Here is a 71591-nt window from a genome sequence, read left to right on the forward strand (position 1 = left end):
GATGGGACTCAAGCTGAAGTGCTTTCTGCTCACTCCATCTGAGCTCTGCCTATAAAACATGACAGTAATAATGGCCGAGGGAGGAGCGGACCACGCGGGGATTGGGGCCATGCAAAAGGCATCTGCCCACATGCCTCAGGGATTTATCACAGCCACACGCACAGACGCTGGCAGCCTCCCAACAGTTGTCTGTAGATGTTCAGCCCAGGTCCCCAGCACCGAGTCCCAGGACACAGTGAGAATCTGCCTTTAAGGTCAGGAGAACATCCCTGAGTCCACCGTCACTTCTGACCCAACTGCAGAGTTCATGGCTCTCTGAGACCAGCTTACTTCTGACATGAACTGCAGCTTTTTGGGGGTCCCCTGGATGCCCCTCAGGTTTAATAATTCACTAGAAGAACTCCTAGAACTAGCTGAAATCTGTTATAGTTATGGTTTATTATAGCGAAAGGACAGAGATTAAAATCAGCCGAAGGAAGAGACTCATGGGATGGAGTCTAGGAAAGTTCCATGTGTGGAGCTCCCACCATCCTTCCCGCTGTGGAGGCATGGATGGTGCTAGCTCTTTCCAGCAGCAGTGGTGACCACACACATGCTGACACCCCCCCCCCAGGGAAGTCCACCAGCATTGGTGTCATCACGTAGACATGGTTGACCACCTACATGGCTGACCTCAGTCTCCAGTACCTCTAAGGGTGAGCTGATACCACCTGACCGGAAATCCCCACCCTAAATCAAATTGTTATACTATCCAGCATGGCCCATGGTCCCCAGGTAAACAAGGACACTCTTAGCAGACAGGACATTCCATGGGCTTAGAGATCACTTTCCAGGGGCTGAAGGCAAATACCAGACCTCTCTTTGGAAGGGTTGAATTCTTTACTACCTCTTTCTCTTGGGCAAGAGAGCTGAGGCATAACAAACTCAAAGGTGCTCCTTACATTTTCATAGAGACATGTGTTTACAGGAGGTGGGTGAGCCCTGAATCAGGAGAAAATTCCCACCTGATAGCACAGTACAGAAAAGCAGTCCTCCTCTGAGCCTTGAGGAATTTCCTGCCCTTCTGCAAGGCCTGCTGGCTTTTCTCACCCTGGTCATAGACCACTGGTCAAGGATTGACTTCCTGACAACAAAAGCCTAATTTGAATAAATAATTTAGAGTGCTGGGGTGGTGGGTATGGGCACGTCCACCTCTAGACTCAAATAACCAAAAGAAAGGCTGAAGATGCCCAAAGGGTTGAGACCACAATGGTCGGAGTGATGGGTCACCAACGGGAACTTGATGGAGGCCCTGGTTTAGCACAACCCTGTGAGCTAATGTGATGTGAAGCCAACTTGCTAGGGAGACAAGGATGGAGACTGGGTCCTATTGGCAGATACTCTGTGAGCATTGTTCAGTGAGCGGACAATGAATGGATGGATGGTTCATTGGATGGATGGATGGATGGATGGATGGATGGAGAGAAGGATGGATGGATGGATGGATGGATGGATGGATGGATGGATGGATAGAAAGATGAATGGAGAGAAGGATGGATGGATGGATGGATGGATGGATGGATGGATGGATAGAAGGGTGGATGGCTGGTTGGCTGGCTGGCTGGATGAGTGATATGATGTGGGAGCAGCATGATGTGTGGGATGCAATCACTGGGTAGGGTGTGTGGGGTGCAAACATGGACTAAGCTCTGGCTGGCCGAGGTTTTTATGAGGATCAAATGAAAAAATGCAGGTATAACGTCCAGCACAGAATCTGGTGCAGATTAGGCTCTCGATAAGAAGCAGTTTCCTGTCTCCTCTTTTCCCTGTTGGTACTCAGTGCCTACAAGTTCCATTGGGCTCTGCTATGTCCCATGGTTTGGCTCGTGTCCCATGGATGTGTCCCATTGTGGGCAGGGGGTGGGGGAGCGACGCCATGTCTGCAGTGTTTGCCCCTTTGCATACAGATGGTGCATCTGAGTTGAACTCAGGACACTCAGCCATTCGACTCCCTCCCCTCCTGCAAACGTCAAAACTATTCTTCGTGGCTGTGCATCAGACGCGGCCAACCTCGAGAAGGTGTCCTTGTCATTCAGCTTGGCCCAGATGACTTTCTTCTTGGATCTTCGTTGCTCCATGTCAGGAAAATGATGGATCTGGCCCTGGTCCAGATGCAGGTTTCTGGGTGGTCACTCCTGCAGCTGTCCCTGAAGGATCTGTTGGTTCTAGAGGGAGAAAGGCCCACCACGCCCACCTTGGCCCCTTTAGAATCTGCATCCAAACCTTTGTCCAATGATCCCTTTATGGGGCTGAAACACCTGCCGGGCTCAGGGTGCCCCACTTGCTTTGAACCCCCAGCCACCTTCCAGGCTCAGTGTCCGATCTGTTGGGGGCAGGGGTGCCAAAGCTGGTGAAGGACATGCTTGGTGGTTGTCTCCATGGCTGGCCTCCTGAGCACTCACACACATTGCCCTCTGTCGCTAGGGAGGGGTGCTGTTGGACGGCCACATACGGCCTACCTGGGGTCTCCGGTCCGGGTTCCCACCAGAGCCTCCTCTCCCAGGAGCCCCGGTGGAGCGTGAGGCGCCTGCGATCGCCAATCAATTACTCTTTATTAGGCGTATTTCCTTCATTAGTCATTTCTTTGCTGCTTCATTAGTCTCTTCTCAAGTTTCAGTGGGTTTCAGGCATCATTGAATATGAGATAATTTATTTTATTAGGCAATTTATTTTCTGGGTACATTTTTAAAGGTCAATTAATCAATTTAAATGGAGGGGTGAAGGGTGGGGATCCCAACACTCCTGAGACAAAAGTTCCACCACCGACACTTTTGGGGGAGAGGGTTGCTTTTCTTTTCTGACTTGGGAAGAATGGGGTCAGGTGGAGCCAGAGTGGGGGCATGTTGGGCAGCGAATGGCATTGAGGACAGGGAGGCCCAGCTCCCTCACCTCCTGGGAAGGTGGCAGCCACAGCAGGCGGTATAGAGAGGGGAGTCGCCGTGAGGAGGGGCTGGAGGGAGTCTGCCGTCCGAGACCTGAAGCTGGTGTGTCACTGGCCTGGAGCCTGCCCCCTGGAATGAAAGGGATCCCATCCACGAAGCCGAACTCAGACTGCGTGTTTCCCCAGGGCCTCATAAATAATAAATAAAACACATCATAAATATTTAACAAGCAAGAGACGTGTTCCAAGCCAAAAGTAAACTGCCAGTGAATGGTTTCATCTGCCGCATCCAGCAAATTGCCTTTTCGTCCAGGTTTCCAAATGGAAACACTTGGTTGGATGGAGGCTCTCGTCACTCACAGGGGCTGCTCCCCTGTTGGACCTCCCAGCTGGTCTTTTCTCGGCGCGCAGGGCACTCGCTGGCTCATGAGAGCAAAATAATGGGTGTTCTTCAGAATCAGGGCTTTTCCCAAGCAGTTATTTTCCTCCCCAAATGAGTTTCTGAGTGATTAATATTATCACCAGTTGATGGCTACATAATAAATGAGAGCGGCCAGCCACGCATGCTTACTCCGTGTGGGGAAGTGTGTACGTGTGATCTCGTTGCATCCTTGCAAGCATGAAGCAGGTCCCACGGCTGTTTTCACCTGAGGATGTGGGACAGAGAGAGGCTGCCCAGCTGGCTGGCTCCCAGGCTGGAGGACTTGAACCCGGTCTCCAACTCCGCAGCTCGGCAGCTCTCCTGCCAGGGGTCATGCCAGGGCTGCTGCTGATTCACACCCCAGCCCAGGCTCTGAAGCCACATGCAGCTTTGGGGAAGCGGACGTTTCTCCAGACTTGGGCTGCTGACCCTGGGCCGATTCCGGCAACCAGGCTGGGTCCACAGGGGGTTGGTTGTTTTAGAAGAAAAAAAGCAGTGAAACAACTTTGTTTGCATGTGTTGTACAAAAGCCACACTGCGGTTTTAGTAATTGCTGTGCCTTTCAGGATGGACATGAGCCACAAGTCTTGGCTGGTTCCCGTGAGCAGAAATTATCAGGGTGCTGTCACTCTCAGGTCATCCTGTTTTTGGTAACTGGCATGCTATCATTTATGTTTGTAAACATCTGTGCTTCTCCTTACTTTTTTGGGGGTGGCGTAATCTATTTCTAGTTCCTGAAGACAGATCAACATTTGAAAGTAGTTATTAAAGCATAAAACTTAGGGATACAAATGGGAACATAAATACCACCGCCTAGAACACTCGACACAATGTACACCGTGTGCCCTGGACCCCGGGGCAGACACAGCCTGCAGCTCTGTGTGCTGGGGCGGCCAGGCTGAGCCTGCGGGCTCCGCAAGCGGAACTTACTGGAATGGGGAGCTGATTGCCCATGGGCCGCAGGGTGTGATCTCTTGGGAGACTCTCAAATGGTGACAGGACGTCTTGGAAGCTTTCAGTTCATTTTCGGAAGAGCCAAGTGGTTGCTCTGGTCAACCCAGGGAGCTAATCTTCACAAGCCCTAAATTATGTTTCCCAGCACACAACTGACAAGCGATAAATTCTGTCGCTGTGGACAGAGAGGAGACCAAAGCAATGAAGGCGTCATTCTACTCTGTACCCCTTAGAGCAGCAAGAAGTGGGTGCCATGCCAGCTCTGCGAAGCTTGAACAACCAGGAAAAGGCACCTGTTCAGCTCAGAGAGGACAGGAGGACGATTTGGCAACATCCGTCTGTCTGGTGGCACTCTGGACACGTAGTGTGTGTAAGTGCTCTTCCTGATGCGTGTGCACGCCAGCACGCCCGTTACCGCGTGGCTGGGTGGACCATGCATGGGCCCAGTGCGAACAGCTTCGGTGTGTGGGCATTTCACACGGAGCGAGAAGAGCCTGGGGATCCCGCGTCCACGCTGCAGGTGAAAGGTGAAGACAGTTTGCGTGGCCGATGCTGCTCTGGTGAGTCGTGGCAAAAACTCAGAAAGCTGGATGGCGGTCGGCGCGGGGACCGTGCGTCTGTGCGTGTGCACTGGGTGGGGTCCCGGTGCACAGGTGGCCCAGGGGGCCCCGAGGGCCACGATGCGGTCCTGAGCTGAGTGGCTGAGTGGCGCTGTGCACGGGGACGGAGAACGGCATATGCAGGGAATAGTGACACGGAGGCCGGGATGTTCCTCCAGCCGGGGACCCTGCGAGGAAATGGGCAGAGGAGCCAATGTTCTGCTCTCCCACGCGGACACTGAGGGGTCAGCGCGCTTACAGGCATTTGAAATGAGAGGTGGGTTGAAATAGCCCTTCTCAACGCTCATCACACCCGGAAAGGGCTGTCACTGCACGGCCAACGGCGTGATTTGAAGGCCAAGAAGAAGACACGAGGGCTGCCTAAGAAGACGGTTCTGCAGCGGAAACGCTTCACGCACCAAATTTCACTCTTCCTCCAAGTCGTGATGCTTTTCTTTGCTGGCTGGGGCAGGACATTGAGGACCTGTTTTGGAAATATTCGAAAGCTCCATCCAATGTTGTGTGACACCCGGAAGGAGCACTCCCAGTCCAAGGCAGCAACACGGCCGCCTCTCTCTTCCCCCCCAGGTGAGACACCTCAGTCCCCAACCTCTGCTCAACCTGCCATCACACACAGCTCCGACAGGGGTCTGCGGTGACAAGCTCCTCAGCGCGGGGCTTCATTGCCTGGGGGCGCCCGGCCGCCACCAGCCCTGCCAGCCGTGCTTCCACGCCAGCAATCCCGAATGGCGAGCCAGGACTCCTGGTCATGGTGGGAAGAGAGTGAGAAGGGAGGGTTCAAGTCGTCCCCCCCGAGGCCGCTCTAGGTGGGTGCGTGCGTGCGTGCAGATGCCGTCTGTCTCGGCCGTCAGCCCCGTATACACTCTTTAAATGCTATGCTTTGTTCTTAGAGACTTTACTAAAAGGTGCTGGTTGGTGTGCACGCCTGATGCTCACTGTGTCACCTGTGGGTTCCAGAAATCCCTGCTCAGGTGGATTGAGGCTGGCATCCCTGGGGTTTGAGGTCCCGATGGGTAGAACAAGCATTTATTTGGAGCCGGCTGTGTGCCAGGCCTTCCACGTTCACTCCAACCTCACGATGCGGTCCTGAGCTGTTGTCAGGAGGGGAAGCCAGACCCAAGGAGGTGATCTGCACAGACAGGTAAGGTTGATACGTGGTCCTGTCGGAAGCCACCAATTCCCAAGCCCTCCTTCTCCACCCTGGACAATTTTAGGGTCGTGGAACCACCCGCTCCTGAGGAAAAAAACCTTTGCAACCAGTTGCCACCCTGCTTGGCCCCCCCCTCACTGTAGAGTTGGCTGAGCTCAGCACTCCCCTCTGTGCCTCTGAGCTCGACACACATCTCGGTCCCTTTGCTTGGATGCTTCCCACGAGGGCTGGTGCTGGATTGGGGGTACAGTAGGGTGGCAGGCTGTGGCCCCTGCTGCAATGGAGCTGTTTCTTTGGTGGAGACAGAGGCCACCTGGCAGCCACGGGTATGGATGTCAGGTGGACAGAGGCGGGGCCTCTGGGTGAACCAGCTTCTCCCTTGGAGGACTGCTCTGCCTCCTGCGTCCTGCCGGCCCCAGCTCCGGCCCAGCGCTCATACCTGGGGGGTGGCCCTCAACACAGCAGAGTGCATGCGGAGCCCCCACCCCCCGGCCTCGGGACACCACCCCCAGCTCCAACAGCCAGCTCTGGACTCCTGTACTTCGGGGGGAGGGGTGCCTGCTCTCTGCTCAGATGCTGGCTCCTTTGCTTGAAAGATCTGGAGAATGAATGGCTCCATCCGGTCTCTGTGCTAAGTGTTTTTCCTGGACTCACAGCTCACTTCGAACCTGACCTGATAAATATATGATCAAGAAAGTCTGCCCACAGGAAGGCTCCGGAGAGCACAGCAGAGCAGCTGCAGCCGTCAGAGAGCTGGCTGCAGTGGGCTCGGGCGCTCGGCTCCTGTGTTCGACCATTCTGCCACCGAGAAGCCAGGACATTTATCTTTAATGTGCTCCTGATTTGTACATTCGTGTAGGCTGTGTAGCCAGAGGGGAAAGAAATCCTCAAAACAAGCCGTTCCAAAGAAAACCGAGCTGCAGGAGCTTGGGGATTGGTGGGCGTTCCAGGGGGAGTCTTGGCCTCTACCCGCGGAAGCGTCCTCCCAGAGTTTTCTAGAAGGTTTCTGTCTCGAGAAGCCCAGAGCCGGATTGCCAAGAGGGACTGAGTAATTAGCCCCAATTTATATTAATGGCATTTTAGATTAGTCACAGCTGAGCCTAGCTTCAGTCCTGTGCACTGGGGAACCAGATGTGAAGGGGAAATGCAAACATATAAATAAAAAAGTGAAAAAGGCAAAATAAAAGTGCCAGTTGTGTCCAAGGGATGGAGCGGAGGAGGCAGAGAGGGAGCAGGAGGCAGGCGGCTGCCCCTCCTGGGCATCTGGCACCTCCCAAGGGCCCTCCCTTCTGGCCACAAGCTTTCCTCCCACCCAGGGGTCTTGCTGACCTGGACCCCACACCCTGGTCCCAGGTGACTGGTGCAGGAGCAGGAAGAATGGCTATCTGGGAGCCTGGATGGGGACTGAAAGGCTCGCCAGTGGGTGGTCCGGACAGTGTTTGCCATGTGGTGGTCATGGGCACAAACTGCACCCCTCCCCCCCCCCGGCCCCGGCCCAGCCCAGACCCCGCGGGCTCTGCCCCACAGCTCTGCCCCTTGGAGGTTCCCTGCACAGCCCTCACCTGAGGCTCCTCTTGATGAATGGGGCTGAGGATGGTGCCGCCTGGCCGGGGGACCTGCCTGCTAGGGGCTCGGGGACGCAGCTCTGCCCGCCATGAAGCCCCGCTGCGGTCCAGCACCCCAGGGGCCCACCGCCCTTCCCCTTTCTGTGGAACTTGATACACGTGGTCCCAGGGCAGCAGGCAGAGGACGCACTTCCAGGGAATGCTGCCCCGATCTTCAGTGGGGCCCCGCGTCCTCTCCAGCATTTCTGCTGCTGACCCTGACCCACAGGCCACCTGGCGCCGTCTGCAGACCTGGGGAACCAAGCACAGACGAGACCGAGTTTGTGGATATTCATGAGCTTGGGGCCGCGGCGGGAGGGGGGGCAGGAAGGACCATAAGGGAACAGATGGAAACTCGCCCAGAATAGCTCCTGTCCCCTCTCTGCCCTCCTCCGTGCTGAGGGCTCATCTTCAGGTTCTAACAGGGGTCCCATCCCCGGCAAATCCGTCTGGCTCCCGAGCGCTCCTGAGCTGGTGAAGGATGCCTGCCCGAGCCGGACAGCTCACCGCGCTCCCCTCGCGGGACAGGCTGCGGCCTGGGTCCTGGGTTCTGCTCCTGCAGTGAAAGCAGTCGCTCGTGACCAGAACATGGAGAGGATTTTACGCATGTGCTGCCGATTCAGCTCCTTCCCTGTTTGTTGAATCTCATCAAAAGTGTGCAAACACCTTGCTGCCAGCTCGCTGGGAAGGATGAGGCCCTCTTCCCCGCCTTGTAGGAAGAAGTACAAAGGGTGGATGAGAACATTCTGTAAATGCCAGCTTTTGCCTTGCAGACGTTCGCCCGGGAAATTCTGCAGGAGGGAGAGCAGGTCTCGGCCTTCCACATGGGGCGCTGCTCAGGTCAGGTGACACCCGGAGGCCTCGGCCTGGCTGGACTTCGCTGGTCCTCCCCCGAGACAGCGGCTCCCAGCATCCCCTCCTCTGATAAGGGGGTTTGCAGAGGCAACTCCCCCAACCTCCCCCAAGGGCCCCACTTCACAGACAGGAAAGTGGATGCCTGGGGTCACCCAGCCGGTCTGGGATGCTCCGATTCCGGAGTCTGCCCTCTTAGTGGTACGTGATGCTGTGGGCAGCATGGGGTGGCCTTGGGACAGTGGAGTCCCTGTGCTGCCTCGAGGAGTGGTACTGAGACTGGCCAGGCCTGAGCAGCCCCCCAGCCCAAGACCCTCAGGGGTTCCCCCTCTTTTCTCCCAAAGCCCCTGCCCTCCAGACCCCGCAGCACGCAGAGGCCGCGGTCCGTGATCTTTGGGTGGTTCTAGCTTCTCGAGCACGTGCTGTGCTTCAGGTCTGAGCGCATGTTATCTGTTTTCCCCACACCAGCCCAGCACGGGGGGTATGACTGTCCCCATTTCACAGATGGGTACATCACAGATCCAGGAGCAGTGCAGACCCACAGCTGCAGGGGTGGGGTCTGTTCCTTCTCAGGTTTACCTGATTCCATGGATTCTGAAGCTCGTCCACTCCCGGGCTTGAGTCCATGCTCGTCTTCCTCCCACGGCCTCTGTGAGCCTCAGTTTGCCATCTGTGAAATGGGGACGAGGATGCCGCTGTGTGGCTCTGGAGGGTCCATGGGAGACTGTCCTGCAGGTCACACTCAACACACAGCTGCTGGTCGTGAGCGGACGAGCAGGCCCCGGCTGGCCAGTCCCTGGGGCAGAGGGGGGCCTTGAGAAGCGAATCAAAGGCCAAGGGCAGGGCAGTCTCCTGGCAGCTCCTGGGTTGCCCGTCTCCGCGGTGGGTGCGGGCCTGCTCCTCGGGCCTGAGACACTGTGTGCAGCCGTCTTCCCGATGCATGGAGACGGGCTGGCAGATTCATGCCTGTCCTCCTTCCAGAGCCTCTTAGCATTCTTACACACACACACACACACACACACACACACACACACATCCTTGAAGGATTCTATTCTTAGCATTGAAAACATATCCATGAATCTCTATTGAGAAACAGAACACAATAGACTCTTCTGGTCGAGTGAAGTCGGCCTTTGACGGGTTAAGTCCAACATCGCCAACCTCGGGGGCACGACGGGGAGCTCAGAACTTAGAATTTACCTCTAATTGACACACGGTCGCCTCCAGGGCCAACCTGCCCGTTTGCTCCTGGAGAGAGGTCTGAGGCACCAGTGACGGCCACGGACTTCCCGACACTTGCTGCTGTCTAGAACCGTGGAATCAGCGAAGCCACGCAGAACGAAACGCAACTCCATCCCTGCCCCCTGCCTCTCTCTGCCTGGCTCTCTCCCGCCCTTTCCTTCCCTCTCTGTCTGACTCTGTTCCTCCCCCACCAACGAGAAAACCTTTCTCTCTCGCCCGTGAGCTTCTCCTTTGCTCCTCACAGTGGAGACAAGTGAGGGTGGGGGGGACCCCGCTTCACCCCTTCCTCGGGCAGCAGGGGCCCCTGGACGTGGAGGCCCTCTCGGTGGGTGGGGACCAGCTGGGGCTTTTTTCTGGGGTGTGGTTATGTTGCTTGGAAACAGTTGGACCCCCCTGGTCTTGCTTTCCGGCTTGGTGTTCTGGTACCGGTCAGTGCCTGGCTCTGCCCCACCCCCGAGCCACAGACCCTCTCACCCTGAGACGGCTGCCCTGCGCCCCCTGGGTTCTGGGGTTCTCCAGGCGGGCCTTCTGGCCTGGTTTGCTCCCCTCAATCCCTCAAGGGGTCTTTCCCTGTGCTTGGCCAGTGTTTGCCACTAAGCTAATTCCTCACGATTTCCCCCAAAAGGCTGTTGGCGTTTCAGAAGTGCGGGAGCTGATGTCAATCTTTTCTAAGAGCCTGAATTCGTCTTCGTGTCTGCCCCAGCGGCCTTTGATGGTTTCCGGCACTCTTTTCCACGGCGTGGACTCTAACTCCCTCATCTGACAGCCGCACGGCAGCCGTGGGATCTGGTCTCACACGGCTTTGCAAATGATGGGAGGCATGACGAAGGGCATTTCCTGGATGCCGAGCACCCCCGCTCCCCCAGCCTGTCTGTGCTTTTGATGTACAGAGGGGAAGCCGGCTTCTAAGACCTGATTGAAGTTTGGGCTGTGTCACAGGTCAGAGGCAGGAACAAACCGATGAAAGCAAACAAAACCATGCTGGAATGACTGTCTTCACGAGCCCAGCACTGGGTCAGTCAAGGTCAGGAATGAATCATCGTCTCCCTTCAGCGAGGCGGAGGGGCCAGTGCCCGCAGTGCAAGCGCTCCCCTGCTCACCTTTCCCTTCACCGCGAATTCGCGGGACTCAGTGGGGAGGCTCTCAGAAACAGGAGCCCCGCTCCTCCCGGGATGTCTGCCGCGAAGACACACACCCAAAGCCACTCTGGCCCCAAGCTGGAGGTGCAGGCAGTTTGGACCCCTCCATGCTCTTGGAGCAGAAGCAGAATGAATTTTTCCAAAGCCCCAAAGCCAGTGAACCCAGCCACAGACACACACATAATCACACCCACGAAGATGAGGGCTTCCGCGGCCTCGCCTCCCTGGATTTTGCGGACGAGCAGAGGTCGCTCAGGGATGATGCTGAGGCCATGGGCCACAGAGCCAGCAGCTACTGGGTCCTTCCTGTGTGGCAGGCCCTGGCCTGGGGGCTCCTCTTTCTAATTCAGGAAGAGCACAGCAACCCAGCACTGTTCCCTCTAGACCATCCTTCACTCCCAAAATGCCCTTTAGAAGATGACCTGGCAATGCTTCCTCAGATGCACGTGTCCTGCCCACGCTTTCTGCTGAGAGACGTTCCCTGCAAGACCCCCCAGGCGCTGGCGTGGGGGCCAGAGGCCGGAGCGGTCGGGAGGGGCTCGGCGGTGGTGGGGCGGCTTGAGTCGCGTGCAGGGCTGTGTGCGTATGGCAGGGTGGGTGTCGCTGGTGGGCCAAGGCGGACACCGCAGAGCCAGGTGTTCAGGCTGAAGTGGGTTCTCTCCAGACTCCGAGTGCAGTTAGAAAAAAGCACCAGGCTCAGGGGATGCAGCAAAAACAAGCCCACGCGGTGTGTGGGTGCTCCACGGAAGTCAAGGGTTTGCATAGCGACACCCCCGGGGGGTGGGGGGGCCGATGGCTGCTTCCCGCGGGCGCGCTCGCTGCCCGTGGTCCTGCTGCTGCCCCTCCCAGACGCCTCCTCCAGCCCAGGGAAGGCCTGTCTTGTCCTCTGGGTCTCTCTCAGCTCCTCTCGCCATGTCCGCCCCACCCCCTGTGCTTGGATGGCCCCGCCCCCTCCCCGTGCTCTTGGCTCTTGACTCTGCTTGCACACATTGGGCCGTTGGTGTGCACGCACTCCCAGAGAGCAGAGACCCGCTGACAGCGGTGCTGTCCGGGAGGCCCTGGGCGGGGAGTCAGAGCGCCAGAACCCAGCCGCGAACTGGCTGGGTGGACTTGGACAGGCCGACAGGCCTCTCTGGGCCTCCGTTTCAGGCGGGGACGAGGGACCTGGGAGCTGGACGATTTGTTCAGAATCAGAAGACAGAGTTTGTAAGCTGCGAAATAATGTTTGTTATTCTTGCAGGTGGTAACACAAACAATACCAAAAAATCCACTTATTAATTGAACTGTAGCTAATTTTGTAAAGATGATGGGCATGTGTATAGCACTTATTTGAAGGAAAAATAATTCCAAATTTCTAAATCAGAGGCAGAATGGAGTCCTGGGGTGAACCTGATAATAGCTACTTTTATTTACTGAGGGCTTACTATGCGCTGGCCCCTGTGCATATGGCTTTATATATTGTAACCATCAAGATAAACTGTGGTTGCATGTATCATAAAACCCAAAATAGCCCTGGCTCAGGTACATAGGAGCCTAAGCGATAGAGAATTAAAAGCTGCCTCGGCGTTCGTGATGTCATCAGGGATGCAGGGTCCTCTGCATTCCTCCTATGCCACACAAGACTTCCATTCTTAAAGTTACCTCATGAGCCAACCTAGATGCTGGAGCTCCAGCCATCACATTCTTGTTCTAGTCAAAAAGAAAGAGAACCCGGGTGGGGGAGGATAAAAGAGATGCCCCTTCTACTTGATTCAGTGCCCAGCGGGGCTTTCCTGACAGTCCCACTAGCGCTTCAACCAGCACCGCGGCAGGTAATGAGAGAAAGGGAGCAGGGACAGGTGGGGGCCCACGCATGTCCTTTCAGTGGAAGCGGCACACAGTGCTCTCATTTCGTTGGCCAGATGGGAAATGCTGCTGTTTAGGGGGTACATTGTTGCTCCGCGTGAGACGGGGATTATGGTTCTAAGGAAGAAGATGAGGGCAGACACTGAGTGGACCCCTAGGAGCGTCTGCCACATGGAGAATCTCTCGTTTAATTCTCAGACAACGTGTATGTGAGCAGGTGCGTGGGGGCTTTCGACGGAGGAAACCAAGGATCAGAGGGGCAACGCGCATTGCCCCAGGCCACAGCCACACTCGAGCCTGACCCGAGCCCTCTGCTGTCAGTGCCAGAGCGTGCACTGCAAGGTCTGTGGTAGGACGAGGGGCATTGAGGTCAGTGTCCTTTCTGCTTGAAACGCCCCCAGTCAGTCCTCCCCAGACTCTGGCTGTTCTGGAGCAGAGCGGAGGGGGGCAGGGCTCCCTTTGACAGAAGCGAGGACTGCAGGGGAAGGGAACGTTGTCCCCAGAAAAGACGCGACTGGAGAGGCTCCAAGCGCTCATCCGAGCTCTGTCGGCTGCGACGGTGACCTCACCTCTGCCAGTGGGGCCTGGCTGTCTCCGGGGGCACTGAGAGCTGGGGAGGCTCACCGTCTCCCGGTGCCCTCCTGGGCCGGCACCGTGCTGACCTGGCGGGTTTGCTTCTCTGTGTGGGTTCACGTCCTCCGTGATGTTCCCCCTCTTTGGGTGGCAGCTGCTGGTCTCTGGTTCTGAGCCATGCAAAGAAACACGGATCTGGTCTCCTGGGCAGCACTGGGGGGAGGGGCAGCCCTGCCAACACGTGGGGACGTGTAACGGGCAGCAAATGAGAAGTGGCCGGTGGTCTGGACAGTGCCATCCAGGAAATCAGTGCCATCTCCTGAGGCTCAGGGACGCTGCCCCATCGGCTGAAATGGTCACGTCACTCAGTGGATGGTGTGGGGTCACAACCGCTACATGATCTGAAGAGGAAGGGGGTAGGAACTCAGAGCTGCTACGTTATTGGGGCACATTCCCAGAGGGCCAAGTTGGGAGGGAACTGGGTGTTTACAAACAGAGGGTGTCAGTGTCGAGGGGTCTCAGGCTGGCCTTGGGGACGGTTGGGCTCACTGGCTGACCTCCCTGGGCGTCCGTGTTCTGGGCACTTGCTCCTTCTCCTGGGCTTCAGGGCCCCTGGTACTTCCTCCTCTGCCTCCCACGTGGCCAGGAGAGTGGCTGTCAGCAGGACAAGGCACCCCTTGGGCACCACGTCTGTAACTTGTGCCCTCGCTCCAGCACTCAAGCTGAGGGGTTAGTTCTCTCTTCCTGGGGAGCTCCCGTCTGTCCCTGTACCAGTTTCCAGGGCTGCTGTTATAAAGTTGGTGCTCTCCATCACCCACTCTGCCCTGGTGAGGACCCTCACCTTTCCCCCAGTGCTCACTCTCGGTGCTTATGCTTTGGGGGGAATTACTGCTGCTTCTAGTTCTGCCGTGGACACGTCACCCAGATCTGGCCAACCAGAGCCCCACATGCCGGCCAGTTCAGAATTTGCATGTGTTCCGGTCAGAGTCAGTCAGATGCAATGAGGCCTGGGTGCAGGCTCTTGGGAAGGGGCATGCATTTTTTTTCCCTCCTGGTACTTGGAACGCTGGGGTGACCTGACCTGAAGATGTCAGGTGCCGCCTTGTGGATCTTGGTATGAAACCAACACAATGAAAGGAAAGCTGAGAACTGGAGAGAAGCCAAGTCCTGAGAGCACCTAGGTTAAGCCATACCTGAAGCAAGACAATCTTGGATTTCCCTGTTAGGCCAACAAATGCATTCTCTTTTCACCCAATGGTGCTTGAGTTGTTCTTTTTAGTCATTTGTCTTTGGAAAGGGTCAGTTAATACAAGGCCAGATTAACGCTAGGGTCCGTGTCTGCTAACGTGCTCTCATGTACACACGTGTATGTTGGGAAGGAATCAGGCCCAGGCCTTGTCCATGGAATGTATAATCCAGTAAGGGAGATTATAGCCATAGCAAATCAATAATTATCACTCCTGGTAAGAAATTGTAAAAGCCAAGTGGAGACCTCAGGAGTTCCAAGAAAGGAGAGACTGGGAGTTTGGAGCAGCCAAGGAAGGTTTTCTGGAAAAGATGGGTCTTCATACCTGGATGGGGTCAAATTTTCCATTTTTTTTTTTTTTTTTGAAACTCTGAAGAGACTTCACATGCAGGCGTGGACCTGCGTCTTTCAATATGCCAGCATACTGAGATAACCCCGTTCAATTCCTGGGTCCAGCATTTTCTAAATGAACACTTGTTAAGGCTGGGCAGAAGGAGAGAAGTGTTTTTGGACCATGTTAGAAGGAACAACCTTTTCTCCCTCCTTGTTCCTTTTCAAATCTTTTCCAGGAAAGCCAATTTAAACAGTAATGTCCTAGTGAAGCCTTCCTTGACCTCTTATGGGACCAGATTTCCCTGTCTGAGCTTGTGCCGGGCAAGAAGTTGAAAGATGTAAAGTATCTAGACGCTTGACCTGCACCAGCTACAACAGGAGTTTGTATCGACATCAGTGGAAGGCGAGAGAGACTACGGCGGCTTCATGCCCAAAAGCCTGTTCCAGACACCGGAGGATACGTGGGTCAGCGCAACAGGTGACCAGGAGGGCTCTTGGTGGGTTGAAGGGGTCTAGACATTGAATATGCTTGTGCTGCTCAGAGACCAGGCAGCCCTCCAGGCATTGAGAGCGTGTTAAACCCTCAGATATGGAGCTGATGCGTTTTAGCATCAGGCTTTCCAGCATATCCTCGGGCAGAGGGACCACTGGGAGAAAAACAGTGCGACCAAATTGGAAACAATCATACCTCTCTCCCAGAGATTGCTGGAAACAGTCTGCCTTCCTCCAAGACTGTGACCATGCTTTAGACGGGTCATCAGTTCACTTGGTGGTAATGTGATGGCTTGCAGGGAGGGCAAGGCTGCCACTGACGTTGGGAACTTTTTGGGCCCATGAAAACAACGTGGGCAGAAATTCACATTATGAAAGATGCTTCATTTGTCCAAAGATTCCACCCTGTAAACCGTGAATTCCTTGGGTGCGTGGGCATGTCTGTGACAGATGGGACAGGCAGACTAAGAACCTTATAGCAGTAATATTAAATATGTCAAGTTAAAGGTCAGGCAGAAGAGAAGGCAGAGTTTTAAAAGTAAGCCAAAGGGAAAACAATTCAATAAAAGTAGAAAAGAAGTTGATGAGAAAGTGTACGTTAGTCAGTGTGACTATTGTATAAATTGAAGTCCAAATGCATCAGAGAAGGACACTGGCAGGGGAGGGGAGCTTGTTGACAAAGCTCTCAGGGAGGAGGGGATTCCCAGGAAAACCACCCGGGCATGGGGTAGTTGATTTATGGCAAGTGGAAGGACAGGGGTCTGGAGTGGCCTCTGAAGAGGGTGAGTCTGTCTGGCTGACAAGGAGTGTGAAAAATGACTCTGGTCCAGCTTTCTGGAGCTTCCTGGGTGGGTCAAGCACAGGATGGGTGAGGAAGCTGCAGGAATATACTGACTCAAGAGAGTAAGAAGAGAGGGGCGCCTGGGTGACTCAGTCGTTAAGCGTCTGCCTTCGGCTCAGGGCGTGATCCCATCATTCTGGAATCAAGCCCCACATCAGGCTCCTCCGCTGGGCGCCTGCTTCTTCCTCTCCCACTCCCCCTGCCTGTGTTCCCTCTCTCGCTGGCTGTCTCTCTCTCCGTCAAATAAATAAATAAAATATTAAAAAAAAAAAGAGAGTAAGAAGAGAGTCAAGGGCTACTGCTTCAATCTCCTGTGTGAACAGGATCTGCCCCATTTTGGGTTGTGGATAATTCTGGGTATGGAAGAGTGACAAGGAAGCCACGGAGGACGGAGAAAATTGCCGGTCATCCTCGAGAGTTTCCAGGGCAGACTGCTAATCATCCCTGCCCATTTCTGAGGCTCTTCTGATGGCCAGGAACAAGGGCGGACATGCATCATTGTGAATGGAATGGACTCCTGAGCCCCTGTTCCTCTCCCTCCCATCCTGACCCGCCTTGCTGCCCTTCAGTGGCACACAGGGACTCCAAGAATGACCCTAGCACTTTGCCATAGTTATTGGTCCAAGAGTGGGTGCCCAACCCATGTTAAGCCATTAAATCCCTTTCCTGGGAGCTCTGGATTTGGGAAAGATAGAAATTGGGACAGTCTCTCTTTGAGTGGCTGAAACAGTAACATGTCAAACCCCAGAACTGTTGGAGTCCAGTTTTCCCATAGGGGTTGGGAAACAAAAAAAGGCAGTCTTCAGAAGGAAAGGAGAGCGAAACAAATGTGCACGGAGGAGCACGCTATATTTTAAGGGATGACCTGAAACTCTGGTCCCTGGATCAAGCTGTTTCTGAGGCCCATCTCTATTCCTGCTCTTCCTACCAACTCTTCCTTGAATTCTGTGAGGTTCCCCTAGGTCCTTTCAACAAGTGAAGCTTCAGTGGGTTGGGATTGGGTTTCTTCCACTAACCAATTCAGAATGGGAGGAAAGGTGGGGAGTTGGAAATCTTGGTGGCACACAGCTCCCAGCTGACTCACAACCTCCTGCTCTCTGGCCCGAGATGATGCTTTCCTGGTTCCACACGCAACTCTTCTTTGGTTTCAAATGGGGTCCAGTTACCAGGCTTAGGAATCTCAGAAACCTTGTGCTGTGGGAAACTAGATGCTGTACTCTTCAATTTAGAGTTGGGTCTACAGAACCTCTGTGTGTGTGTGTGTGTGTGTGTGTGTGTGTGTGTGTGTGCCTCTGAATAGGTCCTTCTGTTACAGACAAATCCAAGGGTCCCTCATGCTGGCAGGCTGGTGCCTGTTATAGCCCCATAGGTAAGTCTTCAGAGGACAGATGAACTGGGAGGAAGACAACTGTGAGAATGGCAGCTGGGTGGAGGCAGGCAGAGAGGTGCTTGCGGACATGAACTGCCTGGGAGGGAACATTTTCAGGGCTGGGCTGGGAGGTCTTAAACACACTGGCAAGAGGCAGGAGCCTGGGAGAGAAAATGGATTAACTTGAATGGCTCCCTCCAGCATGAAATATGCTTATAAACAGTGTCAGCATTCGGTGGAACTCACGCAGAAAGGTTGGAGGAAGCCCCAGGGAAAGACATTGCTCAGAAAAATCGCCAACTCCCAGGGCCTGCAAGTCTGCCCTTCAGCACCCAGGACAGCGCATGCCCTCTAGTGAATTGCGATCCAACCTAAGGTGTATTCAGGCAATAGCTGGATGTCACTGGAGGAAGATGATTGAAATCCTTAACTGTCAGAGTAGACAATGGCCCCCAAAATAGTATAATCTAGCTTTTAATTTTATAGATGAGGAAGCTTAACTGAGATGAGGGAGGTAACTTGCCCTGGGTCATGCTATCAATGTGCAGTGAGATGGACCAAACTCATTCTTCTAAATTTTCCATGAAGCTTCTGTCTCATTTTGCCAAACTGCATGGTCCATCCATCCATTCATCTATCCCTCCATCCATCCATACATCACTCCACAATCACAAGTACAGCTGCTCAGTGAAGGAAGCAGGATAGCTGTCAAGAGTAAGGATATGGGCTCTGGTGCTGCTCTGTCAAGTTAAAAGCCCATAATTATCACTAGGTTGAATAAAGCTTCTAGACTCCTTCCATCCTTGGTTTTCTTCCATGTAAAATGAAGGTGTTGTTGCCTATACATGTATCAGGTGGTTGTCCCGAGGATTTACTGAGATGATTTATGTTGGTGCCTAGTGGGAAGACAAACATCATCTCTACTTAGGGGTGAGGAAACTGTATTTCAGAACTTTTCCGAGGACACTCAGCTTATAAAGGGTCAGAGCTTGGTGTGGGAATGCTCCCACAGATCCTAGAGTTCTTGTTAATGTCTTTCAATTTTTCTGTTTCTCTTCTGTTCAGATTGGATAGTTTCTACTGAGATATCTTCATGTTCATTGACTCTTTGCTCTGCCATCATCATTCTGCTATTAAGCCCATCCAATGGCTTTTTAAAAATTATAGTAATTGTATTTTTCAGTTTGTATCTTCTATTTCTTTGCTGAAACAACCTATCTTTCCATCAGTTTCAAGAGTGTCCCTTGCTTGTTGGAGACTTTTTATAGTAGATGCTTTAAAGTCTGTCAGATAACTCCAACATCTGTATCACCTTGGCATTAGTGTCTGTTTTGTCTTTTTTCACCAGTGTTGAGATTTTTCTGCTTCTTTGTGTGCTGAGTACTTTTGGATTGGATTCTGAACGTTTGAATATTATGCTATGGGTCTCTTTGTCTTAATTAAATCCTATATAGAATGCTGATATTTTTATTGATTTGACACACCATCAACTTATTTATGTTTGGGCCACGAGTTATGACCAGCCCACTAAGGGTTGTGGGGGTTGAAATGAAGTTTCATTTTTAAAGTCCTTGCATTGATGTTTGGATATGTCCTGCCTTTCTGCCACTCAGTGGTCAGCCTGGGACCTAGGAGGTAGTCTATTTCTTAGCTCAGTTCTCAGAGTTTTCTTTTGTTTGTTTGTTCGTTTTTCACATGGGTTAGGATTGGAGCCACATATGCACAGTTTGGGAAAAATTCCAGAAGTTTCTCAAGCTTCTCCCTCTCCGCAGTATCCCTGATTCTTTCTGATCATCTGGGGGGGGGGTTCCCCTTTATGGTTTTGTGGCCATACATAGGGCTTTATTTATCCTGCTCTGGCATGTACTCCTACAACAAATTTTGCTTGGACCAAATTGTGGGAGGACAAGGAAAGGATAAAAACAGTGAGATCTACTCCACTCTTGTAAGACCACAGCTTCCCCAATTGGAGAAGATTCTCCTGCAGGATTTTAGGCCCCCTTGAATTCTCACTGATGCTGCTGTTGCTGTTGTCACAGTGGGAATGCTTGGAGTTTGGGGTATAAGAATGGAAGAAAGAAAAAAAGGGGCATTTCCTCTACTCTCTCTGAGTGTTAGAGATCCACTCCTCAAAACAGAGCTAGAGAGCTTCTCCTGGGGCTTCTTCTGTCCTTGTCAGTGCTCACTTCTGGACTGGATTGGGTCTAGACTGGGAGATACCAGAGGAAAGCAAAATGGTAAACTTATCACAGGTTCACTGATACTTTGAACTCTGGTCACCCTCCATTGGTCTGATGTTTATGTTTCAGAGCCCTCACAGAGCTTCTCTGCATATTCTGTCCAGTGTTTATAGCTACGTACAGTGGGAGAGGCAGGGAGGAGTGTCTTATTCCATTTTACCCTCAGAGCTTGGCTTGGATGTAGAGTTGTGTGACTTCAAAGTCCGTTGTTCCTCTGGGACCCTTTGCCTCTTGGATGTTCCCAGAGCATCCTTTGGATATAGCATCTTCATAGCAGAGGTCCATACACATCCCCAGTGGAATTGTCTTGGACCACCAAGGGCAACCATCAAGGCATCCGCCATATCAAAAAGCTGGAGTCACTACCTGCCAGTAATAACACTAGATTGGAAATATATCTCCTGCCCCCAAAGCTCACTGTTAGATCACAACCAGGTAGAACCACATAAACTTAAACTCTTAGGAGGCAAGAATATGGGAAACATCAACTCCCCTGGGCTTGCACGGCATTTTAGCAGGCCCAGCACTGATGACATAGAAGGCAGGTCTTCTGCCATCTCAGACTTTCTCCTGGCTATTCAACTGGGGTTCATTGTATTATTTTCTCACAATTACTCATTCCTTCTTGGAATGAGTCAGTGTCCTTGGGCAGCCATAACAAAGCACCACAGACTGGGTGGCATAGACAACAGAAATTCATTCTCTCGCAGTTCTAGTGGCCAGAAACCCAAGATCAAAGTTTCAGCAATGTTGGTTCCATCTGAGAACTCTGAGGCACACTCTGTTCTAGGCCTCTCTGTTGGTTCTGCTGATTTGCTGGTAATCTTTGGCATTCTTAGGCTTATACATGCACCATCCCATCCCACACATCTTTACATGGTATAAAAATGGAGTGTAAAGTTTTCTTTCTGTATGTGTATGTCTGTACCCAAATTCCCTGTTTTCATAAGGACACCAGTCACATTGGTGGCCTACTCCAGTAAGACCTTGTCTTGACCAGCTAATTACACCTATGATGACCTTATTTCCAAATTAGGTCACATTTTTAGGTTCTTAAGGTTAGCATTTAAACATTTGAATTTTGGGGGCACAATTAAGCCTATGATACCTCTTATTCCTGGCCATGCAGGCAGAGTACACTTTCTTGCAGCTTTTGACTTTGGGTGTGGCCATGCAATTTGCTTTGGCCAAAGGAATGTGAGTGGGTGTGATATAGCCCTCTGCACACCCAACCCCAGGCAGAAGCTTTAAATGTGCATACGTGGTTTGGCTCTGCTGCTCTTATTCCTGCCTTTCACCATGAGAATGTCAAGTTCCAGGTTTTGGGTACTCCTTGAACCTGGGTTCTAGAAAACAAAACAAAACACGTGTAGCCCAGCAGAACACAGCAGAGCCCAGAAGAACCCAGTAGAGCCCAGCAGAATCCAGCAGAGCCCAGCAGAACCTAGCAGAATTCAGCAGAACCCAGAAGAGTCCCAGATTCCATCAGCATCCAGCAGAGTCCAGCAGAACCCAGCAGAGTCCAGCAAAACCCAGAAGAGCCCAGTAGATTCCAGCAGAGCCCAGAAGAACCAAGCAGAACTCAGCAGAACCCAGCAGAGTGTAGAAGAACCTAGCAGAACCCAGAAGAACCCAGGATATTTCATCAGAATCCAGCAGAGACTGGCAGAACCCAGCAGAATCAAGCAGAACCCAGCAGAGCCCAGCAGAACCCAGCAGAACCCATCAGAGGCCAGAAGAATCCAGTAGAACACATCAGAGCCCAGCAGAACCCAGAAGAGCCATGTAGAGCCCATCAGAAGCCAGCAGAGCCCAGTAGAGCACAACAGAGCCCAGAAGAACCCATCAGAGCCCAGAAGAGTTCAGTAGAACCCAGAAGAACCCAGGAGAGCCCAGCAGAACACAGCAGAACTCAGCAGAACCCAGAAGAACCCAGCAGAGCCCAGAAGAGCCCAATAGAACCTGCAGACCCCAGAAGAACCCAACAGAATCAAGCACAGCCCAGCAGAGCCCAACAGAGCCCAGCAGAGCCCAGAAGAACCCAGCAGAACAGAGCAGACCTCAGCAGAGCCCAGGAGAACCCAGCAGAGCCCAGCAGAGCCAAGAAGAACCCAGAAGAGCTCAGAAGAACCCGCAGAGCCCAGCAGAATCATAGTCAGTATATAGCCTTTGTGGAAAATGAGGAAGAACATCACATTTGTTGTAAGCCCCTGAGATATTGGGACTGTTTGTTACTGCAACAGAAGCTGACTATTACATTAATTTTCAGCAAAATTAATGGCTGGGGGAACCACAGATGCTAGCTGGAAGCTGACATGACAAAAGTACTTAAAAACTCCATCACATACCATGAAAAAATTCTGTTATTTTAAAATACTATTACTGCTAATAAGAGCTTAACAGCATCGACTCACTATGATTTGATTAGAGGCCCACATGGATTTAGGCATGTGAGACCCGATTTAACTAATGCCTCTGAATTATTCAGAGGAGTTTCTGCTGCACGATGCGGACGACAGGGAGAGCGTGTTCTGCAAAGTGCCTGCCACAGGCTGGGCTTGCCTGTGATTCCCAAGGAGTTTCTGTCGGGATCTCTGCAGGCATTCCGGATGTGAGGCAGACCAGCGCCCCTGGTTTGTTCAGGATCCTGGGCTGTGGCTCTGTCTACCCACGTCCTCTGTCCTGACTGTCACTTGTCTGCAGCTCCACTGTTGTTCCCAAATGCCAGAGCATGGTAGCTCTGGGGTGATTCAAATCAAAAGAGGGCTCACCTTCCAGCTCTGGGCCTCCAGGATTGCCTAGGGAAGCCGCCCCTTCGACTCCCTGCAGAAAGAACCAGGCAGAGCGTCTTTATTTGGGCCATGGTAATGGACAGGGGCCAAGTCACGCCTGGCACAGCTCATAGACACTCCATAAAGGTTTGATCAATGAATAAAAGTACCTCTCTCATCTGTGTAGTGCTCTTAGGTTTAGAAAGCACAGAGGAGAGCACTCGATACTTTCCAAAATCCCACACCTGTGAGTACGGCCCCAGAGTCCCCACGCAGAGTGGAGGCAGCCGGGGAGGTGAGTGGGACGCCAGGACCTGAACTCAGGTCTGTTGGACTCCGGAACTGCTCTGACCATCATATGTGAATGAGCAGATTGTGTGATTTTTAGGGGATGGAAAGGCCCTCCTGTCCACAGACTCAAATCCCCCAGCTCACTGCTTGGATGAAGCCCTGAATGGGAATCCCGGCTCCATCTTGGCTCTCCACTTACCTTTTAGGAGGGTGTGTGTGTACCCAACAGAATGGTCACCACCCCGAGGGGCTGGGGTGGGGTGCAGAGGGATTTGTCTGGAGGAGGACCGGGGAGGGCTGGTGGCGGGGCCTCCCTCCCAGGATGGGGCACTGCTCGGGGCCAAGCACAGAGGTCGGCTGGAAGCCAGTGACTGTTCTCAGGGTGCTGGGGACTCTGTCTCCAAGGAAGGTGGTCGGGGAGCCAGACAGCCCTGGGCAGGGTCTGAACCCCTGCCCCCGGCCCGCATGAGGGAGGCTGACACCGGCTGCGTCCAAGCTCATTCTGTGTGCCCCACCCGGCGTCCTGGACACGGAGGCTCTAGGGCTGGCCGCTCAATGGTGAACAGAGCCAGGCTGAGTTATTTCAAGAGCGGGCGGGAGTTTCCAGTGTCTCGGTCTCCAGATGGGCTTGAAATTGCTGATCAGAACTGTCAAATTAGGCCCCAGCCTTGCGTGTGGGGGGGCAGCTAATGGAGTGGAAGGACCTGGCCTTTGAAGCTGGCTTTACCTGACCAGAATGGAGCTGCCGCTGAGCCAGGGGTTTTAAGAGAAACGCCTCCCTCTGTGCCTGTTTGTCCAGATGCTTCTGGGTCTTGCAAACAAGGGCCGTTCCCCTGGTGTCTCCCTGTGATCTCCGTGTTGCGGCTTTCCACCTCGCCTCCGTGGGAAGTGTTTCCAGGCTCCAGTTCCGCAGGAAGCAGCAGGGGAGGGCTGGTGGGAACGGTGCCTGGGTCCCCCTGCCCAGCTTTGTTCCCTGCCCCGGAGCTCTCTGCCCACCAGGAAGGACAGATGCGGGAATCAGGGGCAGGACAGGCAGCATGAGGTGCTGAGCCGAGGGGCCCTGCTGCTGGAGTGAGTCCCAAAGGGGTCGGAGAGCTGACTTCTGAATTGACTGCTGAAGGCAGATGGGGCTCCAAAGGCTTGGTCTCAGGGAACGAAGAAACACAAGCCCCTCTCCCTCCCTGAAGAAAAGCAAAGCAGAAACGGAAACCCATGAGTTCAGCAGCAGCTTAGATTAGGGTCCTGCACGGCTGTGCTTGGGGGTGCAGGAGAGTCGTGGAGGTTTGGGGCTGTTAGTCCCCCGGGGCTGCGGGACAGAGCAGCACAGAATAGGGGGCATAAAACAACAGAATTGTGCTCTCTGCCAGTCCTGGAGGCCAGAAGTCTGAGATCCAGCTGTGGGCAGGGCTGGTTCCTTCTGGAGGCTGTGGCACGGGCAGGGGGAGAGTCCATCCCAGGCCCCCCCCAGCTCCTTCCTGGCGGCCACAGGCGATCCGTGGCTGGTAGACACCGCCACCGTGCCTCCGTTCTGCGTGATCTGTGTGTCTGTGTCCAGCCCTCCCTAGTCCTCGGAGGACACCCACCCTCATCCAGCATGACCCCAGTGATAACTTGATTATACCTGCAAAGGCCAAATTTCCCAAACAAGGTCACATTCTAAGGTTATGGGTGGATGTGACTTTGGGGTGGGGGACACTGTTCAACTCAGTACATGTGGCAAGACACAGGGGTTCGGGCAGGTAACCCTCTGCCACTTGGCATGACACTGGGACGTGTGCGTGGGGACTGGCGTCAGAAACTTCCCTTTGGGGCTTGTCTCATCTCACCCATCCTTTAATCTGAGCGAAGTCTGTGGGCCTCCAGGCGGCTCAGGTGGGAGAGGGATGAAACTCATCTTTCCACCTAGAAGGGGCGACAGCCTGCTGGCCAAGTCCTCACCCCACCAGAACGAGTTTGGGTCACTGAAGGCTCTTCCCTGAAACGTCTTGGGGAAGATCAATGACTAATTCTCCAATCAAAGAGGCCCTCAGCAGAGAACCGTACTCTGAGCTTTTATGGCCCAGATTAGCGCCCGTCAGCTGTGGAGTACAAATCGATATGTTTCGGGGTGCGCGGCACTAGAGGGGACCCTACCCTGAGGCGCCTTTCAGGGAGCACTCCTTCCTTACCGCAGGCGGGAGGCGGGGCTGACGGGCGACTGAGCACGAGAGGAGCTGTCTTCAGCTTTTAATTGAGAAGGTGTCCCGACCCATGAGCTTCGCAAGCGGTCAGCTTTCCATTTCTCCCCATTTCTCCGTGAGGTGCGGGCCGACGTTCCCAGGAAGCCGATCTGTTTGGACAGGACAGAGGGGTCTGAGACTGAAACGTCGTGATGCTCCTCGGTGAGCTCCGAGGCAGCCCCGGGCTTTCTATGAGCATCGGCGAAGGCAGAGAGGGACATCGGAGCAGCGGACGCGCCATGCAGGGACATTAGCCAGGCGGTTAGCTCACTGGAGACGAGGCTCGGTGCCACTTCGCACTTCACTTGTGACGACTGGGGAGTGTGGAATGAGCTGGGAAAGTGGAAACGAGCACAGTGTGAGCCAGGCAGAGCAGCTGGCTTCAGCTCCCGATTTGGAGAAACACCAGCATTTTGAGCAGCCCTTGGCATCCCCCATGGGCTGCGTAGCCAGCCCAGCACACGTTTTGAGTTAGATGCCGTGAATTCTTATTTTTCCCAGAGCAGGTGACTTCCCTCGGAATTTTTTTGGAAGGCAACTCCAGCTTCTCGCACTGACAGGGACTGGGACAACTTCGAATCGATTTCCCAGGTGCAAGTGTGTTTCGAGAGCGCTGCACGAAAGAGACCCAGGCGACAGGAGTCGGCTTCACAACCCCGCTCTGCTCTCCCTAATTAGCTGGGTGACCACGGGCAAATCACTTAACCTTCCCGAGACCCAGATTCATCATCTGTAAAATGTGGGCAGCGACACCAGCTGCTCTCCCGGCCCCAAGTCGCGGTGCTCATGTGAGGCGGCCGGCAAAATCAGTTGGTAAGTGCAGGATGAGTGTGCCCTGCGATTCCTGGGTCTCCTTCGTGATGAACGGTCCATCTGTGGGGGGGGGGTGGGGAATATCAATTCATCTGCAGTGATGGGGAAGGAGCGGCCCAGTCTCAGCTGCAGATAATGAAGTCTAGAGTGGAGCAAAGGTGCAATATCATGGGAAAGCTAAGTGGTCACAGCTTGGTTCTCAGCTTGCTTAGATTCTCAGGAGAAATAGACCCATGAATTCCACTTAGCAAGCATTCATGAAAGGCCGTCTTTGTGCAATCCACAGAACAAGCACACAGTCTGCCCTCACGGATCTTGACAATGCACGTGGATAAAACGCCTAGGATGTGCCAAGGCTGGGTGGCCCTGTTCAGTCTTCAGAGGCCTCTTTAGAGCAGATGCTGCTGGAATCGTCTTCATTTTAGGGGAAAGCATTGGGCATCTCTGGTCAAAGCAAGGGTGCTGAAGAATCAGATTTCCAGAAGGGGCTCAGGAGACGGGCTGCCCTCCTTCATGGATGGAACAGAAGATCAGTGTGCATACGTAGCCGGATGAAAACTCAGGGACGAGGCTGCAGCGTGCGAGGGGCTCCCAGAGACTTGGGGTGGGGACCTACATAGTGAGAAGTTGCTGGCTGTGGGAACAGGTAGGGTGGGGTGCTCCTGGGAAGGGAACGATGAACGTAAAAATGTGAAGGTGGGAAGAAAGGAAGGTGCAAGTGGCCGTTCAGGACTAAGAAAGTGGATCGAGGTAAGTGTCGAGGCCAGACATGTGTTCAGGGCCTGCCATGCCTGGTCCGAGGCTGGGGTTTTACTTTAGGGGACGGAGATGGCCCCGTCCAGCACCGAGGTCCATGGGGACCACATCAGGAATCACTGCAGGGTTTTGAACAGGGAGAGATTGTGATCTGATTTCTTTTTTTTCTTTCTTTTTTTTTTTTTTTTTTAAGATTTTATTTATTTATTCGAAGAGATAGAGACAGCCAGCAAGAGAGGGAACACAAGCAGGGGGAGTGGGAGAGGAAGAAGCAGGCTCATAGCGGAGGAGCCTGATGTGGGGCTCGATCCCATAACGCCGGATCACGCCCTGAGCCGAAGGCAGATGCTTAAGTGCTGTGCCAGCCAGGCGCCCCTGTGATCTGATTTCTGTTGAAAGATTCTTGGGTGCTGGGCGGTGCTGTTCATCTCTCCAGCTCCTCTGCTCGGATGGGGTGACCTCGGCCCTGCCCATCATCGGATATTGAGAACCTATGGGTGTGTGCATGAGGCGTTTGATAGCTGCCCTTTCCATTTACAGGCTGCCATCCAGACCTGCGGGGGGAGACTCTGAGCCTCCCTGGAGAGCCTACGCTTGTGCTGCGTGCAGTGACCAGGAGGGGCTGCGGGGTGTCCTCTGTGTGGGAGAAAGGACAGAGCACATATTGGAGACCAGAGGGGAGCTTGTGGAAGAGCCTGTGGCTGCTTCCACAGGACAGCCACATTTCCCAGCCTCCTCGCGGTGAGCTCAGGACCCCGTGACCGAGTCTGCTGATGGGATGTAGATGTGGTTGAAGGGGCGGATCCCGTGGCAGTCCTGGGATGCCCGAGCCCAGATACATGAGACATTGTTACAGAGAGCCGCTGGGACTGCTGCCTGTTGCAAATTATGCTTTGCTGATCAAGAAATACATTTCATGGGGAAGCCGCAGACTTTGGCCACTATTTGTTACAGCAGCTGGTGAGCTAATACATGTCCGATACCTTCTATGCAGAAATGGCAAAGAGTCAAGGAGGATGAAGTGGCCAGTCTCACCACCCCTGAAGGACCAGAGAAGAGCCCTGGCTCCGTGGTGTTTGTGGGCCTGAAGGGGACCTGGGTCAACTTTGGCTGTTCTATTTCTTAAACAGGTCACATGTTCTCTGTGTGTCTGTGGCCCGAGTTAAAGATGGACCTTGTTCCCTTTGAGTTACATCTGAAAGAGGTTAACACACAGAAAAATGCTAGGAGCAAAGTGAAAAGAGCCCCCAGATCCTTTTGGGAAAGCAGCAGGTATCAGACAGAGAGCTAGGAGTGCCCTGTGATGGCACAGCCCCTTTGTCCTCATGGGAATGATCTCTCTTTCCTGCTGCTGGATTGGGTGTCAGCATGGGTGGGAGATGGCCCCATACAGCACCGTGGTCCACGGGGACCCAGGAGGACCCCGGAGCCACTCGGGCTGGAAAACCTTTAATCCGCTGCTCTCTGCTCTGTCAGTCATACTGAACGGTGACTACGCAGGATCAGTTAAATACCACGTACACCTTAATGTAGCTTTTAGTACAATATTCTTGCTTTTCATAATTTAGAAAGGCACACTCTAATTTCCTGTTGGTTTCAGTGAAATCTCAATTAGCTGCCGAGGCTTTGGGAGGCAGATGGCCCCTGGACCATCTGTCTCGGGAGCTCTGGGAGACCCTGGGGGACCCCGGATGCTGTGGTCTGGAGGGCTGCGGCTCCTTCTCCCACCTGGATTCAGAAGGGACACCAAAGAGCTCCCACACCAAGGATCTCACTGGAGGCTGTGAGTTGAAGGTCTCTGACTCTCCCATCCAAAGGGAAGACCTGGGGGATGGGAAGTCCCATTCTCTTGTTCCTTTGTCCGCTCATGTGGCACGCACCATGGTCATGACTGTAGGGCCAGGCCCCACACAGGCACCAGGATGAAGCATGGTTGCCTCCCTCGTGGACCTCAGGCTGCTCAGAGTGGACGAGGGGACCTGCGTAGGAAGTTAACCAAGGAGCACTTTGCACTCGTGAAAGTTACCGAGGTTCCCAAAGAGCTGACTGTGGGTTATACCTACTCATATTTACTTCATTAAAGTTGCAAATGGAGACATTTAAAAATTATATATTTATTAGTTCTTAAAAAGTAACAATAACAAAGCCAATGACACATTGAGACAAATACCCTGTTTGGGGAGAGTGATTATGTGTGTCCCCTCCCTGATAGTGAAGAACGTGGCGTGGGTTCACCTCTCAGCAGACTTCTCTAATGTTCGGCTTTAGTGGAAGACAGCTGGATTCTCAGAATGACTTCTGTGTTCAGGCTGTTGCAATATGTTGTTTTGTTTGAAGTATATGGAGAAAATACGGCCCCACACAGGTATGTAGTTAGAAAACAGAGGGGTGTTTTAAAAGCTTTTATCGGATATTCTGTGGATGGTCTACAAATAATTGTAGATGTTCTGCTTTGATGCTGAAATGAAAGTCAACAAGTGGTAGCTCTTTAAAGACTGGCTGCTGGGTGGACTCAGAAACTGTATCAACAACTTTTTCTTTCCTGCGACATGAAAATCCATTCTTGCAGTGGGTGTGTCACCCACGTGTGATTTTGTAACATCGCACACTGGTCATCTGGAAAATACCATCTCACTGTGTTCTGCACGTCTTCCGAATGTCAACGCATCCCCAGAAATTGCATTCGTTAATGTCACCCCCTGCTTCGTCTGAAAAGCCTCCGAGTACCGGGAAGCTGTCAAGCTCATGATGGTGGAGACCAGTCTCCCAAAATTCTAATTCTTGCTCGAAAGCTGGAATTCTGTCATTGGTAACAAATGCTGCCAGTTGTTTCCCTTGGAGTGACAGGCTCACTCTATATATACCGAGCGACCCTATGCCCAATCCCCCAGTCCGAAGGACCACAGTTTGTCTCTTAACTGTTCTTTCAAGTAAAAATGTTTCATTAAAAAAGAAAGTGGCTAGTTCAGCTCAGGACTCCAGCGCTTCTCCCTGTGAGAAACGGTCCACCTCGGTTTGAGCGTTTGCATTTGACCACAGGGAATATTAAAGAGCTGTGAACCCAGGGCTGAGATCTCATAAGATGGATCATGTTTATTTTTGCACCGAGACCAGGCTCTGCTGCTGTAGCAAAGCCCTGCTCAGCCACGGAAGCTGGCACTCAGGCCTGGCGGGGTGGCTGGGGCTCTGCACCACGCACTCACACAGGGATCCAGGCTGGAGTGGCTCTTCTGGCTTGTGGCTTCACCCTCCGGGACAAGGGGCCCTCTCGTTGTTCCTGCTGGGAAGTTTCACATGGGAAGTTAGTCACTTCTGCTCATGGCCCATTGGCCAGAGCGAGGCTGCCTGGAGTCCGCCCTTGTGCCCCTCCCTTGCCTCCCCTCCATGAGGCATTTATTTCCAAAGAAGCATGGCAGGTGGTCAGCTTGGTCATTGGGGGCCATGGTGGGTTTTGGTATTAACTCTGGGGCCATTGGACCGGTTCTTCTATGTCTTCTCCCCCTGCCTTCTGCCCTGATGCTGAATGCGGTTTCCTTGTTGTCCGGCTCAGGAGAGAGCTCTTGGGCTTGGGGGGGGGGTGCAGATGGTGGGGGTGGGGAATTGAGCTTCGTGCCTGGAGAGAGGGTCTCCTCCTGCAGGTTTTCTAAAGACCGTTCCTGTGGAGGTTCAAGGTGGTGTACTGTTCTGCTGAGCACAGGCCTCATTCCAGGCTCGCTGTATGTTAGCACCCCCCCCCCCCCAGCACCGCTGGTGACTTACCAGCTCTGTCAGCTCTGGGGCAGCGTGCTCCCTGTGCTCCCCACTGACTGTCTGAGCTCTGAGCAGTTGTGGGGTCATGGAATGGAATGCACAAATCATTTTATAATCTATAAAGCCCATTGCACCTGTGGGGACATGCTGTTATTGTTACCATAAAGGAAGTATGATGGCAGAGACTAGTGAATCATGTAAGAGTCAGGTTGTTGGACTTTAGTTCATTCACCTAATGACCCCTCTCTCATCTCTCTCCTCCTTGGTGCCAGGCATGTCCCCGGGCACTGGCAATCTGGCAGTGAAAGAACCAGGCTTGGTGCCTATCTGAGCAGAGCTCTGTCATGTGGGGTGACAGCCCTAAATGAGTCATTACATGGTGATGGATGCCAGAGAGCTGGGGAGCATCCCCAGAAAAGCTACCCTCTCCAGGAGCTGGAGGGAGGCAGAGGGCCAAGGCCCCCTCAGTCCTCCCTTTCCAGAATGCGATTGCTGGGATGTGCGGACAGATGAGGGCAGAGAAGATGCCCAGAGGTAAGGTGCGTCTGTGGTGTTAGGACAGGTGTTTGGCACAGGTGTGGACTCTCAAAGGAAGCCACGGGGGTGAGAGGCAGCGTTTCAAACCCGTTTGTGCAGAAGTTGCGTTTGGGAACCATAAATGCAAGTTTCTAGGACTCATGCCCAGAGGTCCTGATTCTGAAGGGCTGGGTTGGGTTCGGGAATTTTTACTTCTGACAGGTGTTCCGGGTGGACTGGGAGCAGGAGAGACACATCATGCTAGGAAAACAGGTCTGGAGCAGCGAGGCTTCCTACTTTCTTCTTGGCTGCAGGCGTCACGGATGGAAACTTGACCATGTCTGAAAGGGGCTCTCTCCTAGCTTCCAGCACTGCCCAGCGGCTTTGTGGTAGGGGTTGCAGAAACAGTCTGTGGCTTCTGTCTACATACTGGCCTTCTCAGATACTTTGCATTTTGTTTTTCCTGCAGAACTGGAGTGAGGCAGAAGGGCAGGGGAGGTACTGCCTAGAATGTGCATGTCTATTTGTGTCTCAAGTTTCGGATACTCAGCTAAAGGTTGCCCATGAAGACAGGCATATGTGTACACCCCAGATTTCCCAGTGAGCTCCTGAGAACTTGGCTCTTCAGAAACTCCGTGCTCTCTCGGTTCCTCCACTGGTGACGTAGACAAGCACATAGTCACCATGCAATAAACATCGACTGCTGATGAAGAAGGAGCCCCAAGCTTTCAAGTACGCACATTTTTACTCAAGCGGCAAATGTCGACTTGATGTGGCGTTGATGGCTGGATGAGGGGCTCTGTTCCCGCCAACAGCGGGATATGTGCTGGTGCCCTTGTTGTGAACCTCTGCTTCGTCTCCATATTGCCCGCATCTATCACTGTCTTTTCTTTAACTGACTTCTGAACGCATCAAGCTGAGTATAATGCTTTCCTGATATCTAGAAAGAGGGGAGGCTCAGACTTCTCCTTGGAGACCTGAGACTGGGATTCATTTCCAAAAAGGTGGATTTATTTTTGTTTTAGAGCCTAAGGGCTGATCTATTACTTCCAGAATTCTCACTTACTGTTTCTGTTTCTGAAATATACTATGGATTAGCAGAGGCTACCCCAGGCACCTTAAGCCTACGTGCCTGGCGTTGCCCTCCTGGGGGTCGTGGCCCCACCGCCTCCTCTGGGGGTCTCCCTGTCAGCCTTCCTTACCAAACGGGCTGCAGCTGACCTTGCTCCTTGTCCGGGGCCCACTCAAGACGTGGAATGTTATTAGCAAAGATGGGAGTTTCAGCCCAAGGACCAAGAGCTCTCCCAGGACTGGTTGGCCAAGAAGATATTTTTTCAGATGCCTTTGGGGCACAAGGCAGGTGCAAAGAACGGTGAGAAGATGTTTGACTTATTTATGGTTCTAAAATCTGCAAGAGAGAAGCCTTTTCCTCCTCTAGGTTTTTGGTCCAAGTGGGAACTGTATTTTTACTGAATGGGGAAAGTCACAGATTGGAGAAACGTTTTCTGTTTTTCATTGAAGAGGCTTGATTCTCTGCCCACTTTCTTCATGCTTAACAATGCGCCCATTCACCTAAGAAACTTAAGTGTTATTTAATTTAGTTTAGCGTTCTCCTCCCTCTTTCTCCAAGTTCAAAACTTCTAGGCCCACCTCGCTTTCCTGGGCTTCGCCGGTATTGAGTTTTTACAAGTGGAGAGTTTGTGGCAACCCTGTGCCAAGCATGTCTATTGGTGCTATTTTTCCAACAGCATTTGCTCACTTTGTGTCTCTGGGTCACATTTTGGTCATTCTCACAGTATTTTAAGCTTTTTCATTATTATTATATTTTTAAGGTGATCTGTGATCAGATGTTGCTGCTGTCATTATTCTGGGACGCCACACACCACATCCGTGTAAGATGGCAAACTTTACTGATCAATGTCGGGTGTGTCCTACTGCTCCACTGACCAGCTGTTCCCCTGTCTCTCTCCTCCTCAGGCCTCCCTGGTCCCCGAGACACCACAATATTGAAATCGGGCCAGCTAACAACCCTACGATGGCCTCTAAGTGTTCAGGTGAAAGGCAGAGCCCATGTCTCTCACTTTAAATCAAAAGCTAGAAACGATTCAGCTCAGGGAGGAAAGCATGTTGAAAACCGAGACAGGCTGAAAGCGAGGCCTCTCCTGCCAAACAGCCAAGTTGTGCCTGCAAAGGAAGAGTTCTTGAAGGAAATTAGAAGTGCTACTCCAGTGAACATAGGGGTAAGAAAGCAAAACAGCCTTCGTGCTGAAATGGGAAAAGTTCTAGTGGTCTAGACAGAAGAGCAGACCAGCCCCAGCATTCCCTTCAGCCAAAGCGTCATCCAGAGCGAGGCCCTCACTCTCCAGTTCCTGAAGGCTGAGAGAGGGACGGAGCTGCACTAGAAAGGTCTGAGGCCAGCGCAGGTGGGTTCATGAGGTTTAAGGGAAGCCGTGCTCATCACAAGAGCGCACGAGGGGAAGCAGCAAGTGCTGACACGGGAGCGGCAGCAAGCTCTCCAGAAGATCTAGCTCAGAGGATTCCCGACGGCACCGACACGAAACAACAGATTTTCCACGGACACGAAACACCTGCTGCTGGAAGGCTTACCTCGCTTTTCCACAGCTGGAGAGGAGAAGTCAGCCCCCGGCTTCCAACTTCCAAGGACAGGCTGCCTCTCCTGTTGGGGCCAATGCTCATTTGCCATGGTGTGAATTTTCGAACTACGCTAAAGAACTGGCTACATTTACTCTGCCTGTGCTCTACGAATGGAACAGCAAAGCCTGGTGACAGCACATCTGTTTACAACATGGTTTGCTGAGTATCTTAAGCCCGCTGTTGAGGCCTACTGCTCAGGAAAATAGATCCCTTCCAAAATAGTACTGTTCACTGACAATGCCTATGGTGACCCAAGAGCTCTGACGGAGATGTGCGAGGAGACTAATGCATGCTAACACAACATCCATCCTGCAGCTCATGGATCAAGGAGTCATTTCAACTTCCAAGGCTTACTATTCAAGAAATACATTTCATAAGGCGATAGCTGCCCTAGATACGAATTCTTCCGATGGATCTGGACAAAGTAAAGTGAAAACCTCTGGGAAGGATTCACCATCTAGATGCCATTGAGAACATTCATGATTCGGGGCACCTGGGTGGCTCAGTTGGTTAAGTGGATCCAGCCCCACGTTGGGCCCCCTGTTCAGCGGGGCGTCTGCTTCTCCCTCTCCCTCTGCCTGTTGTTACCCCTGCTTGTGCTCTCTCTTTATCTCTCTGTCAAATAAATAAGTAAATAAAACATTAAGAAAAAAAAAGAACATTCACGACTCATGGGAAGAGGACAAAATGTCCAGAGGAACAGGAGTTTGGAAGAAGTGGATTCCCACCCTCACGGACGACTCTGAGGGGGTCAGGACGTCAGGGGAGGAAGTCACTGCAGCTGTGGAAACAGCGAGAGAGCAGAATGAGAAGTGGAGCCTGAAGATGGGACCGAGTCGCTGCAATCTCAGGATGACACTTGAACAGATGAGGACTTGTTCCTTACGGACGAGCAGAGAAAGTGGCATCTTGAGGGAGAGTCTACTCCTGGTGTTAAAATGACAACAGAAGACCTAGATCACCGCATGAACGGAGCGGACAAAGCAGCAGCAGGGGGTCAGCAGACCGACGCCAGTTCTGAAGGAAGTTCTCCTGTGGGTACAAAGCGATCAAACAGCATCGCCTGCTATAGAGAAAGCATTTGCGAAAGGCAGAGCCAATCGATGCAGCAAACTTCGTTGTCTTATTTTGGGAAATCGCCACGGCCACCCCGGCCCCCGGCAACCACCACCCTGATCAGTGAGCAGCCCTCAAATCGAGGCAAGACCCTCCTCCTGCAAAAGGAATATGACACACTGAACACCAGGTGATGCTTAGCAGTTCTTAGGAAAGAAGTATTTTTAATTAAGGTATGGACATTGCGGTGTTTAAGACAGGACGCCGTTGCACACTTCAGAGACTACGGCATCGCGGAAACGTAACTTTCATATGCACTGGGAAACCAAAAACTCACTTGGCGGGCTTTACCGTGCGGGCCCCGAACCCACCCCACGGTGTCTCCGAGGTACGCCTGTGCTCTGGCTGTGGGATCGAGTCCTCGCATGTTTTCGCAGGGATGACTTCTCCAGATCTCAGGAAAGCGGGGCACCCAAGGTGCACATTGACCATCTGGAGGCACCGTGTTCCTCTTTTTTGTCAGCGGCTTTGCTAACGAGTGGCCTGTCCCACCCTGCGCTGGCCAGATGTGGCCTTCAGGGTTCCCCGCGATGGACCAGAGCTTCATGAGTTAAGGAACTGTGACCCAGGGGCACCTGAGCCCTCTACCACGGCTGAGCAAGGCCTCCCAGTTGCTGAAGGGGCATTAATCCTTATTTTATGTGGGGAAAACAGCAAAGAAGAAAGGCGCGTTTGCAATTTAATGAATGTAACTAAATGTCATTCCGCGCCCCCTGTATTGCCTCCCAATTGAGAGCAACGGGGATCTGGGCCGAGGGGAAGAAAGTGATGGCGGAACCTGATTCATAACCCTCAGCTCCTATTTATCATAAAATCATTTACAGCTCCATAAATGTGTTAATTTGGGCGGCTGGTGATGTATGTCTTTGATTTAGGAACTGACATTTCTGCCCGGGGGCTGCTCGGCATGGGCCGTGCGCCCCGAGGAGGGACGGGGGAGAAGGTGATCACGCTCGGAGGACGAGGCGGGCTTGTTTACTGTGGCAGGTTGGGGCTGGTGGCCTTTTGGGGAAGCCTGTGGCAAGGAGGCGCCTGGTCTGGGGCACGACTTGGGGCACTTGGGGTGTGGTGGCGGGATTAGGTGCCGCTCTACTCAAAGACTGGGGGTGACGGGTAGGATGCTGGCCAATCGTCCCTTCCGGTCCCAGAATTCTGCAGTTTATTTAAAATTCCAAGTCTGATTTCCCTAAAAGGGAACTGGGCCCTTCAAGAGCGTCCATTACCCCAGACACATTTTTTTATTGTGCATCTACTGTGTGCCAGAGTTGTAGGTACTGGGGAACAATGCACTTCAGGCTGCACATTCCGTCCCCAGCCCCGGGGTCCCGCTGTGTCATCCCTGGATGTGTCCAGGGCAGATGTGAGGAGGAAGGGTACAGGGAGCCCGTGCAGCTCCCCCTCCACCCCCTTGCAGTGCCCGTGCATAGTCAGCCTTCTCTTCCCTTAGTGGGGATGATGCCAGACAGACAATCACACGCACGGACTTGTTCACGGACACCTAGGCTGGTAGAAGGGTGTGGAAGCAGGTGGGGCCGCGCTCGGCTGGTGCTGGGATGGCCCCGAAGCGAGCCTGGCTAGGCTCTTTCTCCATCCTTCTCACCCTCCCCGGACTCCTTCTCTGGCTCACCTCCCTTACCACAGGCTTCTTTTTATTGATTTGAAAGGTAAAGAGCCAATGTCCTGCGGAACTTCATCTCCTCGTCCTCTGCCCCCCACCCCATTGTTTATCTAAAAAACTAAATGCCTAGCAAATCATTTTTATGAGCCATTCAGTGCCCACCTCGAGTGTACGTGGAGGGCTCAGCTGACAAATGAATGGACAGCTGGCTTGGGGGCTGAGCTGGTCTCCCCGGTTCCATGCCGCCCGCCCCGTCCCCGGTCGCTGTACCCCTTGGTGGACGAGGTAAGTGTTTCCATTTGTCAGTCTCAGGAGAAATGATGGTTTATGTTCTGGGCAATGAGCATTTTTATTTGCCAATATTTTCTCCTCTCCGTATGAACTGTTGGTTCATAACTTTCGTTATTGCAGAATATTATTTACAGATCTCGATGTGAGGGAAAACCAGCTGGGGGAATATTTGCTTGCCACCCCTCCCCCCAACCCCCTTCCAAATCTCTAAATAAAGTTGGCCGCTGATTCTGAAGGGAAGCATCCATCAGGCTCTGCCGTGACTGCGAGATGGAGAAGCCCATTTCATTCCTGTTTGCGGGACATTGGGTCTTCACGTTGTTGCCCTTAAGATGGAGTGTTCTCATCGTCCTTGCTGGCGTCTGCACGCTTCCAGGCAGGACCCCTCGAGCTCGCCAAGAAGTCTGCTCTCCGTGCAGGGGATTCCCGGACCTCGAGCTCTGTGCCCAGGGGCTCTCCAGTTACGTACAGCGATTACGGAATCATCCGAACAGCGTTTACTTAAGGACTTCTCCTTTGGAAGACGGTGTCCATCGACGTGATGTAGAGATGATCCTTCTAAAACCAAGCACCAAGCCGGTGTGTGTTCTGACAGCATTTTCCCTGATGTTTAAATTTATTTATACACACAGTCTTGCGAGGGTCCAAATTTAAGTCATGTGTGCGACCAGTCAACTTTATTTTAAAGAGTAGAGAGACAGGGGATGGGGACATCCCGGACATCCAAGATCTGTGACCACAGGAATCAGGTGACACTTCAGTTGTGGGAGATCAATCCCCCACGAGGAACTGCAGCTTCCAAACCCGCTGACGAACGTGTCCTGCTTAGCCTAAAACACTCCTTTGCAGCAACCGCAAACGGTAACCGGAAAAGCACATTCTCTTTCTTGACCTCACGTCCTCAGCGTGGAGAAGAGGGGCGGGCGTGGGGTGGGGGCTCGGAGCCTGTTGCAGGATGGCCACCTGGGCCTGTCCCCTGTCTGCTCCGTCCCCTCTGCCAAGAAGAAGGGCTTGCTGTCGAAGTTAGAGGCGTGTGTCGACCAAAGTGGGCTCAACTCCAGGGCCGATGTGAAGACCCCCAAGGGGAGCTTTTGGGTTTAGGCTCTGAGTGGTAGCTGAGAACAGGGATCGGATGGAGATGTGAGGGGGACCTGACACGTTTCAGTCCCAGAAGACCCTCCTTTTCTCCCCGACTCCCACCTGAGGTGTCCCACTCACCCACACTCTCCTCGCTGACCTCCCCTCCTCGTCCAGACATCCTGGCCGCCTGCCTGCACGTCCTCCTCACCTCCCTCCCACCCCCGCTGTGTCTGGTTCTGCTTACACCCCTCCCCAGAAAACCCATCCTTGCACTTTGCTGGGCTAGTCTGGCCTCCCTTCTGACCTCTCCTTGTGCCACTGCTGAGCCCTCTCTGCTCGGCAAGAGCCTCACTGGCAGCTGTGACTCTGCTGTGACCTACCCCTTCCTGCCTCTCCCACCAATGCCCTCCAGTGCTTGGCCCTCCCCACCCCACAGTGCTGTCCTCCTACAGCTGGCTGCCTCTTCCTGCCAGCATTTCCTGGAGCCTGGTTCCAGAGTGACAGTATCTCCCGGGCTTGGCCTGGCTTGGCCACCTGACCCAGCATCCCCGAGGTTGGCCTGGGGCTGGCTCAGTCATCGCCCATGTGGGGACACTGATAGGGACTGAATATTTGTGTCTCCTGCAAATTAATGTGCAAATCCTAACCTTCAAGGTCATGGTGCTGGAGGGAAGTGGGGTCTGAGAGGCAATTAGGTCATGAGGGTGGAGCCCCATGATGGGGTTAGTGCCCTTATAAAAGGACCTCACAAATCTCCCTCACTCCTTCCTCCATGCCAGGACACAGCGGGAAGATACCACGGACAAGCCAAAAATCAGGCCTTCACCAGACACTGGCTCTGCCAGCAGCTCGACCTTGGACTTCCAGCCTGCAGAGCGGTGAGAAGTAATTGTGCGCCATTTCAGCCACCTGGTTGGAGGTCGGCTACTTCAGGCCATGTGGACGGAGGCAGATACTCCCTCTGTCCAGCTTGTCCCCCGTCCTGCTCTCGAGTCCCCGGGCCCTGTATGTGGTGTGACCTCAGAGCCACACTCCCACCTCGAATGTGGAACATTCCCAGAATCTCAGCCAGTCTTCCTTCCCTTCACCTCCTGCCGAGTCAGGCTTGTCCTCCAGAGCTGAGAGGCCGGGGAGCCCGGGACCCCTTAATGTCCAGGCTGAGTCTTCCGTCACATCACTGAGTTCTTGGGATTTTCTGGACTCGGAGGCTCCCACTGGGGCTGACTCGGGCAGCTTGGTGGCAGAGATGGTGACCGAGGCTGCGGTTTGAAGAATAAGATAAGGGGAGTACACGTTAACCGTGGCAGAAACATGAGTGATGCTGTGTCCCTGCACATTTAGTAACGAAGCTGAGAAATGTCCTCTTCCCGTTCACGGCAGTGCGTGTCCTGAAAGATGCTTCGAACCCAGGCCCGCTCCAGCCCACTCACCACACAGCCCTGGGAAGAAAGTGTCTTTCTTCCGATTCCCTGACCCCGTAACTGCTCCCTCTGTCCCCTGCATTCACCTCTCAGCATTCAGCAAATGGACACGGAGATCGCGGGGGGAGCTCGAGACCCCCTGGGACCCCCTCCACCTGCCGCAGAACATTCCACCTGTGGCCTTCCTCCTTCCGTGGGCTTGTCCCACGCAGCAGAGGGGACACCACGGGGCGGGTTACTGCCGCTCTGCTTGGCCTTGCTGTGTGTTCCGCGCATGGCCATACGCGAAGTCCACCCACGCGAGAGCCGGCAGACCTGCTTACTCAGACTGTGCTGTAGCAGGGGGTCAGCCATGTGGCTTGTATTTGGGGGGACTCAAGGGCAGGCAGGGGAGGGGGGAGCTTCATGGTGGAAAAGAGAAGGGTTTGGGTGAGCTGTGTTGGGGGCCGGGGCCCTGGGGAGCTGGGACACTAACCAGATAGGGGTGCTCCGTGAGATTAGTTGGGGAGCACATTTGGCTTTCTCTGGTTGGTCTTGAGCTAGAAGCTGGGATGAAAGTTGGGTAAGCTGTTAGTTATTAATCAAGTCCTGGCGCTTTGGGCTGATTGTTACAGAACTCATTACTATCCTCTGTTTCTGCTGGAGATGGCAGTCTGACCTCCTTCCTGGGCGGGTCGTGGCACACGGGGGCTGGTACAGCCGTGGTACATGGGGGCTGGTACAGCCGTGGCACACTGGTGCACAGCTGGCTGCAGGTCAGGGGATGGAGTTCTCTTTCAGTGTGTGGATTGGCTATGGTCCTCACATATTCACTCTCTCCATGGGAGGATAGGGACCGAAGGTTTCTGAATCTTGGGGCTTTGGTTTTACCCAGGAGTGGAGAGAATAGAAGGATGGTGCGCCATCTAGCCCCCTAGCCTACTGTGAGTGCTCCCCAGCATGTCCCTGACCAAGACCCCCGCTCATGACTCGCACAGTCAGACCTGAGTGCTGGTACCCATGCCTCACACAGCTTGAACCCACAACCTGTCTCCAGCAAATTCTGAGTGATTTTCCACCAAGAACTCAAGGAGATGTGTCCTGCACCCATTTGCCAGGCTTTACTGGGCACTGGGTTCAAGATCAGGTAAAAGAAAGAAAACCTCATGAAAATCAGAACTCCGAAGGTGTTTCTGCAAGCAGGGAAGGCAGGCTTTGTTCCCACGTACACACGCGGGAATGCAAGGTTTCATGGGAAATTCTCACTCCAACAGAACCCAACCCGTGACAGGCTGGGCTATATCGAGGGTCTCTGGAGGTCATTTAGCTCCACCCCCACCTCCCGCCAGGCCCCAGGATTCCTGGAACTCCGGAACCGGAGGCAGGGTATGGATGCACTCACGGTGCCCCGTCCACTGAGGATGGAGAACCCAGGAGCCTCTCCAAGGCTGAGGGCCCCTCTGCCAACCGTCCTGCTCTGTCTCCAAGGGATGACTCTGCCCAGCTTGACTTGGGGGTGAGGCCAGCCAGGTCCCCTCCCCCCAACAGTCTGTCTTCACCGTTGACATTGACATCACCTGTGAAGGACACATTAGGCTCCCGAGAGGCGCTCCCATGTTCCCTCCATGCCCAGAGCTGCCTATTGGAGGCCCCAGAAGGAAGGGGGACACCATGGCCTGTGAGCGTGCTCGTGTGTGTGCACTCACATATTTGTATGTGCCACTGTGCATATACATAGGTGTGTGCATGTGTGCAAACACGTGTGTGTCTGCTGTCCTCAGTGACAAAGGGGGGAACACGACCCTCATGGGTTCCATCTGAAGTCACGGCACAGACCTGGTTCTCGAGTAGAGCTCTGCCTGCTGGGGTTGAGAGCTCCTGGGGTATCACCGGGCCCGGCTTCTACTGGCTGTGGCACGGAGCGGAAGCTGTCATCGTAACTCTATTTGAGTCTTCACCTCCAGCAAGAGTCTTCAGGGTCACACACTTAATGTGATTATTCTGAAATACTGAGTCGAGTGACTTATCTTGTCAAAACCCCTGCTACCCACAGGTTACTGGAGAGACGAGCCAGGTCCATCTCCCACTCTCCCTGGGACCCGAGATGCACCCGTGCTGTTTGCACGGTTCATGGTTCGGGGAAATTTACGGGCGAGTCTTTCAGATAACGTGAAGGCAGCTATTACATAACGCCGAGTCCAACAGAGGGGAGTGTTGGTGTAATTGAAACATTTAAAACTATAATTTAAAAACTTCAGCTAAATACTTGGGGCTTATAGCATCCACCCGCTGACTCACAGGTCAGTGAGTGGGGTTGGATGAACATTGGGAACTGCATGACGAATGCTTCAGCAGGGGGCCTCTCAGGGACTTACCGTTCTTAATCCACAACTCAGTCTCGGGGAGCTGCTCTCCCCCCTCAAATGTCTGTGGGCACAAAGATGAGGCATCATCTTCTCGGGATCTGGTATCAGAAATGTAACTCCTCTTTCATGTGAGCATTTCCTTCTCAAAATAAGCCAATTCCTACTGAGCGTAGGGCAGAAAATTCATGGCCATTGGCTCTGTTGCCCTATTTGAGGAACTCACTGCGTGGAGTGAGAGCCCTGGTGGTCAGGCTGTCCTTGGATCTGGTCTCCTCTCCTTGGGATGCCAAGAGGAGGCTCCCACTCAACATTCAGGCCACTGCCCTTGGGCCCTCAGGGAAGAGAGGGCCGGTTGGTGCCATCAATGTAAGAAGGGTTTGTGCAGGGCGGGTCAATGGAAGTTCTGCCTGAGCCTGAATCCCAGTCAGGCCACTAGCCGTGTGGGTGGCCTGGGGCTAGTTATTAACAAATGTAAGCCCCAGTTTCCTCATTTGTAATCATGTCTCTACCTCATGAATTGTTGTGGGGATAACATGAGTAAATATACGAAAGCACTTAAAACAGTGCAGCACTTAGCTAATGCCTAGTGACTGTTGGTTTGCTGTCACCACCACCATCATCACCAACATCACCATCATCATTATCATCACCATCATCACCATCATCACCAACATCACCATCATCATCACCATCACCATCATCACCATCATCATCATCACCATCATCACCACCACCATCATCATCACCATCATCACCACCACCATCACCATCATCACCATCATCACCATGATCATCATCACCATCATCACCACCATCATCACCATCATCGCCATCATCACCATCATCACCATCATCATCATAACCATCATCATCACCATCATCATCATCACCATCATCACCATCATTATCATCACCATCATCACCAACATCAGCATCATCACCATCATCATCATCATCACCACCACCATCATCATCACCATCATCACCATCATCATCATCACCATCATCACCATCATCATTATCATCACCATCATCACCATCATCACCAACATCACCATAATCACCATCATCATCATCATCACCACCACCATCATCATCACCATCATCACCACCATCATCACTGTCCTTCCTTATCACGACCATCACCACCATCATCACCATCATCATCATCACCATCATCACCACCATCATCACCATCATCACCATCACCATCATCATCACCATCATCATCACCATCACCACCATCATCACCACCATCATCACCATCATCATCATCACCATCACCACCATCATCATCACCATCATCACCATCATCATCACCAACATCACCATCATCACCATCATCATCATCATCACCATCACCACCATCATCATCATCATCATCACCACCATCATCATCACCATCATCACTGTCCTTCCTCATCATGACCATCATCACCACCATCATCATCACCATCATCATTATTGCTGTCACCATCATCACCATCATTGCCATGATTTTCATGATTTATCACCTGGCAAAAATAAGTTTAATCAGCTATAATTATCAGAAGTTAAAGAAGGAATAGAAGCCCTGGTAGGACCACGATTAAGCACTGTTACCATCCGTATGTCATAGACAAGGGAACAGAGGCGCAGAGAGACTACCCGCTAGCATCACACGGAAGAGTTGGAAGTCAGTGTTGGGAAATCTCAATCAAGCTCTTAACCCTGGGAATGTGTGAGTCCTGGAAGGAGGATGGCTTTGTAGGGCAGCCTCAGAGGGGACTCAAGCACCAGTGAGATGCTTCAAATAATTAACTCTAAGTCATTTCAGCCATTGAAATTCTGTGACTTAATGAAAACTGTTTATTCTGGTAACCAATTCCAAAATAGAGTGAGTTGGGTCAAATATTTTGAAACATGTTCACAGATTTGTAAACAAAAACTGGGAGCTCGGGGGAGAGATATTTGACTATTAAAAATAGTAAATGGTATTCAATTTTCAACATTGAAAGGCTGTGGGTGGCTGGGCCAAGGCCCCGCCTATGTGAACTGCTCGTAAAGCAGATCCCAGGACGCACAGATGACTGGCGGTCGGCAATCGCATTTCTAATGCTTGTCTAAATGTTTCTTATTTGATCCTTCTCTTACTGGAGTGTTGAGAGATGTGACGAGCTGAAACTCCCTTTAGGGCAGCAAACCCCTGGAAAAGGATAAAGCAATCCTCAGCCCTGACCCAAGATGAATCTTCCTTCCCCCTCATTATAAAATACCTATTATCTTCCTTTATCTCCAAGCGAGCAGCGTTATTTCAATTTAACAGTGTATGAGAAATGCACCACAATATAATAAAAGGACCAAAGATGCACTATTTAATGTCAGAATGACAGATGCTTCAATTAGGCAGACAGGACTATTTCTCCCCAAAATAGATAAAGATGAAATTTTTATAAGATTGTGCTGTTTGTGTTTATGGTACAGTACTGTTACAAGCTTTCATTACAATATAAATTAAAATAAAAATTCCTATTTCAGTGGAAGCCAACCATCTTGCTAATAATTTTGAAACTCAGAACCGCAATTTATCAAGGTGCCTGGTCCCTTCACCTGGAAGGAGTGGTCTTCAAGGACTGAAGATACCATCCAGGTAAGAAATCTCACCCTGACATCTACACGTCCTTTTCCAAGAGACAAAGGAAGGCGTGATGTGAAGTTATCATTTGGCTAAGGCTTGTGGAGATACTTCTTGACATGTGAACATTTTTTTCTACTTGGTCCATATTTAAAGTCGTTAGACAACGAATGGCCAAGGTGGGGGTATAGTTTAGAATTCTGCTGCTTGTCTTTCCCGCGCCCCCTACAGATGGACTCTTAACCACCAAGCCTGGAACCTGGGAGACTATTTGCCATGGGGAGTTTGGCTGGGTAAAGGTTACAGTGTTTCTCCAGTGTCCTCTGACCCATTGTAGCCATTTCCTTAATGGTGATCTTTCAGCATGAGACATGGCCCCCAATGACAGCCACACTTCCAGTTTCTAAAGCTTTCTCTCCAGTGACTCCTCTGTTCTCCATTTTAGGGTTTTACGTGGTCCGAACAGTATGAGAACACATTATATTTTATAATTGGAAAAAATGCATTAGCTGTGTGACAATATTCGGAATTCTACAAACAAATTCCTGGTTCCAGGAAATTGGTGGCTTGAGGTCACACAGAGCTTCCCTTTTAAAAGCATAAAGAAACATCGGATGAATTACAACACTTGAAACAGTGCACAGTGACCTTTGCAGGAAAAGCAGGAATGCCCCGGGCCAGAAATGCACACAGAGCAGGGAGTGTGAGTTGCAGCTGCCCTCGGGAGTTGCAGGACCGGAAACGAGGGCTGGAGCCTGGAGCCTTGGGTTGTAAGTTCCACCCAAGGACAAACAGGCAGGAGGCCCTGGGCACAGCAGGGTACGTAGCTGGGGCTCCGACTCACACAGAGCACGGCTGCGGTGCCCGCAGGGTCAGCGATAGGGAGAGGTCAACCTCAGGCCATCAGCCTCGGGAGACACAAACCCAACAAGACCCACAGAAATGGGGCAGAGGGTAACTGGAAAATTGAAACTCCAAGCTTGTTCCTCCTAGAATTTGGAGTCCGAGTATGTCAGTAACACGATATTTCAAATTTTTTAAAATGTAAATTTGTTTACAACAGAAATTATGTCTCCTATCGGAAGCGTACAAGCCCCGCATTCTGGAAGTTTTCCTCTAGAGTTTTCTAGAACTGTCTTGGTTTTGAGCACTTGTTTTTGCCGTGACCAGAGGGGCATCGCACGCTTGGGACCGGTGTCTCGGCTTGGCACGTACGGGCTTTCTCTGGGTCTGGACTCTGGTGTGAACTCTGTTTCTCGCAAGGACAAGGACTCCCCTGGGTCCTGGGGCCCGGCACCTGACACCTGACACCTGTCCCAGGTGTTCGATGAGTGATGTTGAGGGGGGAGGTTGCATGGATCGCTCGGGTTCCCCCACGTGCCCCTCACTTCCGTTTCTGGGACTCTATCCCAAAGTTTACACAGTCGTCCTCTTGAATTGGGTTACAACAATTTGAAGAAAGAAATGCGGTGGAGAATTCCTTTCGTTCAGTTGACATTTTAAAAAAACTAAAAAGAAAAAAAAGCATAGCTGTTTAAGACATTTTCGCTCTGTGACATGACCTGCCCTTCCCCCGTGTGTCTGCAGCACCCTGACACGGAGGCGGGGCTGATGCTCTTAAAATAAGGACTGTTAATAAAGAAGATTTGTCATTCCGAAGGCTTCTGTTCCAACTGTCAGGCCCACCCTAGAGCGAGTGAGAGGTGGCTCCGGGTCTCTAGAGCTCTCGTTTCACATCAGCTACAAAGAGATAATTAGAACTTTGGGTGAGCAGCTGATACGGTGACATGAAGAGGAAGAGAGAGGATGAGGCAGGAGCAGACGGGTGGGGTCAGCCCTCAGTGTCATGAGGCTGGGGACGGAGAAGGAAAGCGAGGGCCCTCCCCCGCCTTCCTGCCACACTTGGGTGCCCTTGCGAGAGGGGATGGGTGGGGGAGGGGGAGATCTGTCCCCTACAGCCGTGGTCCTTTCCCTAGAAAGTGGGTCATTTTGTTGTGCGTGTAGCCTTCTTCCCTCCATAGGGTATCGTGGGCCAGACACACGGCGACATTCCTCACTTTACAGAACCCAGACACGTGCTTGTAGTCTGGGACCAAATCCGACGGAGATCGGGCCTTTCTGGAGAGAAGAGGTGCACAAAGGCTGGCCAGCCGGGGCTGGGCTCAACCCGCAGGTCAGGGACAGCTGCACGCACGTGCACGTGCAGACGAGCTGGGCCTGTCGGATGGCTCTGCCTCTGCCCTGCGGTGGCCCTGGCCCTTGCAGAGGCTCCCAGCCCTGACCTGGCATGAAGCTGCAGAGTCCACCGCATGGTGAGGACGGAAACACACTCAGTTCACCCCGAATGAGGAGGTTCCTGGGACGTGGGGCTTAGTATTTAAATGGGGAAAACCCTGAGCGAACTGGGACGGGTTGGTCATCATGGTGGTGGAGCAGAGGGCAAGGACCCTGAGCTCAACCTGTGAACCCATGAGACGCGCAGAAGGGTGTCTCACCCGCATGGATGGAGGACAGGAAGTGGACTAAGAGGGGCCCTGGGTCTTTGGGGGGATTTGACTGGTGCCACCACACAAGCTGGGCCCGCCCCTCTCACCGTCAAGCCAACTTAGCCTTCAAAGAAATACCAATCTGAACACCAAAAGTGATTACTGAGGTGTTGCCAAGGGTACCGGGCCCCCGCAACACACAGAAACTTAAAAATTGCTCCTCTCCCGCTCATTTCTCACACGTGGAAAGCCTGCCGCCATCCGTTGTCTTCCCCTTCCCTCAACTGCGCTAACCTCTGGCCTGTTCCTGGTGGCCAAGCTGAGTCCCTGGTGCCATATTTACTCATGTGGCTTGAACTTAAACAGGCAGAGCCCGTTCCAGGAGAGGGAGCGGCAGATTTGGAATCAGATCCAATGTGTATCTTCTAACAGACAAGCAGGGACTGACCCGAGGTCATTGAGCTGGAAAGGGGTAGAACCAGCATGTGTCCTCACCATTTTCTAGGAAAGAAGGTACCGTCTGCCCCGTGTAGCACCCAGGCTGGGGAGAATCAGACAAACAACCCACGTGGAGAGTTCGGTGATTGGTGAAGTTCCCTCGATGGGAGCACGTTTGTCTGTGTGTCTAGGGCGGGGACTGAGTGAGGACGATCGTCCTCTAGCCCCGGTGCCCCCAGCACAGCCAGAGCTAACGGTCTATGACCCGCAGGGGACAGGTGCCAGTGGAGCCTACGGTCAGCCCCACGGGTCCTCGCTCAACACTCACTCACAGGGTGTATTATCACACACAGGCTTCTGCCAGAGGGAGACCTGGCGTGACATTGGTCTCCTTAAGCTGCGTTAGGGTCCCAGTTTGTGCTCGATGAGGACAGGCTGGTGGCACAGGTGACTAAGCCAGAGGCCCTGCCCTCAGGGAGTGCAAAGGGTGGACCGCTCAGCTGCAGGGAGGGATGGCGGGGACTCAGCCGGGTGACCCAGACTGGAAAGTCCCTGCTCTATGAGGAGCGGGGTCCTCTCAATGCTCCCCCAGGGCAAGGCCATTGGCTGAGGGCTCTCCTGACTCTGGGGTTCGTCCCTGGCGGCAGATGGGTAGGTGACTTTGAAGGCCGTGCACAGCAAACTCAGCGCCACCACAGCCCGCATTCCCGAGCCCTGGGTGCTGAGCTTGTGGCCTGGCGGGAGTCGAGGGATGACCTTTGCTGAGTGCGTTTCCAGAACCCTCACCTCTGCAGTGCCCTATAAGGTGGGAGGAAGTCTGGCCTCATCGGTGGGCTCCGGGAGGGTCCCCAGACCGCGGGGCCTGGAGCCTCCCAGCGCCATCCTCCAGGGCCTAGGCAGAATGGTGTTTCAAAGTCCCCAGTTATTTAAACGGTAATTTGCCCGCAATGATGTTGCTTAGAAGCGTTTCCAAACGTCTGCTTCTGCTTTCATTTAACTATGTTTGCCTACGAATCAAATCGAACGGTATCCTATTTAATTCCCCTCTCTCAAATAGCATGGTGCTTAATGTAAACCAATTACTACCATTCCGCTTTCTAAGAAATCAGGAAATGTAATCAGAGAGATGCAATTTGTTTGCTTTTCATGAAATATTACAGTGTAGGCAGCGACAGGAGGTGGCCCTTGGGGGGATCAGAAGGGGTGTGCACGTGTGAGAGAGAGATGTGCGTGTAGCCACGTGTGCCAGGCATGTGTCTCTGTGTGGGATGCACGTGTGTCTGGTGTAGGGTGTGTGTTTACCCAGAAGGCTCCGAGAGGCCCGAGCCAGAGGGAAGCCCCAGGATGGGGGCTGAGCTCAGGCTCGCTGCTGTCGGCTCACACACCCAAGTGTGAAGTATTCCGTAACGCGCCCATCCAACAGGCTTCAGCTCCCAGACCTGCTTGGCTGGCGGAGGCTGTGACGGAGCTGTGCGTCTCCTCCCGGGGTCCTGCCTGCAAGAGCTGATTTGGCCTAATAATGGGCACTTTTAAAAAAATCTCCTTTTTTATTTTAAATGATAATTACCCTCTGGGGAGAGAGGCAAAAGGTTCCACCCAGAGCAGTGGCCTGAGAACAGCGTAGGAGCTGAGCTGAGCCTGCAGAGTGGGGGAGGGGGGAGGGCTCCCTCCCCAAGGCCCCTCACTTCAGGAGACCCCCCCCAAAACCCACCCCACTGTCAGAGTCTTGGGGGCATTCTCTGGCAGAGTGAAAAACGTCAGCAAGTTGTCCCCTCTGCTCCCCAGCTCTGGCTGTCCTTTACCTTGTGCCTGTCCACACAGGCAGGAATGGGGCCTGGGCACTTGAGAAGCTCCGAGACCTTCCTCCAGGGTCTCTGCTGTGAGGGCCTGGGGGTTGTGGCTGGTGAGCGTCTTCACTTTGGTCCTCCAGCTGCAGGTAGAACTAGGGAGTGAATTCTCTCTGATCTCTGTCCTTCCCAAATCCCCAGAGCCCCTCTATGTGGGCACCAGGAAAAGGAGCTAAGACCAGCCTGGGAAGAACCCAGTGATGGGCCTGACCGGCCCTCATGGGGAGCTCATGGGGCACTCGTGGGTGTTCGTGATGACGGAGCAGAAGGCAAGCTGTGGACAAAGCACAAGCTGACGCCCCAGAACCTCCCTTCCCGCCCCACTCCTGGGTGGGATATGTGCGACATTCCTCCCGGAAACTTCCAACTAACTTAATGCTAATGCTTTGCTAGAGGGAAAAGCAACCTTAGCTTGACAATGGCCAGGCCTCCAGTGTCCTGAGGGCCTTCTTTAGCAGATGAAAGTCCTTCTGGACACCTGCCTTAGTCCTTACCTCCCGCAGCTCCCAGTTACACAACCAGCCGCTCCTCACATCCCCGGGGCAGCAGCTCTTTCTGCCCACGGGGCCTGTCCCTGTGCTTTCATAGAATCACCTTTTTGCACCAAAGACATCTCAAGAATTCTTTCTTGGCCTTCGGATCTCACCTACATTCCAAAACTACATCAATTGGACTGAGCTGGGTGCCTGGAGCTCTGCAAACACGAGATCCAATCTGAGGGGCAGCGTGGGGTGACTCCCGGTCCCCAGGGCCTGCGTCCTTAGCTTTCCTCAACTTCCCTTCCTGGACGTGAGATTCCCATCACGTACAGATCGCCGTGTAGAGACGTTACGTTCAGTGGTATTTAGTGCATCCGCGATGTACAACCGCAAGCTCTCTCCAGCCTCAAGCCTTTCTCGTCACCCAGAAGACACGCGGGGCCGTTAAGGCCTGAACTCTTTCCTTTAGAACCGCGGCTGGCAGGTCTTGCCTCAACTGTCCTCTGTCATTTACATGGTAAATGCCTTTCCACGTGGTCTGAGCCACCTCACCCCACTTTCATGTCACATCTCCTTAGTAGCCTCACATCTGGTTTATGGGATTTTCTCCCTGAAGTCTGGAGACTCCCCAGGCTGTGCTGTCCGGGCTGCAGAGCGGGTGGCCTCCAGCTCGGCCACTGACATTTGGGAAAAGCCACAGGCAAACACAGTGGGCACTGTCTGCTGTCTTATCTCCCAATTTCGCTTGAAATGATTGACCTTTGAGTCATGGATAAAACTTTACACTCAATCAAACTCAATTTTGAGGTCGACAAACTAGGAACTTTGATGATTTGAAATCTCTCTGATTGCATAGGATTGTGGTACGCGGCACCTGTTCTGTGCTGTAAAAGTATTTGTATTTAAAATATTTATATTTCGTGAAGCTACATCCCGTTTTATCTCTTACACATGGAACAGTCTCTCTGGAATTTGCTGAGACAAACTGCATGCAAGTCCCCTGGAACCACGCCCTGTGACCGCAGTGAGCGTGCACCCCGAGCGTGACAGCGCAAGGAGAGGAACCTGGCGCAGGTTTTCAGGAGCAGGTGTCCGGCCGGGTACTCAGCGGTGTATCACCTGCGTGCCTCTGAGACGCTTCTGTGGACAAGGAGGTTATGGGAACCGGAGCAGCAATGAGAGCTTCCCATGGGCGACAACCGTCCAAGCAGCACCCAGACAGGACCCCGGGGCTGAAATATCCCATGGCAATAGGTCCACTCGAGGCAACCACCTACATCGGGACCTCCAGAGTGGGTAAGAGGTGGGACAACCACTTCCTGCCCCCGACAGGCCCCGGTGTCCCTGTGAGGTCTGTGGGAGGCCAATGAGATGGCTCTGCTCCCTGGGCGTCCTCGTCATCCTGGGAGGCAGCCCATCTCCACGGATGCCAGCTGGGGGTGGGCAAGCGGGCTGGGGGGCTGTGAGGTCCTGCATGAAGCCTGGGGCTTGACAGTGCCCTTTGGTACAGGGCAATGGATTGGCGTCTCTGACTCACCGCAAGGCCTGTCCCTTTTGCCCATTTCATGCCCCGCAGAGGGCCTACCCCTGCTTTCATCCCCCTCTCACTGAGACTTTGCTGCAGGGTGGTCCCTGGGCTGCATCTCAGCTGATGCCGGGCAGACACCCCCATTCTTCTTCTTTTTTTTTTTTTTTAACAGGGGAAGGGGAGAGGGAGAAGGAGAGAGATTCTAAAGCTGACTCCCTGCTGAGCGCAGAGCCTGATGCAGGACCCCGAGAGCATGACCTGAGCTGAAACCAAGAGTTAGGTGCTCAGCTGACTGAGCCACCCAGACGCCCTGACACCCCCATTCTTGGAGCACTCCAGGGGTCCTCCAGGACACGACCCCCTCCCGAGGTGGCCCTTCCCTGACTCCCTGTCTCTTGTGCGGTCTCCACCCCTTGGCTCTCCCATGCCACCCAGGCCCCCTCAGCTCTCTTCTCTGACTCCCCTTTCTCTCTCTTTCCCTAGGTGACTTTGGTCCTGTGGTTGGCAGGACAATGGGCCCCGACGGCGTCCACATCCCAGTGTCTGGAACATGTGAATATGTGACCTTATATGGCAAAGGCACTGTGCAGATGGGATTAAATTAAGAACCTCGTGATGGGAGAGAGTCTTGGAGCATCTGGGTGGCCCAATGTCATCACAAGGCTTCTGGAAGGTCCAGAGGAGGCCAGGGGGTAAGAGAAGACAGTGGAAGATGCCCAGGTGGCCTGCTTTTCTTTAGAAGGGTCTCCCTTAGCAATGCTTTTGCAGAGAGGGCTGGGGGCAGGGCCATCGCTCTTGGCAAAGACCTTTAAAGAAGCTTCAGGGGTGTCACTGTCAGGGCCCCGTGGCTGGGGGCTACTGCCCGGGACCCCAGCACGGCCAGCACCTGAGGGAGGCTGTGGACACTGAGGGGAGTGCAAGTAACTACGCCAGAAGACGGAACAGCAGTGACATTCGCTGGTGTCTGGAAGGGAACACAGGGAAGTCAAGTTCACATTTGACATAATTACACTAAGCGTCAGGGGACATTAGACACTTAAGCATTTCTTATGAGAGCATGAGTACTAGCCTATTCCAGTTAGGATCCTTCCTAAACTATGTTCTGCTTTTCATTCATTTTCAGACAGATTTGATTCTGTGTGACAACGCAGGGAGCCCACAGGATGGGGTCCCGCACTCCACTCCTTCAGGACCTGGAGGTGCTTTTCTTGCTGCGGGGACCCCATGGTGGGCCATGTGCCGCTCCCTGGAACCAGGTGTGGGCTAACGTAGGGATGCTCCAGGCGGGGATTGCACTACTTATGGTAACGTGTATACAGCGGGTGTTTTTCTCTGAATATGGACCTCAGTCTCCATAATTCAGGGAAAAAGGGAAGGCTTGGGTGGGCTGGAACCAGGAGCGATAAGGAGATGAAATCAACATTATGGCCCCTGTGCCAGCCAGGGTTCTCCAGGGATGGAAGATAGACGTGTACACACACACACATACACACACAGGCACACACACACGCACACGCACATGAGGGAGATTCATGTTAAGGAATTGATTCACATAATTGTGGGGGTTAGCAAGGGCAGGTCGGCAGGCTGGAGACCCAGGGAAGAGTTGATGATGCAATCTCGTGTCTGAAATCTGCGGTCTGGAGGTAGAATTCCTTCCTCCATGAGGGAAGGAATGTTTTTCCTCTTAAGATCTTCAACTGATTGGGTGAGGCCCACCCGCACGTGGAGGGTGACCTACTTTAAAATCTATAGATTTAAATGTTAATTCCATCTAAAAACTACCTTCACAGTAACATCTGGGCTGGTGTTTGACCAAAAACTGGGCACTGTGGCCTAGGCAAGTTGATCATAAATTAACCGTCAGTCCTCTAGGAACATGATTAAATAGATACTCTCCCCCCGAACAGCCCAGACTCCAGGGGACCTCTCTCTTCCACTGTCCTGGGTGGGGTGGGGGTACTCCAGAGGGAGCAGAATGGGCCCAGAGGACCTCAGCTGAGTCCAGAATTAAGCTCCTGGAGTTTCAGCCAACCGTCAGTGATGGTAAGACGCGTGAGCCAAGATCTACGTTGGGTTTTCCTCACTTGTAACTGACAGGGAACTTTTGGGGAACAGGCCAGGACCTGGATTTCTGCCTGGAGCAGCCTGGGAACAGGCTGCACTTTGTTTCCGCACCTGTAAGATGGAACGACACCGTGGGAGAGAGGCACATGGAGGGAATGAGGTGGGGGTGGGGTGGCTCAGAGAAAGCCCCTGGGCTCCAGGCTGCTGGTGACCCTGTCCAACACCACTGAGGGCGCTCGGTCTGCCACTGCACGGGGCACGGCTGGGGACAGTGAGCTGTAGAGGAGGAGGGAACGCTCCCCATCCCCGGCCTTCCAGGAGGCTCTGGGTCGAGGGGCTGCGGAGAGGATCTGTGATTTATATCTGTGTCCGTGTCTATATGTCCTTCCAGCTATACCCACATCTATGTCACATCCATAACTATCTTTTCTCCCTGTTATTTTGCAAATTCAGTGTATATTTGTACACACACACGCACACACATGCACACGCACACACGTGTGTTGCAGGCACACTTGAGAAAACGCCTGATGGCAGTAAACTTTGTTCCGGTGGCAGAGTTTGCCTCATTAACTTGGTTCTGTTTCTGTGGGTAGAGCTGCCACCTAAGTGTGTTGAGTCCCTCCAGACAGTCTCCAGAAGAGCCCACGAAGGGGCTGGTTGGAGAGACGGCACCTTGGGGAAGAGGGAGCTGAGGAAGCTTCTACATCAGTCTCTTAATTCTGGATGCGTGAGCCGCCTCCCAGCTTCTAGAGTGATCCGGGTGAGGACCAGATAATGAAGCTGTCCTCCATCCCCCCCCCATTTGTCTCTCCCTTCTCCTGCCTTGCATCCTTGAGCCAGAGAACCTGCCCTTGAATTGGGAGTGGGGTGACCCCAGGACATTAGTCTAGCAAAGAGCAGGGGTAGAGACACCCCATCACTGTCCCTGAAAGCTCAGCAGGTTGGAAGAGGATCAAGGCTGATGACCTCAACCCGGGAGTGTGGAGACTGCCTGCAAAACAGCCCTGAAGCTCCCGGACCTGGGTTAGAATCCTGCCTGTGTGCAGGGGTGCTGTGAGGGCTGTCACCTCGGCTTGCCCCTTAAGCCTCAATTTCCTCATCTATAAAACGGGGATGATGACACAGAGCTGTGAGCGTTAAAGGGGGCGATGTACCTAAAACCTTCACCTGGGTGCTGAGGACAAGGTCAGTGTGTGATCGATCTATGGTTATGGGTTGGCCCGTGTTCTCAGCTATTAAACGGGCATGACAACAGCACAGGTGGGCTGTGTGAGAAGAGGATTATACGCCATGCTTCATAATCGACACTGATGACTAGTACTTTTATTCATTTCTTCAGCTTATCCCAGGAGGAACTTTCTAAGACTCAGAACCATTGAAAGTGGACAACTGGGCAGGTGTGGGGGCTCTGTTGCCTTGGCGTCCAGGTAGGAGCTGGTAGACCAGTCGTCTGGAGTGTGCTAGCAGGGTGGAGAGCTTCCATTTTCTTCCAGCACTGGGGGCAGGGTGGTGGGGGCAGACTGGGCTGGAGGAAAATCACAGAGGAGCTGAGGTTGGCCGGCAACCTCTGGGCCCCTCTCTCGAGGCTGACCCGCTAGGGCGGCTCTCCAGGTGCTAGCCACAGGCACTTGCCCCCCTTCCAGCCCAGCCGTCCTGACCTGTTTCCCACCTCCCGATGCAGCCCCCGAATCCTCCTCCATCACCACTAACAGGGCAAACTGACTCATATTTGGGCTTTTTATCTTCAGGCGCATTTTGGAGCACACATTATGACCATTAAGGCTGAAAATGTCACTCCCTCCAAAGGCAGTGGGGGTCCTAGGGGTCCTGTGCCTTAACTCCGGGACAAGACTGGGATCACGGGCACCTTGGCAGGCTGTGGGATCACACCCTCTCGGGGTCTCCCATATGGCTCCCGAGACAACGTCGTAAAGACAAAGCAAAACAAACAGAACTCCAGTGGAGGCAGGGGTGGCGTCTGGAGGTGCTGCGGGCAGAAAAGGAAGTGTGGGGACACTGGAGGTGGCTCCTTCTGTCACTTTTAATGAAGCAAGAGAGACACAAAACTGTGACTTGTCTTTGCATCGTCACTGTTTTCCCTCAGCATCTTCGGGCAGGCACGGAGCGTGTGTGGGGGGTGTAGACACACTCCCAAATTTTTACAGAGAATGCTTCAACACGAAGGGCTGTCCCCAGTTTCGCAGGACGACAAGCCGTTTTCAGCATCCCGGCGGCTGCTGGCGTCCTGCTGCTGCTTGCCTCTCCCATCTGCATGGCCGGCCTGGTGGTGTTGCTAAGAAGGGTAAGGTTTGGAGCCTCTGAGCTCCGCCTCTGCCCACCTGCTGTTCCTTAGAAACATCTCACAGTGAGGGGGCTCCCGCCACCAACATCTCAACCCGAACCGTCCCTGTTCCTCTTGCCAGTGACCCCCTTGCTACCTGCAGTCACCTCCACTCAGGGATCCCCAGGAACCTCGGAGGTGACACGTCCGAGTTGCGCCTGTGCCTCCCGGGGTCCCCAGCTCGGGGACTCACCCAGGGCCTCTCCTGCCGTCACCCCTCTGTTTATATCTCTGGGCTCTCCATTAGTTTTCTGACTTGAGAAACTTTTTGAAAGTTTGTGCGTGAGATGAAATCCATTCTGTCACTACATTTCCTTGAGAAAAAACACCAAAGAACACACAAACAACCTTCCAGCTGTCATGGGAACAGACGCGGCGCCCTTCCCTCTTCTCGCCGCGATCATCGGGTCCTCCCGGGTGCTTGCATCCCACGTTCCTGACAAATGACGCTTTAGTGAAGTCAAATGCATGTGATCTTGCTTCCCCGTCAGGCTGTTCCAGGAGCAAGATCTCTGGATGGCTGGGAGATATGCTCCCCTGAGCAGCACTTATCTGGCCAGCTCCCTGGGGGCCAGGACCCCGAGAACCCTCCAAGCTTTTGCAGGTGTTAACGTTTCATATTTAATAAGCTTCAAGATGGGTGAGCACCAGGTTAAGAGATTCAACAAAAACCCATCCCTACCTGGAATTTCCAGTTGAATATTCATGGCCAAAAAGTCTTCCTGAAAGTGGATGGTCTGTGTCAACACGGGGGGTCTGGAGAGATTCCTCACAGGAGTCCTCCTTGGGATGGTGGTGCCCTCCCCAGGACAGCGGAGTCCTCCCCAGGATGGCGGAGTCCTCCCCAGGATGGCAGTGCCCTCTGTGTGTGGCATGTTTGGGGTGGAAGGTGAGGCAACCTTTGTCACTCTTGGTGCCTCTCACACTGGGAAGTGCACAAAAAAGCCAAGAAATTGGGAGGACACTCCAGTGGGGGCTTTGGGCCTTCTAGGGGTAAGGAGAGGGTAGCCTGCACCCTGGACAGTAGAGACTCCTGCCTTTCAGATCCTGACACACATCGATGAGCCTCCTTCGTCTCTGTACTGTGAGCTCTGTGGGCGGGCACAGGCCGTGCAGGAGCTGTAGGGATGGGCGATGCCTGCCCCACGGAGCCCGCCCTGCAGGCACAGAGGCTGCAAGGGAATCAGCCAAGAGCTCTCAGCACTGCTGAGACTTCCTTCAAGCTTTTAGTTGTCGGCATGCTTTGCCCCCTCTTTCGCCCCTTCTTCAGGGGTGTCTAATCGCTTTATTCCCCCCCAGATCATCTCTCTATGCCGCAAACCCCAGCCGGCTCTTTGACCTTCCTGAGGCATTCCTCAAGCTCTGGGCCAATGGGTCTAGCCCTTTAAGGACTCTGCCTGTGCCTGGTGAGAGTTCCTAGTCCAGAGTGTTGCACAGGCTGTGCACTGCACCAGGTTGGATGATTCTAGCCCTCACTTCCCTGGCTCAGCTCTAAGCTCTGGTAGAGGCTGTGTCTGGGTACCCTTTTCTAAGTGACATGAAGGCACCCGATAAACCAGCATGCCTGCCTTCAGGCCCTAAGATGTCCAAGGTGCCCAGGTTGGTGGTGAATGACCCAATGTCACCTGCTTTGTAGCCCAGATGTACTCTTTGCCCTGGTGTCTGCCCATCTTTGCTGCTGCCTTGGCCATCCTGCACTGTGTCTTTCTGGTCTAGCCCTGACTACATTTTCCTGACTCCTACTTGGGTTCCTCTTTCTTCCTGAGTCTCTCTCCTCCCTGTTCCGGTCTGGCATTTCCTCCGCTGCCTTCTGGGTGATGTTCACCTTGGCTCGGCTGACATAGGGCCCTGCCTTCTGTATGTGCACGGCCAGCCCAGCCCTGCCTCACCACAGCCTTCCCCCCTGGGGTCAAAATCCTTCTCTGACAGAGGTTGCGGCCTCCCCGGCTCTTCCTTTCACTCCATGAGGGAGCCCCAGTGAAAGGCTGCCGGCTTCTGCCCAGCCTCTGCTTTCTGCTTGTAACGACAGCCTCAAATGAAGTCCAGTTGTCCCCAGGCTTCCGGTCCCTAGAGTGCTGACACAGCCCAAGTGTGTTAAACTCGGTGCTGTTCATGTCAAGGATGCTCTCGGTGGGGTTGTGGTCCTAATTCAGTATGGAGGGGAGGCAGCAGGGTGAAGACTAGAGAAGACATTAGCTTTCTGTCTCAGCAATGGTGGAGCTCTGGGGCTGGAGGGCTGCCGGGGGACTGGGGTAGAAGCCAGGTGTTTGTTTTCATCTCCTGGTCTAGGAAACGTCCTCCGCTATTTTCCTCGGTCTCCCACCAGCTCCATTGTTAGGCTCTCAGCACGGTTGCCCTTACATTCTTCCCGAGGCCATTATTCTGCCCTCCCAACAGGGCTGCTGGGAGTGTTGGCATCCAGTGTCCTTCTTCCCATCAGAAGAGTTAGGGGTCCCTGGGTTTGTGTCCCAGCTCTGCCTCTATGGATGCATGTGGGCCACTTTCCAGAAGCTCAGATCTCAGGGACGTCAAACCATGGGCAATGCTCCTCCCTGCTCAGGCTTCAGAGGGTTAACGGAAGCAGGGTGTGGGGCGTCTCTGACAGCATGGCGGGAAAGAGAGCGAAGCTCCTGATGGGGGCGATGGTGGAGCTCCTGGGGCCTCAGGAGGATCCAGCTTTTGCAGGCTACCAGCTCCTCTGGTGAGGAAGTCTTTTCTCCCTACACGGTGGTGTTCGGGAGTGACAGCGGCTTCTGTGTCAGCCTTCTTACCCCACATTTTGTCGTTTGCCTCTGGCTGGCTGGATCTTTGTATTCATTTCCCATATAACCAAATACCACTGAGTGCACAGCTTGACCAACAGAAATGTATTGTCTCACAGCTCTGGAGGCTGGAAGTCCAAGATCAAGGAGTCAGTGACGTTGGCTTCTCCTGAGACTTCTCTCCTTGGCTTGCCAACAGCCATCTTCCTGCTGTGTCCTCACATGGTCTTTCCTCCGAGCACGTGCATTCTTGGTCTCTGTGTATGTCTCTCCACATTCCCTCTTCTCATAAGGACAGTCAGGTTGGACTAGGGCCCACCCATGTAATCTCATTTAACCTCAATCACCCCTTTAAAGATCTTACCTCCAAATACAGATACATTCTGAGGTGCTGGGAATTAGGATTCAACATATGAATTTTGTGGGAGCACAATTCAATCCCTACCAGTTCCCCTGAACAAGGCACCCTACCTCCCTGGACTTCAGTTTTTTCATCAGTAATATGGGGATGGTGACTATGATGTTGATGGTGATGGTGTTGATGATGGTGGTGATGGAGATGGTGATGGTGATGATGATGGTGATAAAGATGATGGTGGTGGTGATGGTGATGATGATGATGGTGGTGATGATGGTGATGATGGTGATGATGGTGATGATGATGGTGATGATGATGATGATGATGGTGGTGATGATGGTGATGATGGTGATGATGATGGTGATAAAGATGATGGTGGTGGTGATGATGATGGTGATGATGGTGATGATGATGATGGTGGTGATGATGGTGGTGATGGTGGTGATGATGGTGGTGATGATGGTAGTGATGGAGATGGTGATGGTGATGATGGTGATGATGGTGATGATGATGATGGTGATGATATTGGTGATAGTGGTGGTGATGGTGATGGTGATGGTGATGAAGATGATGATGATAGTGATGATGATGATGATGGTGGTGATGATGGTGACTGTGAGGGTGATGATGGTGTTGGTGGTGATGATGGCCCCTGTCCACTAGCTGTGGTGAGGGTTAAAGGAGTTAATAAATGTAAAGTGCAGTAGTCAATGTCATATAAATCTTAGCTGTTATCACTTTTCTTATTATAATGCTTTTCTTAAACACATAATTACCAAAAATCCCTGTGAGCTGGTTTTTGGTCTGTCATAGACCTGAGAGTGAATCATCAAAGAACCTGTTAGTGGCAGACACCGTGAGACATGACGGATGACAGCCTGACACCACAGAGGGAAGCAAAAACGATTTAACGGCAGACTCCACACTGCACTCCCTGTAACCAAACCAGTGCATGTGCACAGAGAACTTTACTCATTTTAAAAAGCCCAATTATTTTCCTGGGTTAGGGAGGCAAGGAAGTGCATCATTTATTTCAGAAAAGTTTCCACCCTTACAGCACAAAGTTTGGGGATCTGAAAGCATGACAGACAACTCAAGGAGTGGTAGGTACATACCTGCTCCTTTTCAGTGTGCGCCTGCCTTTTCACTGTAACCTGCTAGCTCTGCAATTAATTACAAATAAATAAATAAATAAATAGTAAAGCGCCCACCCCCAAGAAAGGGGACCATAATAGTCAAAGCTTTGACAGAAATCAGATTGGTTAGGAAAAAATCATTTGTGGCAGCTTTTCCCCAAATTACAGAAACAAGTAAGGCCACAGATAGCTATTCTTAGAGTTCAGTTTTGTGTCATATTTTTTCTTCAAATAATGATGATTATAAACATACAGGATACCCCACTTGTGGGTAATAGCCAGGATGTTCTTGGTCCTTGCGATGGGATTCAGTGTATTGCTGTCTCATTATCTGCTAGAACTTTGCTCACAGGTGAGGGACGCTCTCCCCGTGCTGCCTCCTTAGCACCGCGGGTAGCGAGGTGCTTTGGAATCCAGAGGGTAGGCGGGTCCCACAACTCCGTGTTGGCTAGTTACCATCTCTTGGTTCTGAAGCCACTCGTGACACCTTGGGACTAAAATCTTCATGGTCCTGGCCACCAAGTAAGCCTAGAGAGTATAGGAGGGCACACATTGCAAAACCTCCACACTTGTATATAAAAACACACCACAACACAAAATAAAACTTGAAGTCTTCAAGGTTTTGATAAAGAGTCAAAAATCTTCTATGGAACATAAGAACTAAATGAAGCATGAGAGACTATGGACTCTGAGAAACAAACTGAGGGCTTCAGCTGGGAGGGAGGTGGGGGAATGGGATAGACTGGTGATGGGTAGTAAGGAGGGCACATATTGCATGGTGCACTGGGTGTTATACGCAACTAATGAATCATCGAACTTTACATCAAAAAAATTTAATATAAAAAAAGAGCCAAAAATCTTTTAATTTTGCAAGTGAAAACCTGACTGGCCAAGCCCACGAAGATGCCATTCCAAGAACTCTCCTACCATCAGGGACCCCTGGATCCAAGCTGCTTTGGCCCAAGTCCCCAGCAAAGGTGTTCAGAAGCTATGACGGCACACTTTCTTTGTATCTCTATAAAGAGCAGGGCTACTCGTGGCTCCAAGCACCTGAGGGTCAGAAGTGGCTTCTTGGAAGAAGCCAAAATATTTTCCCCTCTTTTCAAACCCAAGTTCCAGCTGAAAGGCACCCGGGGGAAGGGGTGGCTTGGCAGAGATGAACATGTTTTTCTACAGAGTGCTCCGTGCTCCCGGAGAGAGCCGGGCTGCCTCACAGATGTCTGGTAACATTATTATTCACCACCACTGCTGGAGCGGTTGCTTCTGTCCCTAGAGTCCCAGGGACTGGGATTTCATCTGCCCTGCACAATTAAGGGACCACCTCAGGGGAACTGAGCTAAGGGCTCTGCCCCTCCCCATTCCAAATAAGCAGGTGGGAGAGAATGCTGGTGTTTATGGGCTGAGCTGGGGTCCTTCAGTGGCCCCTGAGAGGTTATTATATATCCCTTGGTCCAGATGCCCATCCCTCAACCTTCTTCTGGCCGGCAGCCCCTCTTCATGCCGGCAGGTGGCAAATAGGCTCTGGGTGCAATTTATCTTTCCTTCAGGTTTGCCAGAATAGGTTTCACCAGAAACTTCTCCAGGCTTCTGAGATTGCTCCATTAAGTTAAACGTCTTTAATCTGGCTCATTTCGCAGCCATTCATTTTAATCAGGCAAAGGTCAGCTGTCACTGCACAAATGTTAGACTTAATTTGTTTTCTTGATGCACATCATATCGGTGATAATTTGGCCCAATTTTTAGTCATTTGCCAGTGGGGAACTGCAACTGGCAGGGTCGCCAACAGTGGAGGTGGGGATTGCAGATGGTGGAGGGGCCTGATGGGGCAGGGGCGCTAATGCCAGCAAGCTCCAGGAACTTGTGCTTTTCGGTCCTCAGACTATGGCTCTGCAGCGGTGGCAGTGTGGATTTGAGACAAATTGCTGTTTTTTTTTTTTTTCCTAAGTGTGTGACCTCACATGTACATGAGCCTTCATCCTTTGCTTTTCCTCTTCTTTAGAGCAAGAGTTTGCATTTTGGGAGCTGTCCTCTTACCTTTTCAGAGTGGAGAGCAGCTATAGAAGGCAGACGGGACCTCCCGACCCCTCCCCGCCCTCCTGCTCCTTCTCCAGCCCCATCTTCCTGTCTCCTGTCCCTGATCATCTATTGCATTCCCACGTTGAGTCCTGAAATGGAGACTCTTAGGTCCTTGCAAGCTTTTGTACTGACCACAAATTTCCCTGAGCTGGTAGGAGACCCCCCAAGAAAGACCTTGGAAGCAAGGCCAGGCACTGCATGGGAAAGGGAATTCACCCTTTGATGTGTGTGGCATGGCACCATGTGCTCTGGAGCCCGAAGCCTCCACAGAGAAAAAACCCAGAACAGCAAGTCCATACTCATTAAGTGCTATGTGTCTCATAACATCCATACTCACATGCCCACAAGGAGAAGGGTTTGATGTGGGGCTGGGCAGGTGTTTGTCTTCTTTATCAAATGCCAATGTGTCTTTTTATACATCACCCAACTGATGGTCTGCAGCTCCTTAAACTCAACCTGCCCAGAGCTTGGCTTGTCTTCTCTGAGCCCGTCACCCATGCTGCCCCTGTCCCCCATTGCCAAGTCATCATTCAGCCATTGTGCTCCGGTATCCTCTTCTCCATGTCCCCACCTGGCCCATCTACTGTCCCCTCCAGTGTCTCCCAGCCCACCTCCTCCTCCAACACTCCACTCTTGCTGCTGTGCTGGAGGCCCTTTGTGACTCTCACCTGGACTATGGAGTCCATCCTTTACCAGTTGTTAGTGAAGAGCAGCAGAACAGGCAACCCCAAATATGCCACTTTGGCATAGGGATTATTTTGAGCTGAAGACAATTGAGAAGAAGCAGATACAAGAAAAACTCCCTGCCCTCTCTCTGTCTGCCTAAAAGCAGGACATAAATTTGTGAAGATGTCCCTCTCCCCTCTGAACCAGGAAGGACAGAAGTTAATCACCAGAGACGACACCAGACCCTGATCAGCACCAGAGACAGCACCAGAGGCATCTACACAGCAGACCTTACTGACCACCCCTTGTCTTCCACTCCCCCATGCCCTTGCCTGCACACAATTTGCCACCCTAGAGACTCAAAGCCCTCTTCGCTTGCCTTTTCACTTCTCCACAAATGTGTTATTCTGTTGCCAAGGTTTTATATAAGCCTGAGTTCTAACCATGGTTTTGAGTTACTCTCTCTGAGAGCTCCCCTGTGTGTGCATGATGTACATATTATTAAACTTCTGTTTGTTTCTCTGGTTAGTCTGTGTTTGTCAGTTTAATTTGTGGGGCTCCAGTAATAAACCTGAGGAGCGTAGGGAAAGATTTTGTTCCTCCCCTATTTGTCATGAGTACTTGCTTAACCTCTTTTTCCCCACCTGGGTTGTGAGATCCATGGTGGGAGGAGTCAGGGCTGCTTTTGTTTGTCACCATTTCACCTACACATGTCATGTTGCCTGGCACATGGCTGAATAGTCATGAATACATGAATGATGAAGTGACTCATCTCTGTGGCTGTACCTCCCCTGCCTATCCTTGGTTCTTTCTGCACATAAGCAACAACTACTACTGTTCTAGTGCAGCAACGACTCTCTTTGAGCCCTGGCTGAACTAGGCACCAGGCCAAGCATTCTACACACATCATTTCAACAACAGCTCTGGGTGATGCGTACTGTGTTGCCCACTTTAGAGAGGTGAAGTAATTTGCCTTAGGGCCACAGCTCATGTCTCTCCTGACCCCAAAGCCATGCTGGCAGACACTGGGTCCTCTCCACCTGATAAATATGAAGGAGTCTCCACCTGAGGGACTTTTGGTGACTCCTCAGCATCATGCCCCTTCTACCTGGAAGTGCAGGTCTCAGCAGGAGATTCAGCTTGGCTCAGATCTGCTTGGCTAGTCTTATTTCCTCACTTCTCCCACTCCGCCCCTGGTGTAGGGCAGCTTCCCCCCAGAAGCCCCTGCTTCTGGAATTTTCCAATGATGATGGCTCCTCTTGGGGCTGCCTCCTTACTTATCAAACTCCTACTCGTCTGTGAGGTACAGCTCACAGAGCACCGCCTCCTACAAGTCTTCCCTGATTGTCGGAGGGCAGCACTGGGTTCTGCCTCTTCTCCCTTCCACCTGACCCTTAGGAAGTTGCTCAGTAATGGCTTCAAAGTGGAGGCCTTAGTGGCCTTGAAGACCCTGCTTCATGAAGCAGTGTGTTCATGTAAGCCCACCTTGTGCCTCTGTGTCTCTCTTCCGGCCAGCTGGCATGGTTCCTGGTAGGTGCAAGGCACTCAGTGAATGTTCAGAGAATAAGTGAATGAATATTGCTAAGCCAGTGTGCTTACATTTTAAGTTAAGAACTAAAGAATTGGTGGTGTGTGACACATGCAGTCCAAGACTGATACATTAGTGGCAAATATCCTGCTAAAGCAAAAACAGCATCTCTTACATTGCCCTGGACAATGGAGTCACCTCTTCATTCTTGGAAACAGAACCAAGGGAAATGGGATTGTGCAGGATATCTCTCCTTGTTCCTTCCGTGTTTCTCTGTCCAATATGTAGCAGCACTGGGGTCTGTCCCAGATGGAGTCCTTTCTCTGTACAAGACACTGACATCAAGAACAACAGCAAAGAGTCAGGTTAAGATAGCTTTGCATTCTTTGCACAGAGACTTGATAGCTGTGTGGCCTGGGGCAAGGTACTTACCTTCTCTGTGCCCCCTTCTTGGAGATCCATAATAGGCATTAGCACAGTAAAGGTTTAGGTAAAGCATGGACTAAATAAACCTGTTTTTTGGTACACCGTGGGTTCCAGAATGTTCTTCATTGCAGGACTTCCCAGAGCTTTTAATGTGCACATCTGTGCTATGAATTTCCAAAAGGAGGATGCTGCAAAAATTTTGCCACAGATTGTTTTTATTTGGGGGCATGTCATTTTGGGAATTTGTTCACAACAGTGACTAGGATAGCTAATGTTTATGGGCTAGTGACCGTGTGTGGGGCACCAGGCTAATCACTCACTTAGAATGACACGTTCGATCCTCACAACGACCCTGTAGGGGCTAGTGTGTCATTCCCACTCACTTAGGAGACTGACGCTCCCTTCGGGGTTGGGCTGCCTGGCCGCCGTGTCTCACGCTGCTCCTGGCTGAGATGCTTTGTGCTGGGGGTTTCTTGCACTCAGCTTCCCCCCGAGCATGCAGGCTGAGCCCAGATCCCTGTAGTCAGCAGCCTTTGTAGCACCTCTTGGGATGCTTTGTGCTCCTAAAATGGACCTGGCAAAACTCAGTCAAGGCTATGTCCTCTCTCTTCCCTCCTCCCCAACCGTGCAAACCATCCTTGTCTTGTCTTTTCTGATCCCAGTGAAGGGTGATCTGTATTCATGTCTCGGGGCTGCCAAAACAAAGGACAACCAACCAGGGGCTTTAGACAGAGAAACTCATTCACAGGTCTGGAGGCTGAAGTCCCAAATCAAAGTGTTGACAGGGCCATGCTTGCTCTAGCAGAGGATCCTTCCTTGCTCTTCCAGCTCCTGGTGGAGATTGTCAATACTGGCCTGTAGATGCATGACTCCAGTCTCTGCTCCATGGGCACACGGCCTTCTCTGTGTTCATGTTCACTTCCCATAAGGGTATAGGTCATATTGGATTGGGGCCCACCCTAGCTGAGTGTGACCTCATCTTAGTTTGATTACGTCTGTAAGGACCCTATTTCCAAATAAGGTCACATTCACAGGTATGGAGGATTCACCATATCTTTTTAGGGACACAGTTCAACCCAAGACAGGTGCCCCCCACACAGGTGCTCCACCCAGAAACTGGCCAACCCTCGATTCTGTTTTCCTCATCGACATTTCCTGACTCCATCTCCCTCTCCACCTGCTCCCTAGACCTTCATCCTTCACCATTTATGCCCAAATCTCTGCCCCCATCTCCTGCCTGGCGTTATCTCAGGCAAGAGCCATTTAGAGTTTCTTTGTGTTCCAGATGTAGCTTAAAGTTGGAGGTGGAAAGGTAAGACTGAGACATGTTCCCTGAGTTTATCATCATGGAGGAGATGAACAGACACACTGGCAAGTCAACACACAGTACAGTGCTGAGTGCTGGCCCTTCTTTGGGGAAATAAGGCAGGACGAAGTGAGGGAGAAATGCTAGTGGGAGTGGGAGGCCAATGTAGGGTGTTAGGAAAGAGAATCTGAGAATGGGGGGCGTGCTGGGGACAGCAAGGGGAAGGGCCTGGGAGTGGTGGGAGGTGGATGGAGAGGAAGTGGGTGGGATCTATGACTGTGAGGCCCAGAGTCTAGGGCTCAGTCGCATGTGGTGAGAAGGCACTGTGGTGTGGTAGGATTGGCCCTTACTTGCTGGGAGGACAGCTGTGCAGCTGGGGTGTGGGGGAAGACCTGGAGAGAAGCAACAGTGTGAGTGGGGAGACATCCAGGGAGGCTCTTCTCAACATCCAGATGTGTTCTGCTGGTGGCTTGGACGAGGCATAGCAGTGTGGGTGATGAGGACTGGCTGGATGGGGTCATTTCTGGATGCGGGGTAACATAGGATTTGTCTGTATTCCTAGCTGCCTGTGGTTCTAATTATGTGCAGGGCACTGATGTAAGAGGTACTGCTATTCCCATTTTACAGATGAGCAAACTGAGGCACAAGGAGGCTCTTCTAATGACCGAGCCTGGAGATGTCAGGGGATGGAGCTGGAAGTCTCCTGCATCTGCGGCCTCCTCCAAGTAGCCTGCTCTGCTGATCCTGCTGGTTCAACTCCTTCCAGGAAATCTCTCCCCATTCCCGGGTTTGGGGCAAAGTGGTCCCCCTGCCTGGGGGCATGGCCAACGTCAGAGGCCATTCGTTAGGGTGCTGCTGATGTCACCAGTGAGGAGTGGATCCCTTCCCAACCGTCACTTTCCTGTGGCCACTACCATGGCTAGAAGTCCATCACTTCAGGCGCTTCCCAGAGCCAGGTGGGTTTAGCACGCCTCTGTGCCTGTGACAGGACGTGTGCGCTCAACAGCCGCTCGGACTCAGCCCAGCCGGGGGAGAACGGTCCTGTGATACTCAAACTGTTACCTACCAGGAGGCTAGAGGCCTTGTGTTCGTAAGAAACTCCTTCCTTTCCCATTGATCACGGTCCTCACCTCCTGGGGGGCCTGGGGACCTTCTGGAGGCTGTGGTTTTGTGCTGGACGAGATATTAGTTTAGTGTCCTCTGGCTCTGGTAGAGCAGAGTTGCAGAAGAAAGCAAGATCAATGCAAAGATGTCTCCATAAAATGGAGTGTGGTCTCGCTGGAGTCGGCGAACCATCCCAGCCAAAGAATTTATCTTGCCAGCAAGCTGAAAGCAAGATCGATGGTGCCCCACTCAGAAGGGAGTCAACTGGCCGGTATAATTCTTCCACTGGGTTCTCAGTGCGACACCTGCAGAATATGAATTAACCCAAACAGGCAGATGGGGCTGATAAAAAGTCCCTTTCCGTGCACAGGATGACATGAAAATGGCTTTGATCTTTCCATTCACAGCGATCGAAACCTTTGTAGGGTTTGCATCAGAAGGCTGGTCAGTTGGGCACACCCTGGCCCTTCTCCTGGATGTTCCCATGGTCCACAGCTCGCAGCGTGGTGCGTAAAATCAATGTCACATATTTCTGGGCTGGGAAGGTTTAGACTTTCAGGGTAAAGGATGTGTAGATGAGTGTCCAGGTGTGAGATGTCAGCTGATGGCTTGTTTCCCAGGGCTGGACTGGTGCTATCTGTCTCAGTCTCCTCGGGAAGCTTGCTTTCTACAGAGCATGGCCGCAGGGCACAGCCAGGAGGGCAGCTCGGCCCAGCAGGGAGGCCTGGCCCTGCTCTGGGGCTTTGAGGTGTGCCGTTGTGCTTGCTGCCCGGACATTCCGACAGGAAGCTTTTGTGAGTCACCGGAGAGGGAATCTTTCAAAACTAACCACGCGTGGTTCCAGTTTGCAAAGCATCCTGACGCTGCCAGACTTTCATCATCTGTGCTGCAACTGGGGACTCGGGGGTTACCAGCTCGCAGGCTGCAAGGGACAGCTTTGAGTGACCAGAAGCAGGAGCGACATGTAGTAACTGGCGAGTGGGTTACAGCTGGAAGGGGCAGTGGGTCACCTCCCCCAAGCCATCTTTCACAAATAACTGTCCCCAGCCCAGGGAGGAGACAGGACTGGCCAAGGTCACACAAGGAAGAAATGGCAGAAACAGACTCCTGAGCCCTTCCAGGGCTGTGTCCTGAAATGCCTGCTGCATGCCCTCAGGAGCAGAGGGGGGCCCACATGAGGTCATTCCCCACTTCCTTAAGGTCCACAGAGGATGGCCGTCCCCATTAGTACCAATAGTGGAGGCCAGGCCCCCCACCTTCCCCCTGCCCCACTACCTTTCACTGGACCAGGCAACTAGCAAGGATTTGGGGACAGAGGCACCTGTACCCACACGCCTCTCTGTGTGTGTCTGAAGTGGTATCTGGGGGTTTTGATTTCCATTTCCACTAATCTTGTCACATGTTTCTTGGACATTTGTCCGTCTTCTTCCAAGAAATATCTATTCCTTTGACATTGTTAGGTGGAATATTTATCTTCATTGTTGAGTTGTGAGGGTTCCTTCTGTATCTCGATAAAAATCCCTTATCACATACAGAATTTGCAAATATCGTCTCCCACGCTGCGGGTTGTCTTTTAACTTCCTTGAGGGTGTCCTTCGAAGCACAAATGTCCTATTTTGCCTATTTTTTCTGGAGGTGAAAGGGTCCATGGTGGCTCCCTCCCAACCTGGAGAAGACAGCCATGCACAGGAGTGAAGGGACCAGGACCCCTGGATGCTGGGGGTGCCCCGAGAGGCAGAGGCCCAAAGAGACAAGGTGGGTGGACAGCTGGCAGCTCACTCGCGCGTCCCGAGGATGGCACAGCTGCTCTCTACCCGTCGTATTACACCAAACTGTGAAGAGACTCGTCCTTCCCATTTGGAAAGTTTCATGTCTCATCGTAATTAGTCTTGGCTATCCGGAACAAGCAAACTAACAGGCAAAAGAAAAAGAGAGAGAACGGGGGGTGGGGGGGAAGAGAAAGCTGCAGAACTCGTCTCACTTGGCTGTCAGCCATCTCCGAAAAATAGTTGGCAAATGATGTTGAGTTTCACATAAATAGTTGCAGAAAGTAGCAATCTCTCACGGGAGTCAAGAGGCCCAAGTTGTTCCTACTTGTAACTTCTCCTTTAAACAACTTCAAAATGTCACTCAGTGAGCGGAGCTGCAGGAGACATTCTTGAAGCAGGTGAGCACTTGGCTGGGTGCCCACACCTTGGAGGAGAGAGCTCTCTGCTCCGGAGGGCTGAGAAGGAGCTTCTGGGCATTGCTTCCCTCCGTCCCTCGATCAGGGGGTTCAGCCCTTCCTCCTTCCCTCTGCACCCCTTCCAGGCATTGATATTGGCACGAGGTAGTGGTGGTGCTGGACAGCACCCCCAGACCCAGGGTCTAAGGAAACCCATTCCTGTAGGACTTCTCTAGAAAGGGCCTCATAGTCCCAGACTTACTGAGCAGACCTTTTGGGGGAAAGTGCCTGGGAGGTTTTCTACTGGGGAAAACCTGCTGGGTTTCCTGACCTGCAGGGACCACATGGGGTCTGGGTTGACTCTTGAAGGATTTAGATAGATTTGCTCACCTTCACGGAGTTGGCAGGCCCCCCGGGTCAGGAGGGACATCCTGGACTGGAGGGTGTTGGTGCAGAATGAGGGGGCGTCTGGAACCCCCGCAGCATCAGCTGGGTCTGCCTGTGTCTCTGTGCCATGGCAGAAGGAGGCTCCCGGGGGCATCCTGAGTACCAAGGCTTTTCTCACTGCTGTGATGATGCCTCTCGTGTTCCTCAAACCTCTTTCTCCCCACTCGGCGTCCTTGTCCTTCTGTGGAAACTTTCTTGCCTTTTAGCTGTAAAAATCTGCCTTTTCCTCTGTCCTTGAGGTCGGCCATGGTCGCATCTATCAGTAAATCATAATCACTGCACACTGGATCTTGAGTATATTCTCCTGATCAGTGGATTTATACGAAACTGCAGAGTAGCCTTGACCTAATGTTCCAAAGAGATCTCTGGGATATTACAGACAATCAGGAAGTATTTTTTTTCTAACGGAGAACTAACAACTTCTTGGAGAAATTCCCCCTGGAAACTACAGCACCACCAGGACTATGGTTGTTTCTGCCTTTTCTCCCCATCTTTCTTCCCTTCCACTAACTTTCGGTGGCAGAAGAGAAGCCAAAGGAAGCGGAGGATGGTGGAGAAGAGTGGCCCCAGCCAGGGGCAGCTGCAAAAGCAGCACCAGCAGGCCGCTGGGTGTGTAGGGAGTCTGCGAGTCCCTCTCCCTCCACCTGGCAGGTGTGTCCTGAACACTTATTATGCTCCAGGCACCGGAGACACATCAAAGCAGACAAGAATCCTTGCCCACGTGGAGATCAATTTCTACTGGAGAAGACAGACAATAAACCAGTTAAATCATAAAACACATGATAATTCAATGGTAAATGCTAAGGATAAAAGCAGAGCAGGGAAGGGGGATGCGAAGTGTGTGGGGGCATCCAGTTTTAGAAAGAGTAATGCCTGAGAAGGTGGTATTTGAATAAAGATGTGATATTGGAGGGTAGGTGGCATGGGGATACCTGGAGCGGGTGTGTGGGCACCAGAGCATAAGGGCAGTGGCCCCACAGAATAAGAGAGGTCAGAAAGACTGAGAGGGGTGATGGCCATGGAGTTGCAGGAGCTGAGGTCAGGGGGGTCATGGGGCAGATTGCAGAAGGCCACCCACGCAGGTCCTTGAGTGAGACGGGAAGACTCCACAGCGGGTGCTTGGACCCGCATTCTACGAGGCTCTTCCCAGCTGCTCTGCTGAGCGTGAAGCACAGAGGGCACAGTGTGGGGATGCCGGAGGCTATGACGTAGCCCTGGGGATGGGTCACAGGCAGCAGTACGGTGCCAGCGGTTGGTGGATGCTGGATATATTTTGAAAGTAGAGCCAAAAGCACTTGCTGACTCCAGGGCATTGGCTCCAGCTCTGGGAGGAATGGAGGTGCTCCTTCCTGGGATGATGCAGACCAGGGGATGAGCCATTTGGGATGCAGTGGAGATCTGAGGTGCTTCTTAGAAATCTCGAGTGGAGCGGTTGTGTGGGTCTGAGTTCAAGAGTTAGGACAAGATGCAGTACTGGTTTGGGAGCTGTCAGTGGTAGATGGGCTTTGAAGGCACGATGGTGAGAAAACCAGGAATAACAGCTATTGTTTATTGAACAAGTGTGCCTGTCACCACATTAATTTGTTTGCATTTATCAACTCATTCAATCGTTTCAACCATCCTATACATTAGGTATTCTCTCAGTGTCCTGTTTTGCAGACGAGGACATTGAGGCATAAGGAGGTTACATGACTCAACCGAGGTTCTTCAAGCTGGCCACTGTTGGAGCAGGACTTCCTGTCCAGGGTGAGGACTTCTGAGCACTGCGTGGGGCCGAACTGGGGTGGCCTCCAGACTTTGGCTAGAGAAAAACCAGGCCTCCACCCAGGCCCCATGACAGCTGCTAGGAAACGGGTTCTGCCAACATCCTACAGGAGCTTGGGTGCAGGTTGCTCCCCACCGAGCTTCCGGATGAGAACATGGCCCGGTCGGCCACTGATGGCAGTCACTCCCGTGCACACTGTGTATACAATTCTCTTCTCACTGCATGAGCACTTGGTACTTTCTCTTGAAGACTTTTCCTCCTCCAGAGGATTTTGCTTGGGAGCGGTGGAAGTGAATGTGTCTGCGAGCATGTTTTCTCGTGGTACGTCACAGGTTGGGGGAAGCCCTGGGGGTGAGGGACAGGCCCCGTAGATGGGATGCTGGAGCCCCTGGCTGAGACTGGAGAGTTCAGCCACTGCATCTGAGTTTGTATACACAACATGAGCAGCCAGACGTCAGGCCTGGATGGAGTTCAGCCTCGAATTTGACGGATGGGAGCTCCCTTGAGTCACTTAAAGAAGGGAGCCTGGATTGTCCCCTGCAAAGGGAAAGGCCAGGCCTGCCTCAT

The sequence above is a fragment of the Ursus arctos genome, unplaced genomic scaffold (assembly GCF_023065955.2).
Source record: "Ursus arctos isolate Adak ecotype North America unplaced genomic scaffold, UrsArc2.0 scaffold_32, whole genome shotgun sequence".
Taxonomy (NCBI): Eukaryota; Metazoa; Chordata; class Mammalia; order Carnivora; family Ursidae; genus Ursus; species Ursus arctos.